Source organism: Nicotiana tomentosiformis, chromosome 11 (assembly GCF_000390325.3).
Source record: "Nicotiana tomentosiformis chromosome 11, ASM39032v3, whole genome shotgun sequence".
NCBI classification, from domain to species: domain Eukaryota; kingdom Viridiplantae; phylum Streptophyta; class Magnoliopsida; order Solanales; family Solanaceae; genus Nicotiana; species Nicotiana tomentosiformis.
Genome location: NC_090822.1, coordinates 21,423,689 through 21,495,777, shown reverse-complemented (window position 1 = coordinate 21,495,777; position 72,089 = coordinate 21,423,689). Strand labels below are relative to the sequence as shown.

Genomic DNA, 72,089 nt, shown 5'->3' with positions numbered 1-72,089 from the left:
TTTGAGTCTCTGCATTCCAATCTTGTATACCATCTTCTCAAAAGTTGAAGTTGGCAAAGATTTAGTGAATAAATCTGCCGGATTGTCACTTGAACGGATTTGTTGCACATCAATGTCACCATTTTTCTGAAGATCGTGTGTGTTGAATAATTTTGGTGAAATGTGCTTCGTTCTATCTCATTTTATAAATCCTCCCGTCAATTGGGCTATACATGCAACATTGTCTTTATATAAAATTGTGGATCTTTTATTACATTCCAAATCACATTTTTCTCGAATGAAATGAATCACTGATCTCAACCATATGCATTTCCTACATGCTTCATGAATAGCTATTATCTCAGTATGATTTGAAGAAGTAGCAACAATAGATTATTTTGTGGAGCGCCATGATATGATAGTACCTCCACATGTAAACACGTACCCGATTTGAGATCGAGCTTTATGGGGATCAGATAAATAACCTGCATCTGCATAACCAAAAAGATCTGCACTACCTTTGTTAGCATAAAATAAACCCATATCAAGAGTTCTTTTTAAATATCACAATATATACTTAATCCCATTCCAATATCTCCGTGTAGGATAAGATCTATATCTTGCTAGTAAATTAACAGAAAATGCCATGTCAGGCCTTGTAGCATTAGCAAGATACATAAATGCACCAATTGTACTGAGATAGGGTGTTTCAGGACCAAAGAGTTCCTCATCCTCTTCTGGAGGTCAGAACGGGTCCTTATTCACTTCAAGTGGTCGAACAATCATTGGTGTACTCAATGGGTGCGCTTTGTCCATGTAAAAGCGTTTTAAGACCCTTTATATATAGGCAGATTGATGGATAAAGATCATGTCTGCTAAATATTAAATTTTTAGACCAAGACAAAGTTTTGTCTTTCCAAGATCTTTCATCTCAAATTCTTTCTTAAGATATTCAATTGCCTTTTGGAGCTCTTCTAGAGTTCCAACAAGATTTATGTCACCAATATAAACAACAAATATAACAAATTCTGATGTCATTTTCCTTATAAAAATATATGGACAAATAACATCATTTATGCAACCTTCTTTCAACAAATATTCACTAAGGCGATTATATCACATGCGCCCAGATTGCTTTAAACCGTACAAAGATCTTTGTAATCTGATTGAATACATTTTTTAAAATTTTAAATTTGCTTCAGGCATTTTAAATCCTTCAGGGATCTTCATGTAGAATTAATCAAATGAGTCATATAGGTTATGACTTACATTTAAATGGCATGACATCTTCAGGTTTCTGGACTACAGGTCCGATCCTCACAATCTTTTACAATATTGTGCACTATATTGTATCAAATATATCGTTGACGATCATTTCGTATCAGTTTGCAAGCGACATAACTTGTTGAGATCTCATCACTTTCTTTATTTTCAGGTACCTGAACTTCTTCTGGAGTTTCATGAAATGGTATGTCATGGGCTCTTCCAGAGCTTATTTCCTCTTTATTATGATCATTTTGATCATTTACTCCTATTCTTTTCAAGGATTGTTACCTTTGGAACCGATTGGTCTACCACGCTTCGTGCGTACAATAAACTCTATCCTTTAGGGACTTTAATTTTAATAGGAGTATTTAAAGCTGAAATATGATATTTAATTTTGAATCAGCAAATGCTTCTGGCATTTGACTTGAATTTTCTTCTAAGCGAGGATCATATTAATGATAATTCGATTCATATAGCATATTTTTCAGCTGTTTTATTCCATCCCCCAAATGTTAGAAAAACTAACTCATATCCCCAATCTTCTTTGAGAAATATATCTTTGTGTATTGTGGTAGAGAAATTAATCATATACCACACATCAAAAGATATTAGATAGTAAAAATATTTAGTTTTCGATCCTTAACCAATTGTGAGAGGAGGACGTATCATATTTTATTGGTCTGATGCATACAAGTATTATTGTATGCAATTTAGAAAATTTTAGACCAACACATGAGGCTTTGTTCTCATAAGCAATAGTTTAATCATTAATAGGAGGTATTCAATGCTAAACTAGCTTAGATATAAACCAGCATCATCAAGATGAACCATCTTGATTTCATAATCTGAAAATTATGCTCTTAATTGAGAAAGACAATTCCAAATGCCAAACTGCAGGTTGACAATAAACATACATGTAACTATCTTGTATATGCATCTATAAGTGGTTCACATGATAGGTGAATGAGCCCATATTCACCTTTTATATATTCCAAAATTCGAGAATTTTAGTCCCAACTTTAACTGGTATAATCAAGTTATTATGAGAACAAGCAACACAAGAGAATGCTTGAAGAATCTTCTAGTTCTTCAGTATATGCTTATCTGGATTCTCAAATAGCTCATTTAAAAATGGCAAATGAAAACTTCAAATTTATCATGGCATGTGCTATCTCTAAGTAAACTTCTGGTTTACTATGGCATAAACTTTTGCATCAGTAAACTTCTGATTTTCTGTGGCTACTTTTGTATCAGTAAATTTCTGATTTACTGTGACTGCTTTTACATTAGTAAGCTTCTAGTATACTATGATACATGATGTAGTACAAATTTGAAGAATAAGGCAGGTAACTTCTCACATACATATTTACCCCATATGATTGTGGAAACATGAAGATTTTTAATCTGTCAATCATTTGTAGTCTCAGTATGATAGTCATATGTATTAGTAAACTTCGATTTATCATAACATATGTTTTGACCACAATAATGTCAATAAGCTCTTCGGGAGCCTTCCATTTATTGTCCACAATCAAATATTATTCAGACACTACTTGTGTCATGTGTCTTCTAGACAAACAGTTAGCTCTTCAGGAGCTTTTGTTGTACTACCAAATATTGCTCAGACACTTCTGGTGTCATGAGAGAAAATCAAAATCAAATGAACAATATAAAGCTAATTCTAAATTTATAAATGACGAAAATTAAGAATTTTAATATTTCTACCACTAACTTTGTGACAAATATCTCCTTCAAGGAGAAATATCATTAATATCTGGATATTTTGTATCAATACGGCAACCATATAGTCATTGCATCTTTTAAGGAAAGATACACGAGTTGTTATTTCCTTCGGGAAACTCAATAACTAACCATAATATATTAATGTGGTTATAATAGAAAGCATTCTACAAGAATGCTTTTGCCTTAGAATGATACTTAATAAAATTATCCAAGATGTTTAACGTACGACAAGTACGCGTGGCAATGATCTTTATGCTACAAAAATAATATTTATATCCTCTATTATTCTACCTCCTCAGGAGGTGAGTTGTGGTATTTCTTCATTCACTCCAGGGAATGAAGATGTGCTTAAAAAATAACTTTGAATAGCTCATTATTTTGTTTAAGCACATAAAGATACTGCTTCAAAATATTTTCCTACTTCAGGAGGAAATTTCAATTGTGTTATTTTTTTAGGAGCAAATTTAAAATACGAAATATTGAGTATATATTCTCTCAATCATATTAACTCTTTTGGAGGTGAATTGTAATATATTTACAACAAGAGCGCGTTCATATTTCGACTTTATTAATATTATCACATTCACTTCAGGGAATAGATTAATATTTATCAAAAATTCTCATCCTTCAGGAAATCGAACATAATTATCTGAACGCGCATTAATCACATCAAATTTTGATGCTTCAACTTCTTTTAAAATATTTACTACTTCAGGAGAAAATCGAGGCGTGCATGTAATATAGAGAATATTTTTCTAACTTATCTTTAATTGTAACCATAGAAAGCCTAAATTATCACTTCTTGTAGTTAACAAAATTTAGTTACAATGAGATATACGAAATATAACCACTTCTGGTGGTTGTATATTTCTTGCAAACTCTACTGGAGTTTAAGTGGATCTAACAATGTTATCCACTTTGTAATCCTTTATTAAGATAATAAGGATGAAAATAAATATCAAAATAGGTATTGTATACGTAATATATAACCAAGCAAGCAATGATAAAGATATTAAAATATAAGCAAAAGGCTCAAATTAAATTACGCAAATTTGGCCACTCCATATGTAAGTGATATCTACATCACTACTGTCAAGAAGAAAAACTCACAACCTCAAGGATATAATCTGCCTTATGATGCTCGGAATGAACAAGTTCTGATCACAAACATAAGAGTGTCGCCTTACATCGGAGATGAACACTGAAATAGAAATTAAATTCGATGTAGGTGCTCAAAATGGCAGAGTCTCGTACTGATAACGTGTTATAAAATAAAGACTATAAAAGAAATAAATTGAAGACAAGTATAGAGGAATATTGATATTTTATTCAACTTTCAAAGTTATGTACATAATGAACCGAAAACTCCTCTATTTATATAAGAATGGAAGCAGCTGCGAGGCTTTTCAGGAAGCAGCTGCGAGGCTTTTCTTTAACTGCGTGTAAGTTGTCTGCATGAGCTACTTGCAACCTGCCTGTTTAATAAGAAGCTGCTACAAATCATTTCATTGAGCTGCTTGCAACCTGCTTGCATCAACTGCTTGTAGATAAATTTCAACAGAGTACTAAATGGATAATCTTCTTTAGGAAGATTATTTATAGCGGAGTAATAAATGGACATCCACAATATAATTATTTTCATAACACTATTAAGAATTTTTTCAGATTTAAATTCATAGCATCGCAGTTTAAATGACCATTAGGCAACACGATGTAAATATTTTTTCACACTAGTGTTATGTACTAAATTAAATAATTAAAGCAAGATGACAAATAGAGTAATTAACGCCGTTGAATGATACAAAATTATATGCAAAATACATATCCTATATTTATTTGTTTGTGCATATTCCGAATGCAAGAATATCTAAATAGTCGTAAGAATTAAAAATATTACACCGCAGTTGATGGCAATGAAATCAAGTCGATTGATTGTTTTATATGTGAGGACGTGAAAATCATAAATGACTGTGATAAGATTGATAGAATCCTTCTAACTTAAAATCAAAGATCTCAAATTTAACTAAGAATGATTTTTTTTTAAAAGGGAAATTATTCTCCCTTCATAAATCTTACGCGTTACGAATTTAAGTTAGTGATGAACTTAAATCGAATATCGAGTACAAAATGGAACAAAAAAAGCATGAAGATGAATAAAGAGGAGTTCGGAACCAAAATATAATTTTTTTGGACTCAAAGCATAAAAATAGGTAAAAAAAGCAACTGAGTACCAATTTATATATAACGCATGTCTTCAATGCGCTATACATTAACGACACGTTTGTCCGCTAAGGTATAGCGCATGGGTTGCATGTGCTATATTTGAATTTTAAATTGACGGCCAATATATATATATGGGCAATATATATATATATAGCACATATACAAGATGTGCTATACCAGAAGTTGAAAAGACAGGTAGGTATAGCACATCCTATATATGCGCTATACCTATATAAAATATCGGGTCAGTCTTCTTCCCCGACCAGAAAACAGAACCAAAACGGTCCCCCCCCCCCCCCCCCCCATTTTTAACAAAAAAAACTCCATTGGAGCCCGCCTGTCTCCCAAAAATCGTGTCCTCTCCTTATTTTAGCAAGCTAACACCGGATCCAAGGCGTTGTCGTGCAGTGGATCTCGTCTATTGCTCGTTTCGGCTCCTAGATCATCAAATTTTAATATTTCAAAAAACTTTATATCGAGGTATTCTGACTTACTTTTTGGTAAAACTCATGTATATAAAATGCTTATTAGTTGTTTTTACTATGTTTATTTTTTGTGATCGTTTGTAATATAATTAATTTTTTTGTTTTTTATCCGGATTAGTTTATTTATGTGCTAAAAAATTAGTAATAATATATAGTTTTATTTTATGAATAATTATTGTTATATGTCATTTTATTATTGTACGTATATTAATATGTGACTTTATTATTGTTTAGTGCCTTTTAGTGTTATATTGTTCCCTTAATTGTTATGTGGTGCCCTTTATCGTAGTAAAACTGATAATAAATTTTAGCTTATGGTAGTTGACTTTGTTTATGGCCATTTAGAGTAGTGTTACTTTAGTGCGCTTTAAGATTCCGTAGTGCAGAATAAAAACTACGTGCTCTCGTTAAAAACTCGGTTAAGGTATTCAATTATTAATTTAATGTATTAGTAGATAATTATCAAATATTATATTTGAATCATAAAATAATCAGTTGACGTTACAAAAGAGACGTTGCCGGAAAATTTGGGCAAAATATGATAGTTAACAAACAAATTATTACGAATGAATTTAATTCAATATTATTTACTATTAAGTTTATAGTATTTTTTATATGAATAATTATTGAATATATCTTAATTACTTATGAAATTTTAATATTTAATTATGTTATAATTCAAAAAAACTTTAAAAAGATGATAGTTCAAACAAAACCCTGTAGAATTTTAGTAAACAAATGTAGGAAACTAACATATGAAATATTAATATAGGAAATTTATCAACCTAATTATTTGTTATATGAATAATTCCTAAAATATTTTTTAGTTATTGAAATTAATTATTTAATTCTCTGTTAACCCCAAAAATATCTGGGGAAAAAAAGATGATATTTCAAACAAAAACTCTCTCGAATTTAAGTCAACAAATGTAAGAAAATAACATATAAAACAACAATATAGAAAATTTGTCAAACTAAGTATTTTTATATGAATACTTATTAAATATATCATGTATAGTTATGAAAATTATTTATTTAATTCTATTATACCCAAAAATAGCTGAAAAAGATGATAGTTCAAATAAAACCCTGCCGAAATTTAGTCAACAAATGTAAGAAACTAATATATAAAATAATAATAATATAGAAAATGTATCAACCTAACTAATAATATAGGAAAATTATCGATTAAATATTTATATAAAAGATATTTCAACATATTTTAAATGTTAAACAATTAAACAGAAAAATACTTTAATTAATTTACACACATTATCGTGGAGCTTCCCCCTGTGCATCCCGGACTTGCATCTCGAGAGCTACTGTTCCTACAGGGTAACCATAGGTCTTCACACATCTGGGATGGGCAGTGTCTGTCCCAGACCTTCCACCCCAGACGTATAGACGATCTGTGGGAGTTCATTAGGGACTACCCACGGTATCCCCGTATAGTTAGACGCCTTCAGCGAACAGGTTTTTATAGGATCATAGAGATCGGCTGGTTGCAGTTCGACTGGGCGCTGATCACGGCTATGATAGAGCGGAGGCGACCGGAGACGCAAACGTTTTATCCACCCATCGGCGAGGATACTATCACGCTAGAGGACGTGAAGTTCTTTTCAGGCTGCCCGTTGATGGTATACATGCAGCTTACCTGCATGCTCTTAGATACTATACGGGAGAGGATTACCTTAATATGTTGGAGCGACTCATCGGTTTCCAGCCTATGGAGCCGAGTGTGTTTAGTGGGGTAAGTCAATTGCAGCTGATGCCCGTTAGGCAGCATCTAGTGGCGATGGACGAGAAGATTACTGTTGATTCACCGCCATAGGATATTGACTGGTACACGAGGTTATTGATGCTGATGATGTTTGGTAGTATATTGTTCCTGAACACTTCGAAAAACCTAGTCAGCTTGTGACTTCTACATCATCTGGAGCAGCTATATGATTTATCTAGTTACAGCTGGGGTGCATCTGTTCTAGCTTACCTTTATAGGCAGATGTGTCGGGAGTGCATAGGCACCTAGAGAGACGTTGCCAGTTCTTTACCGCTGTTGCAGGTGAAAACATAGTCAATTCTTTATACATAGTAAAAAATGCCTTAAATTTTACGTCCACAATCTATATTAGGTTTGGGCATGGGAACGGTTCCTGCAATTCCAACCACCTTTGCCACTGATAGCTCCGGATGCACCCCCTCCACCGTTTCTCCCTATAGCTTGGAGGTGGGTTGATCGACGTGGCCACGCCCGCGAGGTCGAGACTCGACATCATCTCCCTTATTATAGGGATTTGTTGAATTTACTTGGAGGCGCTCAGGTACATATATACTTAAGTTTTCTTGTTCTAGCTTGGTATGTGTTGCTTTTACTCACGATTCTTGTGTTTAATAAATAGTTCGTATGGAGGTCATACAGCGACGCGCTCATAGCTGGATTGCCAGATTATTGCTCCCGCGATCAAGCTATGCGGAGCTCTTCCGTCATACTAATATGTCTCGATATAGTCGAGCATCATGCCACCGAGCGAGTTCTTTACTAGTTTGGTCGACCCCAACTTGTACCTATTCCGCCCACTTGGCACATGACACATTTCCAGTGGGATGATCGCAGCAGGGTCGACCAGACACACTTGGCCTAGCTAGAGGCCCATATTGAGGATTGGGACCAGAGGTATGGATTGATTCCTCCATACCCTCCACCTGACCGTTTGGAGGGAGAGCATGAGTACATGGGTTGGTATCACAGCATTACCCGACTTCTCGTTGGGAATCCCGTTCATCGTGCTGGTGGTCGGTATATTCCATACGACAGGAGGCATGAAGCACTGGTATGTTATTTGTTAAACTTACTTATAATGTTACATTATCCTTCCGTAATTAATATTTTATATGCTTTGTTGGTTATTGGCTTACACCAGTTCTACCAGTTGGGACTAGAGGTGCTACAACATACAGGCGAGGGAGCGATAGTTGTGTACGGGCTTGGCCGTCAGGTTACTGATCTTGCTGCTGACACATTGAGACGTATCCGAGAGGATGGACGCTTAGGATACGAGGCTGCTTATGTGGCGCCCGAGGAGTACCATCATGGTCCACAAGTGGCCTATGAACGTGGTAGACATGGCAGGCGTGGCCAGAGAGGAAGGGGTGGCCTACATGGTCATGGTGGTCGATGAGGACGGGGTCCCCAGCAAAGGGGCGTTGAGGCACCCGTGGAGGATATTAGAGGTGATAAGCCAGGTGACCACCCTGAGCCACACGATGGTACTCATAATATGCTGTCATTCAGCCTTCAACTGTCACCAGGGACTTCGCAGGTGACCCCATCAGCTCCATTGTTGATCGCGGGCAGACAATTACGCAACAGGAGTGGGATCGGTATTTTCCTTATCGTCCAGAGCCATCGACGGTTGCTACTAATTGTCCGATACGAAAGGTGCATAGTGGGCGACGACTGAGTTATGACTCATCACCGAGGGATGCTGAGGATCTTTCACATTCTTCATCTACTCCAGTGCACCTCGATGTCCCGACAGAGCATTGTGTCGCTACTCACGCGTAGGTTTGTTTGTATTACTATTATTTCAATATGTTTTTACCTAATAGATTAGTCAGTAATATCTAAAGTGTTTTTATATTTTTAAAGATTTCGTCATCTCCCGTCATGGAGGCCATATTGTGCGATACTAACTTGCCGGAGACAGATGATCTTATTCAGGAGCCCGCTGAGACCATGGTATGACCATTAAACTACTTTGTTAACACGTACGTTAGTATTCTATATTTCATATACTAAAATATCTTATTATTCTGTAGGTTAGTGATAGCCCAACGGCCGCTTCTACCGAGCCTGCTAGCCTTACTGACGATCATGCTACAGCGCATCCTTCGATAAAGAGGCGACATGATGAGGATGATCCTGATAGTGTAGTCGGGTGGGATGGTATACGCCTCAGGCCAGCCAATGCTTTAAAGCATATAGGCTGTGGGACTCATTGATATGTATTCTGAGTTGTATATATGACATTAAATATATAATAGCAAAATTAATGATGTTTTACATAATTTGCGCGTGTATTTTTATTTTCGAGTTATTTATTAGTTTAACACTAGAACAAAAAAAATAAGACAGCTTAACTTAAATTTAAATTCGATAACAATTAAAGATAATACATGACACGTACAACATAAAAATAAAAAACTACACTAAACGCACTCATGTGTTTGTTTAGTCACTGTCGCCCATTATTCTATGCTTCAACCACTTAAATTTATCTTCCAATAAATTATTTTCTTCTTCTGCCTCTTTTAGTTTCTCTTTCACTGCCGCAAGTTGTTCTTGCAATTTCAAGATCTGGAGTTCGTATTCACTCGTCAGATTCCAAATGAACATGGTTTGTAGTATTCCTCGTTAATGGGTTCATCATATCATTCTTCAAAACCACATTAATTTTCGTCCTACCAATGGGGATGATAACAAAAGACTATTAATTAACATGTTATATAAAAACTATTAACAAACATTTTTTCAATAATAGTAACTTACAACTTGTTTACACATTCGACGTCTGCGCCCCAGATTACAATTTGACCAACATAGATTCAAAATCGCACGTTTGCCACAGTAACACCTTGGTACGTCATTGCGTCCAGACATGTCGTAATGCTCGAAAATAAAAAATTAATGGAAAGTTATTTTCTTTGTTTCGTTACAACGCAAATAATAACTAAAATGCACGAGGTTTTTATAGGCAGCTAAGAGTGATTTTAGGTTACATAACGCATATTGGTGATGCGCTGCGTATCGCGTGCTAATGATTCTTTAGTGTACAAGTGGGTACAGCTTTTTCAGGTTGATAGCTTTTTCAGGTTGATAGCTTTTTCAGGTCGACAGCTTTTTCAGGTCGACATGACAATATACATAACGTATAATGGTGATGCGTTATGTTTCATGCTAATGATTCTTTACGGTACAAGTGGGTGCAACTTTTTCAGGTCGACAGCTTTTTCAAGTCAACATGACAATACACATAACGCATATTGGTGATGCGCTATGTTTCGCGCGCTAATGATTCTTTAGGGTACAAGTGGGTGCTATTTTTTCAGGTTGACAGATTTTTCAGGTCGACAACTTTTTCAGGTCAACATAACAATACACATAATGCATATTGGTGATGCGCTACGTTTAATATACAAGTTCGTGCAGTTTAGTTCTTCTTAAGTTGAACCAACATTGCAGTATTCAAAGACCATTTCAAGAACCACTACGATATCCATTTCAAAAATGCCACTAATATGTAATAAGTGATTTAAGAAGAGGCAAAAAGGTGAAGGTAGTTTAACAGATCCACATGGAACATGTCATAACACAATCGATCTCTACCTTGAAAAAAATATGCTAGGTTGCTGTACTGATTTGGTCGATGACAAGTGGTATGGTATTCTACGTCCCTTGGAAAATAAGCCTATCAATATACACACTGATCTCAAAGTTGCAGGGCACATTATTGAGGGCGAAGCGCATTCTACAAAGCCTGAAGGTATGCGAATTTGGGGCGAAAAACTATAATGGGTTTCCTTTTACTCAAATCAGTGTGATTATGAAGTACTATGCCACTGGAATGGGCTAGTTATACCTCAAGCACTGTATGCAACCTTCCAAACAAACACACACACAAAGATGAACCAGAAGTGATTCGGTATTTGATGAAGGAGATTTTAGAGATGGAAAAGGCGATAGCCGTTCATCATGCACTGGATGATCTTAACTACCTGCAAGGAACAAAGCATCACTAATGGAATTTATTAGAAAATGAAAAATTGCGTGAAGACATTGATTATCCTATTTTCCCAATAGTTGTCGAGTGGGAGGGACTACCTAAGTTTCTACTGCAGACGTTGGACGTAGGAGTCCCATATTGTTGTAGAAATCAAGCAAGTGGTCTTATTGATGATAGCGATGAAATACGAGAAATGTGTGTCAATTGGGGCCTAGATTACGATGCCCACGGTTCGGAAGGGTGCGTACAAGATGTTGACGAAGAAGATGAAGAAAGTGACAATGAAATAGTGCCAGACAGTGACGATAATGGGAAATAAAAATTCTTATTTATTTCTTGGAGAATATTTTAAATTGTTGTATTGAATCTTTAATGTTAAATATCAATTAGATTTAACCATATTGGAAACATAATTTTTTTCAGAAAATTTGCAAACTGAACCTCTACAGACATTTAGTAAAACAAAAATACTGCAACAAAATACTACGTTTATCCTTGATAATTGGGCACATTGGATGGATTGCCACCTGGAGCTGAATTACCATCGTTTCCCAAACCAGCTGAAGGATATTTACGGTGATCGTGTCCTGTTTTGGAACATATGCCACATTTACGCGCATAAACGATATCACCAACATCCATTTGGTTCTGTATCCATATTCTTTTTTGCGCTTGCCGTTGACGCACATAATCCTTGTTACACACAATTTTAAATGGTTCCGACGGCCAATAATACTCAGTACCCACTGGCTGTAACTGTCCACTATAGGTGTTTACGTATACAACAATACTATATTCTTTATCAGCGTACCTCGTTGCAGCAAAACCTGTTTTGCAGACCGCAACTCCCTACCCTGCAAGCATGTTTCTACTATATTTTTCACTTTATCTTCTAGTGTGTCCTTACATTCATTCTGTTTCTAAATTTGAATTGCAACTAACAATCGCCTTTGCTTGGCACATAACATGGTTCGATCTAGAAGAAGAGGTGACACTTCAAAAGGAAGGGATGACCCCTCTCGGGGATGAGGGAAGAGACCTTTACCTAGTGCCCAACAGCTTGAAATCTGAAAGAAGACAGCAACCGGCAGAGGGAGAGGTGCAGACCTCTCAGAGACTAGTTCTAATGTCCGGTCTAGGGAAGTATCAGAGGGCAACTCAATTTCTATACATGAGCAGATGGCCATCCAATCAAGGCCTCTAGGGAGATGTCAGCTCAGGGATGAGCCGTCATTATCACATAGCACCTCCGAGGATTCGGAGAGTGCTGGTCAGGCTTCTGAGCCTTCCACTACACATGTCCCCCAAGCACAAGAGACATTAGTTCAAGACATCCCTATGATGGTGGAGGGGGAGATGCTAGTGTTACTAGCCTCGAGAGGTCGAAGAAGAAAGAGGTGTGGGAGGACCGGTTTGTCAGTTTGGTTGCCTTCACCAGTTTCTGTCAATGGTAGCCAGTGAGGTTGCTCACTCTTGAGCGACAATTTCAGTTGAAAGATTTAGAAAAGTATAACCCTGCAATGTTGTGGCAATTTCGGGAACGCAAAGGGTGGATGTGGTTTACCCAGAGCGTGTTGGATGTGAACGGATACCTTGTCCGGGAGTTCTACGCCTATGTGGCGCATACCAAGAAAGGGACAAAGGTGACTAAAGTGAGGAACCTTAAGGTGCGATTTGACCAGCACACATTAAACACTTACTTGGGGATTGATGATGTCGAGCCCACAAAGTACCTTGAGAAACGTGCACTTGGTGATGCAGCTCGTCCTTGGCTAGCTGAGATTTTAGCAGCTCCTAGGCCGGCACCACCATGGATCACAGCAGGGGTTTCTATTCACAGGAGTACACTGAGCTTTGAGGCAAAGGGGTGTCGGACCTTTGTATAAAGCTGACTAGGCCCGAGCCAGAATGAGACATATCTTCCTATCCCACGGGCAATTCTAGTATCTTCCATCATGGCTGGGTACCCCATCAATGTGGGAGCCGTGATGTCGGCCAATATCTCTATGGTCGCTCGGCAAGCTGACACATCCTACTCGTATCCCAACACCATTACAGAGTATCTTACGGATGCGAGGGTAGAGCCAATGGACTTTGATACGAAGGTGCGGGCAAAGAAGCCCTTCTCATGGTACTCATTGATGGATGCACACAACCCTAAGAAAAAGGGTCAGCCGTCTACCACCACAGGCCAGTCTGATGAGCCATTAGTAGTAGCTATAGAGGCAGTTGACATTCCATCCACTTCAGCCGAGCCTTCAGCTAGTGCCGCAGCTCTGCCTCCACTACCATCCCTAGTGCCTACAGCAGTCCCTATCACAGGTTCCACCTCGGCTTTGAAGCCGGTGCCAATGCCTACTACTCTACTCTCTCTGCTGCGAGTCTCCCAGACATTGGCGAGCCTCAACAACTGGACGCAGACAACTACTGCAAAGATGTCTAATTTATCCAGTACTGTTGCAACACAGTCCTCTATGCCGACACCTCAAATGCCCCCATCAGTGGAAGACACTCTAAAGAAGCTCCTGGAAAAGCAGAACACTATCATGGCCACATTGGTACAACATGGGTCAGTGATCGAAGAATTGGGAAAAGAAGTTAAGAAAATGAGAAAGTCTCAGGCCTCCAAGAAGTTAGTAGACAAGCTTCGGAGATAGGTTACAAGTTTGCGGCAGCCGGAGATATTCCATTTGATGTGCTGATTGATCCACACCATCCAGACCCAAATCCTACAGCACCTACAACACAAGTTGGCCAGTCTGAGGAGCCAGACTTTGTTGCTGACACCACTGAGACAGTGCGTCAGATGTTCACCAACCCAGTCACTCCCAGGGTTGAGGATAATGAGATCCATTTGGAGGAGACTGAGGGTGGTGACGCTGCTGTGGACATAGAGATGGACACAGAGCCATAAGGAGTTTTTTTCTTCACTCTTACCCTTCCTTTACTACTTTTTGTTAAGTATTGGGGACAATGCTTATTTTTATTCGGGGGGGTGGGGGGAGGGGTAGAGTTTATTTGATTTGATTCAATGATTCTGAGATAAGTGGTTCGTAATAACTTGACAATATTTTCTCCATTTCCCTTATTCTGTATATATTCTCTCTTTTCTTCTCTCATTATGTATATATCTTCTCTCATTATGTATATTCGTTATGCTTTCAATAGTTTTTACTTTGTATCTTCTTTACGTTTGTTTTCTTATTAGTTGGTGTTTAACTGAGTAGATTCTTTTTGAATTAGTAGCTTCTTTTTATATTTTAGTAGATAATAAGCCGTTGGTTTTCTTAATGCCACAGTTCTTTCCAAAGGTAATTTTTGTGTGAATTGGGTGACTCTTCCCAACGATGGATGGCGTGACAACCTTTTTAAGGGACATAGTCCGTTTTTGGTGTGTAGATAATAATAGTAGTAGTAATGAATAAAAAGACCTAATTAAGTCATGATCGAAGAGTCAAACATGCTTCACTTGGCACCAACACACTTAACTACGTGCTTATGGTTAGAAACAAAGTTTTTGAATGAAATAGCTCTAGTTAGTGACTTTGTGACTCTTGTGTTGACTTAGGCAATCATCGAGCGGTTTAATCGAACCATAGTGATTTTCAATCTTGAATGTGGTCGTTGTGGGCCCTCGACTCTATCCTCTTTAACAATCTAGTTGCGTGAGGGGTGAGATATTTTGTTGCTAGTCCAAGTACCCGTGCAAATGGTCTAGAACTTGCCCCGAATGTGTTTCAATGCGAAATCTTAAGTTTTGCTTGGCTTGAGAAGTGATTGTAGGCTTTCCTTGACCCGCCTGAATTTTCTATTACCTACCAATGTTGTTATCCCTAGTCAACCCATTTATGCCTCGATCCTGTCTTATTTGTTAACCATATTACAAACCTTTACCCGTTTTGTCATGACCCTTTCTTAGCACCCGAGCTTTCCTTAACACTCTTGTGAAAAAATTGGCTAAAAACATATGTTTGGGGGAGAGACGAGGAACTTGAAAGAGGTATCAATGCACAAAAATAGAAAAAAATGATGAGAAGGAAAGGCAAGAAAAGGAAATAATAAAAAGAAAAATGTAAAAGAAAGTAAATAAGTAGAAGAGCTGAAGGGATTCAAAGAAAGGTAATGATCCAAAACATGGAAAAATCAAAAAGGGAGAAAATGAATATCATTATCAAGAAAGAGTGATGTCAAGTCTCTCTAATTCCCCAAGGAAAAGAAAGTGCCTCAAAGAATTGGCAAGGGGTGAGCCGAGAATAAAAAGATGGAGTGCTTAAGGAAAGGTGTAACCACTCAACCATAGTGTATCCAACCCTAACCCAAAAGCCTTCATTACATCCCGAAAGAAGTCCTACCTAATTTCGAGCCAAGAAAGCTTACATTAGTGGTGATCTAGATGAGGGGCAATCCTACGGTACTTTAAGCCGTACTTGCAACATTCTCTTGAGAGAGATGAGTGAACCTTTCATAAGCTTTTGGATTGAGTGCTAAAAATTTTAAGTGAGCTATGAAAATGGAGTGTAGAATCCACAATGACCTACATGAGAGAGTGAGCTTCCTTGATAAATAAAGTCAACTCTTGATGCTCAAGTGTCACATTAAAACTATATGTGCATAAACATTCAACTTGTCGCCTTATTGATAATACATAAGTAGTGTGGGTAATTGTTGGTCCCAACTGATGTGTGAATGGTTGAAATGACCCTCAACTTGTGGAGGTGGGAACTATTTTGTTTGCTTGAGGACATGCAAAGACTTAAGTTTGGGGGAGTTGAAAAGTGGAGATTTTGATAACTTATTAGCGCCTTTTTGCTTTTGTTTTAGTCTAAAAGCATTGAATTGTGTTCCCAAAACTAATGAAAAATGCAAAATTGCAGGAATGTTGGAAGTTGGACTATATCTGACTCAAAAAGGAGTAGTCCAAGCTCAAGGCAATAAAAGGGTACAGAAGCATACAAAAATGCAGTCAGCAGAAGGAATTCTGCAGTCTCAAAAGAAATTGCGGTCCTTAAAATTCCATCTGCGATCGTAGACAATGAAGGAAATTCCAGCAAACTTTCTAGCAAACTGCAGACCGCACAGGAATTATGCGGCCGCAAAAGAAGATCTTGAGATCAACTTCAGAGAATATGCAAATCTCATCCCTCAGAATTGCGGACAGCACAAGAATTGTGCGGCCGCAGAAGAAGTATCTTGCGGCCGTAGAAGTAAAGATGTAGACCGCAGAAGACCAGGTTGCGGCCACAATGCTAAATCTGTGAACCACAGATATATTGCCTCGTGGCCGCAGTTCAGAATTATGTAGCCGTTGAACCCCAGCTCCTGCAAGAAGAAGAATTTTGCGGACCGCACATGGAATTGTGCGGTCGCAGAACTTCCCGAAGGGCATTTTTTTTCCAAATTTCCAGCCTTGTATAAATAGACGAATTTCATAAAATTAGGTCAACTTTTGACATCAGCAAGTCCTGTAGCCATTTTTCTTTGCCTCTTTTGGAAGTTTTCTATATTTTTGGAGTATTTTACTATAGATTTTATCCTTTTAACTTTACAATATGAGTTTAATTAGTATTTCTACTTCTTCAATTTCAAGCATGAGTAGCTAGATTTTTACTAGGGTTGTGACCCCAACCCTAGTATGTAAACCTTATGTGTATCTAATTTAGTGCTTGTTTATTATTGGGTGTTTGTTATTTAGTCTTGCTCATGCTTTAATTTATGAAATTATTGATTGCAAACATTAGTTAATGCCTAATTGACACAGTCTCTACTTGAGAAAAAGAGACCCAGTCTAGGAAATCTTGGCTAATAAGAAATTGGGTCAATTGAGAAATTGATTAACCCAATCAAAAAAAGGTTCAGCCTAGAGATAGTAATAACCCGACTTGAGCTTTTATCAACCATTTTGTGTGATACCCATTTGGATTTGAGAAAGCCAAATTGGATAAAACCACTCTCTGACCGAGAGGTATTGAGTGAGTAATTGAGAGCTGGTAGCTATAATATACCCCGATCACCAAAACAAGCATTAAAGTTTTTATCCCATTAGGCGAACACCTAGGTGAAGGTCATAACCCTATACTTTTTACAAACTTGAAAAACAACAAAAACAATTATCCTAGTCTTATTTCTTAACTTTGCAATCCTTAGTTTTAAAATAGAAATAGCAACAAAACCATTTTGTGGAAGTACAAATTAAGATAGTTCAAATTCACGCATTAGAATATATACTCCTAACTCCCATCTAGCTCCCTGTGGATTCGATCCCGACTCTTCGTTGGGTTACTATAATTGCAATCGACAGTGTCATACCTTGTTTTGAGGTATGCATTGTGCACGATAGGTCAGGTGCCACTTATCAAAGCCTAGTCAACCAGATGTTCGAATAACAAATAGGAAAATAATGAAAACTTAAATTGATGACATGTTAGTTAAGTCCCTACGAGCAGAGGACCATTTGAAACACTTGCAGGAAACCTTTGACGTACTAAAGAAATACAATATGAAGCTGAACCCAGAAAAATACGCATTCGGGGTCGGATCCGGGAAGTTCCTTGTATTCATGGTATCCAACCGAGGGATTGAGATCAATTCCGATAAAATAAAAGCTAAAGAAGACATCACCACGGTAGACAGTGTCAAGGTCGTTCAGAGGCTAACCGGGCGCATAGCTGCCCTGGGCCAGTTCATATCAAGATCTTCCGGTAAGAGCCACTATTTCTTCTCATTATTGAAGAAGAAGAAGAATAACTTTTCTTGGACCCTGGAATGCCAACAATCTTTGGAAGAACTCAAACGGTACCTTTTGAGTCCACCCTTGCTCCATACTCCAAAGGCGGATGAGCAGATGTACCTGTACTTAGCGGTATCTGAGGTAGCGGTAAGTGGAGTCTTAGTCTGGGAAGAGGAAGGTCGGAAATTTCCTATCTATTATGTTAGTAGAACTCTAGGCGAAGTCGAAACAAGGTATCCTTACCTAGAAAAATTGGCGCTCGCTTTGCTAAGCGCCTCCATAAAGTTAAAGCTATATTTTCAATGCCACCCCATATGTGTCATAACTTCTTACCCACTAAGAAACATTATGCATAAACTTGAGCTCTCAGGCTGATTTGCCAAAATGGGCCGTAGAAATTAGCGGGTACGATATCAAATATCGACCTGGAACTACCATCAAATCATAAATTTTGGAAGACTTCATGGTTGACTTTATGCTGACCTTAATACCTGAAGTCAAAAAGGAATTGTTGTTAACCTTGGGTACTTCCTCGAGGGTTTGGACCCTCTTTATGGATGGTGCCTCGAACACAAAAGGGTCCGGACTCGGAATCGTGTTGAAGCCGCCTACGGGTAATCTAGTTAGAGTCTATTAGAACTATGAAATTGACTAACAATGGGGCCGAGTATGAGGACATGATTGCAGGTCTCGAATTGGCTAAAGGCCTCAGGGCCAAGGTGGTCCAAGCCAAGTGTGACTCCCTACTTGTGGTAAATCAAGTCAATGGGACGTTCGAAGTAAAGAAGGAACAAATGCAAAGGTATTTAGACAAATTGCAGGTAACACCACATCAATTCAAGGAGTGGACCCTACAACACGTACCTCGAGATTAGAATAGCTAGGTCGATGCTCTGGCTAACTTGGGGTCATTGGTTGATGACGATGAATTTAGTTCAGGAATGGTCGTACAGCTCATGAAATGGGTAGTGGAGGAAGACCATGCCGAAATAAACTCAACAAGTTTAACTTGGAATTGGAGAAACAAATACATAAACTATTTGAAGACTGGGAAGTTGCCTCCGGATCCTAAAGAATCGAGATCTCTACGCATGAAGGCGGCTAGGTTCAGCCTATCCGAAGGGACTATGTTCAGAAGAACGTTCGACGGCCAGCTCGCCGTATGCTTGGGACCGGGAGATACCGAATATATTTTGAGAGAAGTCCACAAAAGCACCTGCGGAAACCATTTGGGGGTAAAATCTTTGGTTTGTAAGATAATTAGGGCCAGTTATTACTGGATCGACATGGAGAAAGATGAAAAGGACTTTGTACGAAGATGCGATGGCTGCCAAAGGAACGCACCGATGATCCATCAACTCGGAGAGCTACTCCATTCGGTCTTATCCCCATGGCCGTTCATGAAATAGGGAATGGACATTGTCGGTCCCCTACCGTGGGCACCTGGTCAGGCTCAATTCATACTGTTTATGACTGATTATTTATCTAAATGGGTCGAAGCTCAAGCGTTTGAGAAATTCCGACAAAAAGAAGTCATTGACTTTATTTGGGACCACGTAATATGCCGGTTCGGGATACCTGCCGAGATCATATGTGATAATGGGAAGCAATTCATCGGCAGCAAGGTAAATAATTTTTTCGAAGATCACAAGATCAAAAAATCTTGTCAACACCTAATCACCCTAGTGGGAACGGACAAGCAGAATCAACAAACAAGACCATACTTCAAAACATAAAGAAGAGATTGACCGATGCCACAGGGAAATGGAAGGAAATATTTCCTGAAGTCTTGAAGGCATACCATACAACCTCCAAATCTGATACTGGGGCCACTCCGTTTTCATTTGTCTACGGTGCCGAAGCACTAATACCGGTCGAAGTGGAAGAACCAAGCCTCATGTTTTGATATGCGATCGAAGAATCAAACGGTGAGGCCATGAGCATGAGCGTCGAACTATTGGATGAAAGGCGCGAGGCTGCCCTAGTCTGGTTGGCTGCCTAGAAGCAGCGGATAGAAAGGTATTACAACTTAAGAGCTAACCTCTGACACTTCAATATCGGGGATGGTGTTAAGAAAAGTAACACTGCACTCTCGGAACCCGAACGAGGGGAAACTGTGGCCAAATTGGGAAGGACTGTATCGAGTCATCGAGATTATCGGTAAAGGCTTGAACAAACTCGAAGCAGGAAACGGTGCACAACTACCGAACAACTGGAATGTGACGCACTTAAAGCGGTACTACTGTTAAGGTACGATCTCACTCACCTTTTTATAATACTGCGAACTGGACTAACCCTTGCAGGCAACAACCAAAAGAGAATGTGACTATTAGGTCTGAAAGCATGCATTGCACTCTTTTTCCCTTGAACCGGTTTTGCCCAAATAGATTTTTCGGCAAGGTTTTTAATGACGCAACAGTAAATCGTGCTAACTTAGAATTAAAGAGCGGTTTTAAATCGGAGTTAATGGTCTCATCAATAGTATATGAGCCCTCTCAAGATTGACCTCAAATACTGGGGGCCATCACCTTCGGGTCAAGCTTCTTAGCAAGGAAAGAAGGAAACTTTGTGCTTGCACAACCTAGGCTCGGTGATTAGGATTTATTGTAAGGGCTAAACGGTCAAGTGAATTGTGCCCGTGTAGGCCACCTTAGCCATAATCCAAGCTTTTAGTAGGCCGCCTTAGCCATAATACAATCTTTCACACGCTTTCAATCTTGTACTTTACACACATAAATGAAAGAAAGTTCCCACCTTGCTATTACGTATTTTTGTCTCTTAAAGCATCGAGCCTAAGGGATATTCTTACCCCGGGACTATCAAGCCCAAGGGCTACCCCTATTCGAGCCCAAGGGCTACCCCCACTGGGGGACTATCTTCCGAAATAAGTTCGGGCAACTCGGGTTATCAAAACCTGGAGACACAAAACCTATTAGGTAGTGCCTAAACCAAAAAGGCTACGGCCACCCTAAAAAATGACTCGGAGATGTTCGAAGCCCGTAATCAAAATGTAAGGCCTTCAATAAATATTCAAAACCTGCCAAAAGGTTACCCTCGGCAAAAGCATCGTCTAAGAACACTTAAGCAATTTTGGAAAACTTCCGGTCACTTCGAGTTGCTTCGAGCAAACAAAAAATTGCATCGACGTCAGGTTCTGTTTGGACCTCCGAAAAACAAACAACTTATTACTACATTTGATTCTATGCTAAGGCATTAGAAATATTTGCAAGAATAGAAATTGTGAAAATATTCTTTAAAAATTTGAAATTGCCAAAAGGGAAAATTTTATATATTTCGAAATATATTTACATAGGCCCAACAAAAACGGCCTTGAAATAAACAAAAAAGATCTACACAACACAAAAACAAAGAAAACAAATTCTAAGGCATTCACGCTTGATCGTCATCGGAGCCCGATTCGTCGCCAGAGCCGCTGGAGCCATTGGATCTTCAGAACCCTCAGAGCCCTCTTCGCCTTCGAGTTCGGCTAGTTTCTTTGCATCGGCCTCAAGTATTTTTGCCTCCTAGATCCGACAGACAAGTTGAAGCCTCGGGCATGGATCTCTTCGAGGGTCTCCCTTCACAACAACCGCCTCACATATTCGGCATTGGTCTTCAGGAGGGCCTCGGCTGCTTCGACATCGACCTTGTATTGGGCCACCATCTCTTCAGCATTGGCCAAGGTTGTCTCCAACTTGGACCTCATTGCTTTAATCTCTTTACGAAGGGCCTCCCGTTCTGCGATGGCTGAGCCCAGTTGTGCTCGAAGATCCTCATTTAGTTGAGCCCGTTAATCAGCTTTCTCCTTCGCCACCCGAAGTGGAACTTCTACCGAAGACAGCTTCGCCTGGGCAGTTTCTTTCTCCGGGGCAGCAGATTCATCTTTCTCTTCCACCCATCGGCCATGACTTGGATCTCGTCCATCTCCTTTCAGAGTTGGTCGATCTGGTCGATCTTCTGCTGGACCTGCGAGGTATTGTCGTTAGCCACTACGACTAGTTCCTCGTTTCTAACTTTAGAGAACTTTACCTTTTCAACTAAGTCAACATGCTCCCACCTCAGAACCGATGCTTTTTTAGCACTATCTAGTCGGCCTGAAGGTCCTTAATGAACCCGTCTTGTTTCTCCTTGAGGAGCTTGTACGCATCCATTTTCTGAGCCTGCTCCTTAAGCTCAAGCTCGAGCTGGTTGACCTCGACACGGTACCGGAGGGAGCTTTCATGATGAAGTATCGAGGCTGCAAAACAAAGAAAGTCGTGAGAAATACCCAAACCTAAAATAAAATTCAAAAAGGTGTATTGACGCCTTACCGGGTTCAGCGCCTGTTACACCTCGTTGAAAAGACATGGCACATCTACCTCGTTTATTTTTGCCCGGTCCTCCTTAGTCACCAGGCATCGGAGGTAACTGGCTACTCCCAGAGGAGCAGATAAAACCCGGGCATCCTCTAAAACAGTGAAGATAACTGATCTCTTGTGATCGGGTTCCACACTCGGAGCGGGGAACTGGTTAATCAATTCTGGGCTCGAACTTGGGCCACCAACTTCCGACGATGTATCCTTCCTCGGGACTTCCAGGTCACCTAGCTCGAAAAAATTTTCTAAAGTGGACGGGTCCACACCATCAAAAAAGGAATGAAGGGGATCGTCCGCGCCATGGATCCCTTCATTGGACTTTCCCTTTCCTTCTTGGGCCTCCTCGAGCATGGACGCGGTGTAGGAGGGCATCCCCACAATGTTTATTATACCGGGCGCTTCCTTCGGAGTGGAGCCGGCGTCCTGGGGTATCCTACCCCGGGTCTCCATATTGACCTCTCGAGTCCGAGGGAGGTTGGCCTCACGAGTCTCCCCCTCGGATGCCTCCTGCTCCCGGTAAGGGTTGTTTCATGGGCGATGAAAATGAGGTCTTCTTCCGGATCGTCCCTGAGCCGGAGAAGAGAATCGGAGTGTGGCACCCAGGAGCTTGAGCTCTTCCTGGGCTTGCGAGCCACTCTCTTCTTTGGTTTCACCTCAGGACTCGGGTTAAGCTCGAAGGTTTTCTCTTCCTTTTCTTCTTTTCCCCCGCGGCAGCCTTGGGCTGTCCCGAAATGGAGGGATCGACAGGCAAGGATACGTCCTCGTCCCCTTCCAAAGGCCTAAGGAGAAACTGTACTTACGAGATGTAATCCACTTCTAAGGGAATGACATGAACTCATCAAACATTCGGTCTTCACCTGAACGAAGCATCCCTTCCAGCCCCGGTGTCGGTTTTCATCAATACTCGAAAAGGAGGCCTTGCTGGCCCGACGAGTAAGCTTGATTAGTCCCCCTCGAAAACTTCGGGGACTGTACAAATGGTGTAGATGATCAATGGTGAACCGACGAGATTTGGTCTTGTTCACGAAGTACCGAAGGAGGATCACGATCCTCCACAGGGACAGATGGATTTGCCCGAAGCACACCTCGTACCTCTTGCAAAAGTCCAAAGTAACCGGGTCCACCGGGCCCAGTGTGAAGGGGTAAATATAAACACTTAAGTACCCCTCCATGTGGGTAGTAATAGCATCCTCGGGCCCGGGGACTACCACATCCTTAGCTCCCCAATTACAGTCCTCTCGTACCACGGGAAGGACGTCTTCGGTCACGGAGCATATGTACCTTTATGATCCTTCACCGTGGTCCTGCTTGGACGAGGGTTTCTCAACGTTGAAGTCATCTGCAATAGAACAACCCCCGGGAATAAACATTTTCAAAGGGGGCTCGGGAGCCGGTTCGGCGGCTGCTGACTCGGTAGCAGCCACGTCGAGAGCAGCCACCTCGAGGATAACTATTTCAGGATCGACCGCCTCAGTACCAGCGACCAGTTGGGAAGATGAAGAGGCAACTTATTGGGGAACTGACTTGGAAGTTTTAGCCATTGTTGGCTGATAAAATTTGAAGATTTGAAGAAGAAGTATAGAGGTTTAGAAGTTTGAAGGCTGAACAGCGGGATATGAAGAATTTAAGAAGATATGGGCAAGAGTCTAAGAACTATTATGAAGATTTGAAGATCAAAAGATCAAGGTATGAAGGTTTGAAAGAAGGTGATGATAGTTGGGAAGCTCGAAGGTAAAAGCTTGGTCGAAAAGTAAAAAAAGAACAAAGGGTGGAAGCTTTTATAGGAAAGTAAGTGACGATTCGTATTCAGGGGCAACCACCTAATGATTGACACGTGTCCGAAGTCAGAACGACGCGACTGATGGGACGTTTCGGCTCCTTTGTCGCAACGTACGGAGCAAGGAATCGGAGAGCATCTATCATTTTCCATCGTTTCAGCAAACCTACTCTTTGAAAAACGAGGGAACTATCTGTATACGGGTAAAATCAAGGCTAATAAATACCCCGATTTTCCGGTAAGGCAAACGAAGCAAAGACATGACTACAAGGAATCAAAATTAAAGCCAGGAGCCTCCCGCATCAGGGCCCGAGCAAAACACCTACCCTCAGAGCCATCGAGACCATGCCCCCGGGTCCGGTTCGAGTTCCAAGACCTTAGAGAACATTACCAAATGACCACACACGATTAACAAAGGATCGTGATATCCGTATCTAACCGGATATCACAGCGAGAATCCCGACCCGTATCAGCGGTAGATCAGTGATTAGCGAAAAGGAAGATTTTTACCTTTCTTAGAATTGTACTTAGGGTAAAACTCCCCTACTATATAAAGGGAAACCTGATTATTCATTAGGGACACTGTAACACGCATATCAAAGCAATATACTTTTGTTTCCTCTGCTTCTAAAGATTATTCTAAGTTCTTTATTTTGTTCATATCTTTTCATAAGTGTTTGGCTTCGAATTGAAGGCAGGCCAATTGTTTGGATCATAACCGAGCCCGAACTCGGTCTTACTACTGGTTTGATCACTTATTCCATCTTTAATTTGCTCATCTAACCATATTAATCACTTGTATTGAATTATTCCACATATCCTTAAAATCGCATATAAATTCAATTGTTATCCATTTTTAAGGGTAAATACATGTACATATATATAATTTCTACGAAAATTTATGGGGTCCAGTGACCCCTCAAGGTTACACATAGACCGGCCTATGTGGCGAGATGAATTTTCATACAGAATCGTGATCAGTAAGGATTCATAATGTTACTCGAACATGCTACAGACGAACGATTAGTAGTAATTGTTTGTCGACCGATTACATGGTTTCACGAAAAATCTACAAACATAGGAAATAATTTGAACCAAATATTGAAAATGATAGGATACGAATTGTTTCCAAATGTTAATGTTTCACATGGTACACAAGATTCACTTTAAAAAATGAGTCTAGGCTTCTAGCTAGAACGAAACAATTAATTAACTCATAGTTACATACTTACATGCAATAACATAGAATTAAACTCTCTTATCATTTAGTCACCTACTCTGTCACCGTATAATTGTCCTCATCATGTGTGAAAAAAAGGCAACCCGATACACTAAATTTCTGTTATACACGGGATTCGGGGAAGGATCGAACTGTAAAAATATATTGTACGCATGTTTATCCTACATTTCTGTAAGAGCTTATTTTCACGAATTGAATTGTGACCCCTTGATATGTCCTCATCATGTGTACCTCTATATATTCTACCGTGAAGTTTCCTATGATCTCTACCAAGTACAATGGTAGTTGATTCATCTGCATAAGTCAATTCATATATAGTGGAACATGGAAATAGAGAAAGAAAAAAAACAGCATAACATAATGAAGGGGCAAAAAGAGTTTAAGCTTCCTTGGAAATGAAAATAGTCTGGTAAAAAATAAACACAATACTTCTAAAAACATAAACAAGTAAAAAATCTAATCTAATCTGGTGGTCCGGATGAATGACACTTATGTAGGAACTTCCTGTATGCTTCATTGTTTTTGGACCCAACAAAAAATTCGCAAAATTGTACTTTTTTTGTCCTACATGTTGTTCGGTATCTGCATTTATAGCACAAAAAAGTGTGGAAGTCCTGAATTACAGGGTAAAATGCTCCTTGTGATTGAATTTTTAGTTTTGAATTAAGGGATAATTACCACTCTACCACAATTTCTATTGTTAGATAACTTACATTAAGCTAATCAAGTAATTCATAATTATTAGAAAATTGATATGTAGGTTCATTAAAAAAAATTGTTTGCTCCAACGTGAAGTTCCCATTTCCAAGAAAGATCAATAATAGCTCCTCACCTACTGAACGTAATGACAACAACAAACTCCGTGTAATTTCACAAGTAGCGTCTGGAGAAGGTAGTGAGTACGCACACTTTATCCCTCCTTCCAAGAGGCAGGGAGGTTATTTCCGGAAAACCATCGGCTTAGGATAGGTAAAAGAAGGGCAACAACAAGCATACCAATTAGAAACTGAAGCAAAAATACAAAACTAAATACACTAGGTACTGCAATCAGCAAGCCGACACGAAAGCAACAACAAGTAATCACAGAAGTCAAGGGATACAAGGATACATAAATAACACTAAATCATGTACTCACTTATTTCAATTTATGTGAACTTATTTTCTTTTTAGTCTGTGCCAAAAAGAATGACCATTTTCCTTATTTGAAAACAATTTACCTTTATGCAACAATTTATAGTCACACAAAATATATGTACCTCATTTTATACCACAAGTTCAAAAGTCTTCTTTCTTTTCTTTAGTTCCATGCTTAATCAAATATGTTCACATAAATTGAAACATAGGGAGTACTAAAGCTATTGTTACAGACAAGGACAACGCTCGTCAACCTGTCATAGCCCTCTACCTTAATTTTCAACCTCCACACCTTCCTATCCATGGTCATATCCTCAGTAATCTAGAGCAACACCATACCTTGTCTAATCACCCACCATGCGCACGGCACCTTGCGGCGCTACTTGCATCACGTCTCGCCGTTCCGTTGCCAAAAGCCAGCAGCTGTCACGAGCGATACAACAACCAGGCACAACCCATAACAACTACACGGCCTTCGACATGTACTAAGCGTAGCTCCATGCACACGGCACCTTGTGGCACCACTTGCACGACGCACCACCATTCCGTTTTATAAAATCCAGCAGCTGCCACGAGCGATGACGCCACCTGATGTTGCCCACAACAACCGCACGACATTCGACATGTACTGAGTTTAGTCCCATGTGCATGGCACCTTGCGGCGCTACTTGCACAATGCTCCGCCATTCCATTGCCAAAAGCCAGCAGCTGCACGAGCGATGCCACACGCAACCCACAACAACCGCACGACTTTTGACATGTACTAAGCTTAGCTCCATGCGTACGGCACCTTACGGCACCACTTGCACGACGCAGCACCATTCTGTTGCCAAAAGCCAGCAGCTGCCACAAATGATGTTGCCACCCGATGTTGCCCACAACAACCGCACGAGATTCGATATGTACTAAGATTAGCCCCATGCGCATGGCACCCTGCAGTACTACTTACACGACGCTCAACCGTTCCATTGTCAAAGGCCCGTAGTTGCCACGAGCGATGTCACCACCAGACGCACTACGAGCACACACCATACGAGATGGATGTAGATAATAAAGTACGGATTTAATCGAATCTAGTATTCTTAACACGCAACTTAGATTTTGTATATAAAAAAAATTAGTAAAATTTAAACATTACATTTTGCAAACAAAATTTTAAAATTAGAACGAATTCAGTGATAGTAATGGTTTAGGTTTTAGGTACCAATAAACCATTTTAACACGTCTAATTTTCAACGAGAAAGTGGTATCCCCTATCTACGAGAAAAGAGTACGACTTTCCTATAATCAAGTAGTGCAATGCCTACAATAACCCACTTGTATTAGCCCAATGACTACACCATTGAATTCTATGTTTTATTTCTGGTAAAATTCACAAATAGTAATCTTTTTATTTCCCGGAATTGAAAATTAGTCAATGTCATATAATTTGAAATTTCACAGGTAAAACCTTGGGATATTATGGAATTTTTAACCTGTGAAATTTGAACTTCCATGATAATGTTTATTTTTTCAATTACAAGACTGAAAAGTGAATAAGCGACTGTTACTACCTTCAGGTCATCTCCCTACTGATAGCTTGTATAGTGAAAGTTTAAAATATCAGTGAAAAGTGAAACCTTTCTCAACTTTTATACAATGAAAAAGATAGAAAAGTATTGAAAAACTAGCCCGCGCTATTAGGGTGTGTATATATGTGCAGCCGTATTATGATTTTTATGTATAGATTGGAGATATAATTATATGGGAAGAATGAAATGAGTCTTATAATCCTTTTTGTGGGTACTAAATTGTCTTTAAATAGTTATATTAAGGAAGATAGACAACATTTTTGTTGGAGTTACATGACATTATAGATATTTGGGCCTGAATCTTTAGTAGTTGGGCCATAGTCAGCCCACTATGTAATAAAGTAGATTATACTGTATTTATAATAATCGGTTAGATTCCATAGGAGGTTTTTTTAACTATTTTTGCCCTTTGTATATATATAGAACTCTAGAAGATTCTCAGCTTAGTTTTTCTCTCAGATGAATAAGAAAAGATCTGATTCTCTCTCTCTCTCTCCGTGCTCTCACCCCCAAATGTAACCCTAGCTAAATTTCATCATTTCTGTTCCATTCATAATGTTATCATGGTATCAGAGTGAGGGTTATGATAGATCCGAGGGTAAGATGTAGAGCGGTGTTACCCCCGTTGGTTGAATCGAAAAAATTGCGAGCTTGCTGTTTGTTTTTTTTGGTGAACGGTGTTCCTGAGATTCCGGTGACGACATTCCTTTCTCTTTCAGGCATTGACGTTTTTTTTTTTCTGATTCCGGCAAGCTTCTATCAACTTACATTGTTTCAAGGCTCACTTCTTCGAGTATAAAGAAAGGAGATTGGTAACCCTAGTTCTTTCTGTCTTTCCCTTATAAATGCATGTTTAGGATCGTTTCTCAATTTTGATTCTGGATTTTATCTTGTTATACAAATTTTTCTACTTGATTCACTATGGTGAATTCAACTGTACCTGTGAACCCTAACTCTTGTTCTGCTGCAACTTCGTATAGTTCTGACCCTTCGAGTCCTCTTTTCATACACTCTTCTGATATTCCTGTAACGTGTCTAGTTAGTACCCCTTTCTCTGGGTCTGGTTATGGGGGTGGAAGAGAAGCATGATAGTGTCTCTATCTGCTAAAAATAAAATTGCTTTTGTTGATGGATCTTGTCCTAGACCATCTGCTAATGACAACCCTGCAAAATTACGACAGCGGGATAGGTGCAACAATATGGTAATCTCATGGTTAACCAGTTCACTCTCACCAGTTATTGCTGAGAGTGTCCAATACTTAGAAACTGCTGAGAGTATTTGAAAATAACTGGAGCGTAGGTATGGGGATGTAAATGGGACTAAGGTTATTGAAATTAAAAAAGAATTGGCCTCAACTCAGCAAGGATCACTTAACATTGCTTCACACTTCAAAAAACTGAAGAAGCTTTGGAATTAGTTGGGGATAGTGCGTAAAAATCATGGTAATTCATGTATTTGTGTTGCTAAGATAGGTATTCAAAAGGATAAGGATGGGTATTCAAAAAGATAAGGATGGGGATAAGCTTCATCAATTTCTCATGGGTTTGAATGAAGTTTATTTGGGGGTTAGGAGTAATTTGTTGATGATGCAACCTCCCCCTTCACTTGACAATGCATACAATATACTCCTTCAAGATGAGAATCAAATACAAAATCACTTCACTCCTCAACTTATTCCAAAGTCTGCTTTCTTTTCTGCCAATATGAACAATAAGTCATTTCCTCTAAAACAGTACAATCAGAAGATAGGCTTTGATCAATCCAGGGGGGCAATGTGTTTTGTAAGTCTTGTAAGAAACCAGGTTAGACAATTAACAAATGTTATAAACTCCATGGGTTTTCCCAGAATTTCAAATTAAATAAAGGAAAGAGGGTAGCTACAAATGTGTCTACTGAAATTGGATGTCCATATCCTGGTCAGAAATCTGCTTCTCCTCAGATCTGTAATGGTACTCCTGGTCCATCTTATGATTATCAAGCTTCATCCATTCCTAATTTGACCAAACTACAATATTCACAGCTCATGTCATTGCTGCACAGACTCAAATTAGTTCTGATTCTGGCTCTCAATCCAACCTGATGGCTTTTGCCAATTTTGCTGGTTGTGTCTTATCTCTGCCTGTTTATTTTGATAATGATTCTCATGCTTGTTTGCTGTCTGGGACTAGTAGAAGTGTATGGATTATAGATAGTGGGGCTACTGATCACATGACCTCTAATAAAGATATCTTTTTTAACCTCATACCACTAACTACTTCTTACTTAGTAACTTTACCTAATGGATATAAGGCAAAGGTTACTTCCATTAGATCTGTTACTATCTCTTTCTTTGACTCTCTATCAAGTACTATATATTCCATCTTTTCACTATAATCTGATTTCTGTACATAAATTGATTCAACAACTTAAATGCCTAATCATGTTTACTTCTTCTTTATGCATTCTCATACAGGACCTTTCCATGAGGAAGCTTCTGGAACTTAGTAAATTGGACCAAGGACTTTACAAGCTTCTTCATGAGCATCAGTCTACTCCTGGTTCTAATTTTTCTATTTCTGTTTTCAATAAAAATGTACTGCCTATGAATGTTTCTGATGTTTCCCTTAATAAAGTTGTACAAAATAAGAGTGCTTTGAACTCTATTCCTTTAGTTTCTTCCAATGATATGCATAATATAAATAAGCATGATGTAGTGTGGCACCATATGCTAGGACATATTCCATTTGCTAAAATGAAGCTCATTCCTTCTATATCTTTTAATTTGTCTTCTAAACAATCTTTTGTATGTCCTGTTTTTCCACTAGCAAGGCAGAATAGATTGCTTTTTTCTCATAGTACTTATATCTCTAATTCTTTGTTTGAATTGATTCATGTTGATACATAGGGACCTTATCACACACACACACACACACATATTTTGGGGATAGATATTTTCTTACCATTGTGGATGATTATAGTAGGGCAACTTGGACCCATTTAATGCGATCCAAAAGTAATGCTTTCTCTTTGTTGAAAGCCTTCATATCTATGATTAAAATATAATTCAATCTTCCTATTAAAATATTCAGAAGTAACAATACCCTAAAAATAGATTTCTCCAATTCTGCCTTACAATATTTCTCTAATAATGATATATCCACCAAATTTCTTATCCACACACACCTCACCAACATGGTATTGTTAAGAGAAAACACAAACACCTACTAGAAACAGCTAGAGCATTATTATTTCAATCAAAACTGCCAACAAAGTTCTGGGGAGATTGCATCCTAACTGTCACTTACTTAATAAATAGATTCCCCTCAACTAGATTACATAATAAGACCCCTTTTGAAGTCCTATATGGTAAATTACCCTCTTATACTCATTTGAAGCCTTTTGGATGCCTATGCTATGCTACTATCCCTAAGTCTAACATAGATAAACTAGATCCTAGAGCAGCTCCTTGTGTGCTTGTTGGTTATCCATTTGGTAAGAAAGGATACAAATTGTACAATCTGTCCACCAGAGGTATTTTTGTCTCTAGAGATATAGCATTCCATGAGTCAATTTTTCCATTCCTTTTGTCTTCTCCATCCCCTAGCTCTCTGGTCCCTTCTATTCCTGCTGATGACTATTATCCTTTTCAATCTAAGACTTCTTCCTTTCCTTGTTCTGTCCCTTCTTCATCTGTTGCATCTTCTGATCCACCAGTCATCCCCTCTATTCCTGTACCTTCTGATTCCTATTATGTCCCACCTCCTGAATTTAGAAGAAGTAGCATGACTCATACACTACTTTCCCATCTTAATGATTTTATTACACAACTTCTTCCTTCCCTTTCCAGCTCCACTTCCACATCACTTTCTGCTGCCCACACGTCAGCAACTGAGCCTTATTTTTATACTCAGGCAGCTACCAGCCCTGCTAGACAAGGGGTTATGAGGAAGGAATTTGAAGCTTTAGAGACTAATAAGACTTGGGCAATAATTGAATTGCCTAAAGGAAAGAAGTCAATTGGTTGTAAATGAGTATATAAAATTAAACATAAAGATGATGATATTATGGAAAGGTATAAGGCTAGATTAGTGGTACGGGGTGATACACAAATTGAGGGAATTAATTTTCATGAAACTTTTTTCCCTGTTGTCAAGATGTGTGATGTTTGGCATATTTCGATATGTGTTGATGTTACTTTACCCATGTTTTAACCGCTTCTTGATGTTATTTGATCTTTAAAATGCCCAACATGGTTTAATTATTGGTTTTATGACTAATTGAGTTGTGTGTGGTGAATTAGGGTGTTTGGAGTGCAAAAATATGAATAAAAGGTGCTCTAGGTAGAGGAAGAGAGATTGGATGCGTCGCATCCAATCTAGAAAAAGATCAGATTTCGTGCACCCTTAGCAGTGAAGTCGGCCCATAGCGTCCACCGTAGCATCCGAAGCTGAGAAGTGGAGGACGAGGTGGATGCGAAGCATCCACCGTAGCATCCGAAGCTGAGAAGTGGAGGACGAGGTGGATGCGACGCATCCACCCTAGCATCAATCCCTGAAGCTGATTTGGATTAGAAATAGGAGAACTTTGGCCCACGACTTTGGTACGCAATATATAAGCCAAAAACGCCTCTTTTAGGTCATCGAACATATTGGGAAGGGGGAAAAAAGCCACGAAAAAGCTGTGGAGGCCGGAATTCATCAAGTTCCATCTTTCTCCCACCAAACTTAGTAATTTTTATGTTTCCGTATATGATTTGTTGTTTGGCTACCATGTCTATGTGGAGCTAAACTTCACGTTCTAGGGTTGTGGTTCTTTCATGACTATTGTTATTCGGATATTGATTTTGACTTCTTGATTTATCATATTAGTTTATTTATTCAATCTTGCACTTAATTATTTAATTGTTTGATCACCAATTGAATATTATCTACGAATCTAGAATTGAACTCGAAAGTGGGAATTCTATATTGCATATAGGATTGAGTAGGGCAAGTTCTTGAACTCGGGCATCGGGGAACGGATTCGTGGTTAGGATAGACATATACCTAATTGCCTTGCTTGGTTGATTTACAGGAATTATAAATGCGTTCTTGTTGATTCTAACTCCATAGACATATAGGCGTTAGGTTAGCTTGAATAGGCAAGTAAGAACTCGACAGATTCTTATGAGCATTAACCCTGTCAACCAATAAGCTAGATAAATTAGTCGGTCAATTCAATTGAAGAATACAATAGGATTGTTAGATAGCCCATAACCCTAGATCGTTTTCATTACATTGATATCATTAAAATCTGCTCTTTCTCTGTTCAAAGTTTATTATTTATATTTTTCTTATTTAATTAGTTTAGAATAAAATATTTTTAGATTTAATTCTTGTTTAGATAATTGGGATAGTCTAATTTAGTTAATAGTTAATCATAAGTCCTCGTGGGTTCGACATCCGACTTTTAGTCACTTTATTACTCGACGACCGCGTATACTTGCGTGAGTGTGTTTGGTCGCAACAAGTTTTTGGCGCCGTTGCCGGGGACTTAGAAATTTGCTATTTTTCTAGATTAGACATTTTTTTTATCTATTCATGTTTTTTTATTATTTTATTTTAGTTAGTATTTTTTATTTATTTTAGCATGGCATCTTGGAATAAAAATTGTTCGAATGATGGTTATTCTTATTTTGATGATCCTTGTCCATATTGTGGAGGACCCCACTGGTGGAAAAATTGTCAGAATGTTCCCAGGAGCGAGTTGTGCGCACAATCTCAATCCTTTGAGTGGAATATTTGTAATATGTGTGGTGGTCAAGATGGCCATTGGGATGGTTGTCCTAATTTTGTTCATCCTTCTCTGAGCCCTTATTATGATCTTTCTAATGATATTTTTGAGTTTGATAGGGGCAATGAAGTGCAGGATATAGAGCCTGATGCATATATTAGGGATATTCTGAGGCAAGTAGCAGAGCAACAGGATGAACTCAAAAAAGATATGAAAAGAATGAGGGCAGCAATCACAAGAATGAAGGCCAATATGGAAGAATTGAATGAAGAGAGCGAGTACCAACAAGAGAAAATTTTTGAAAAAGAGGAGATTTTGAGCCAAACTTGGCTGGCAGAACAGGCTGAAAAGTTAGAAATATATGAAGCTCAACATGAGGAACTTACTGATGGGATGAGACACTTTATAGAGGGAAGATCTAAACTGGGACAAGGGATCTATAAATTTGTCACTACTATTCACGACTTGCAAGATAAATTAAATGCAAAGGTTGTTGCGTCTATCGCCCAACAAAATAGTAATGAGTTGTCAGAAGCTGAAAAGGAGCTTATACGCCAAATTGAGGAGCTAAAAGTGGAGAGCCAATCATTCGAGCATATTTCTGTTGATGATGCCCATGTTGAGAAAAGTACACTAGAGCCATGCGAGGTAGCAGATAATGTTATATTTGAAGACTCTAATGTGTGCACATATGAGGATATAAATAGTAATACAATTCTAAAGTTGGGGCGTGTTGGTCCTCATTCTAAACATTTTTCGACATTGTATTTGGATGATGACATGGAAATCGAGTCATCTAAGCCTTTGGAGGAGTCAATGGAAGAGGAACATGATGCCTATATTTTTGAATTTGTCATGCCAAAAAGCAAAAAATACATTCCTCATCTAAAGGCCGAGAAGTGTAGAGTGAAAAATTTATTACTTGGCCTGGTTATCTTTGTAGCCCTACCACTGGAGCATAGCCGCAAACTGGATGCCATGTTAGGGGCTCAATTCATAAGTTCGAGGTGGAGGCAAAAAGTGGTTCACGTCGTGCCGCTACGTTAAATCAGGCGCTTGTTGGGAGGCAACCCAGCGTTACTGCTTTCTTTTATTTTTGTTTACTTTTTATTTTATTTTATTTTTATTATTTTGTAGTATTTATTTTTGTTTTGTAGGATTATGAGCATAGGAAGCAAAGCCATTAGAAGAGTGCAAAAGCGAGCTAGATGGTGAGGACTAAGTGTGGGGTGCCCACACAAAGGACGATGCCTGGGGAAGTCTGAGTACCTCGTGAGCCGCTATTGCTTCGGCCTTTGGCCTACCAGGGAGTCTCGTTTACCCTCTTATTATTTATAATGTGCATTGAGGACATTGCAAAATTTTAAGTGTGGGGTGAGGAGATCGTTTGGATAAGTTTCTGTGCTATTTTAGCTTAGTTGTAGTACTCATTCTTAAGTGTAGTAGCTTTTGTGAAGGAAAAAAAAATGAAAAATTAGAAAAATTGGACTTTTCCCGACGATTGATCTCCTAGACAGTTTTCTTGAGGGATTAAAGTCTAAACAAAAATCCAAAATATATCTTTTAGCTTTCTTTAGGTAGTAATAATCCCCTGTGGTTTTTCTTTGTGCCTCGGTTCTTTTCCATGGGATGTAGTTTGAACCGGGTAGTTTTTTTCTTTCCGAGTAGATTAGGAATTTAGGGAATAAAAGGAGCAAGAATGATGAACCTAGGCGCCCTTGACTTGTTTGATAGTAACATATTTATACTTTCGCATGTGTAGTATCTTCTGTATGATTTGAAATTATTGATGATGCCTTGTTAAAATGGATAGCATGTTTTGTGGCGCTTATTTCTCATTTTCTTGACTTGTGTTCACTTTGCGCTTAATGCTTAATATCTCGTGGCTCCGTGAATACTTGCATTACTTGAGAGTCGGAATGTAACCGTCCTTAATGAGTCATGTGCCATGTGTGGTGAGGTTTTTGTGTAGTCCATGTATTGTACTTGTGTCTAGAACTTGCCCGGTATGTGAGTTGAAGCAAAATTTTAGGTGATGCTCGGTTTGAAAAATAATTTTAGGCTTTCTTTGATCTTTTTGAGCTTATTGCTTATCACAAATAAAATCTATCCCTAGTTAACCCTTTTGAGCCTGTAGACCTTTTATTTGGTACCCACATTACAAGCCTATACCCTTTTTATTCTTAATTGACATTGTTTTGATCCTTTTACCTCTTAAAGCACTTTAATTGTTAGATGAGCGCTAAAAGAAGTAAGAAGGGACTAAGTGTGGGGTGACTTTTGAGTGGAACCAATGAAAGAAAGAAGGGTGCACTTATTTTGTAAAATAATACACCACTAGCGGAAATTAAAAGAAGAAAAAAAAGAAGAGAAAAATCTGGAAAAAAAAAAAGAAAGAAAAATATAAATGAATAAATTGTTATCTTGTTCTTGCTAGTGGGTATGAATTAAAGTAGTGCTTAAAGAAAAAGGGACTGTTTTGGGGGTGATATTGTTTGTGAAATTGAAGTGGTGTTGAAGAATTTGCGCTTAAAGTAATTTTGTGATGTATTAAAGTGCTTAGGAGGGTGAGTCACTATTCCTTAAATATATCCTACCCGTCCCTTAGCCCACATTACAACCATGAAAAAGTCCTAATTGATTTTAGATCGAGCGAGCTTACATTAGTAGAGATTTACATTAAGGGCAAGCCTATGGTACTAATTTCATGCATGTGACTTCTTTGTGAGAGTGAGCGATTTTCTTTGATATATGTGAGTCATTAAAATATATTTGATCATGAGATTCGAATGTGTGGATTGAACTCGCTCTCTTGTTCTTGTTGTGAGGGCACATGGTTTCACGAGGGATAGGTAACGTTATTAGACTTCTCTATGATGTTGGGTGTTCAAGCCATGAGTACATAGTGACATTGAGTCGGTTTTTGAGGTTAGGGTTGTTGTGAGCATGTTGTCTTTGTTCGAATATGTTTAAAGAAGGGCATAAGTAAAGGGAAGTGTATGTGATGCATAGTCTAGAGCCTAATTGTTGCAAATAACCATGGTCATAGGTGCAGTGTGCTTTGAATGATAAGAGCTTAATTTTGTTTCGTCTACTATATGATGGTTTGTTCGAGGACGAACAAAGGTTTAAGTGTGGGGTAGTGATGTTTGGCATATTTCGATATGTGTTGATGTTACTTTACCCATGTTTTAACCGCTTCTTGATGTTATTTGATCTTTAAAATGCCCAACATGGTTTAATTATTGGTTTTATGACTAATTGAGTTGTGTGTGGTGAATTAGGGTGTTTGGAGTGCAAAAATATGAATAAAAGGTGCTCTAGGTAGAGGAAGAGAGATTGGATGCGTCGCATCCAATCTAGAAAAAGATCAGATTTCGTGCACCCTTAGCAGTGAAGTCGGCCCATAGCGTCCACCGTAGCATCCGAAGCTGAGAAGTGGAGGACGAGGTGGATGCGAAGCATCCACCGTAGCATCCGAAGCTGAGAAGTGGAGGACGAGGTGGATGCGAAGCATCCACCGTAGCATCCGAAGCTGAGAAGTGGAGGACGAGGTGGATGCGACGCATCCACCCTAGCATCAATCCCTGAAGCTGATTTGGATTAGAAATAGGAGAACTTTGGCCCACGACTTTGGTACGCAATATATAAGCCAAAAACGCCTCTTTTAGGTCATCTAACATATTGGGAAGGGGGAAAAAAGCCACGAAAAAGCCGTGGAGGCCGGAATTCATCAAGTTCCATCTTTCTCCCACCAAACTTAGTAATTTTTATGTTTCCGTATATGATTTGTTGTTTGGCTACCATGTCTATGTGGAGCTAAACTTCACGTTCTAGGGTTGTGGTTCTTTCATGACTATTGTTATTCGGATATTGATTTTGACTTCTTGATTTATCATATTAGTTTATTTATTCAATCTTGCACTTAATTATTTAATTGCTTGATCACCAATTGAATATTATCTACGAATCTAGAATTGAACTCGAAAGTGGGAATTCTATATTGCATATAGGATTGAGTAGGGCAAGTTTTTGAACTCGGGCATCGGGGAACGGATTCGTGGTTAGGATAGACATATACCTAATTGCCTTGCTTGGTTGATTTACAGGAATTATAAATGCGTTCTTGTTGATTCTAACTCCATAGACATATAGGCGTTAGGTTAGCTTGAATAGGCAAGTAAGAACTCGACAGATTCTTATGAGCATTAACCCTGTCAACCAATAAGCTAGATAAATTAGTCGGTCAATTCAATTGAAGAATACAATAGGATTGTTAGATAGCCCATAACCCGAGATCGTTTTCATTACATTGATATCATAAAAATCTGCTCTTTCTCTGTTCAAAGTTTATTATTTATATTTTTTTATTTAATTAGTTTAGAATAAAATATTTTTAGATTTAATTCTTGTTTAGATAATTGGGATAGTCTAATTTAGTTAATAGTTAATCATAAGTCCTCGTGGGTTCGACATCCGACTTTTAGTCACTTTATTACTCGACGACCGCGTATACTTGCGTGAGTGTGTTTGGTCGCAACAATATGCACCATCAGGTGTCTTGTGGATTTTGTTGTCAAGAAAGGCTGGTCTTTTTTTCAATTAGATGTTAACATGCGTTCCTCCATGGTGACTTGGATGACATCAAGAAAGTAAGTATTTTAGGATAGAGGAATATAAATTTTTCTACGATATTATCGTCTTTTATAAGTAATTAGAACTCATAATCCTTTTGTTGCACTTACATGAATCAATTGGTTTATTGGAGAGTTTAAATACAAAAAGATTTTTTTTTAAAATAATCAAAAGGTCACGCAGATAATTATATAGAAAGATATTTATATTGTACATTTGAAACTGTGTCGAGAGCTAGCTGAAATAGTTTATAGAATTGATAAAGTTACGATCACTACATAGAGTAATTTTATTGCAAAATGATTTTTTTGTTATACAACTAATGGGCATAAGAATTTTGATGACCGGATAGGTCATTTATAGTTTAACTCTTTATTTCTATATTCCAAGACCTCGATTAGCTCCATTTAGCCTTTCTCGATTTGTGTCCGTAATCCGTGCCTTTTCCAAAAAAATAATTATGTCAAAAATTGATAAAAATATGTAATATTGCCTTAAAACTCATTTTGAGTTGACTACGGTCTACGTTTTGTGTAAACGGATACGCATCACTATTTTGATAGTCCCGGTGGGTCCGTATTATGATTTAAAACTTGGGAGTATGCCCGTAACCGAATTCGGAAATCCCTAACTCGATTTAACATAATTCGCTGAAAACTGACAATTTAAAGGTTTAAGGAATTCCTAAGTTTGACCGTATATTGAATTTGTTGCTACCGGGTTCAGATTTTAGTTTCAGAATTTGGTATAGGTTCATTTCAGTATTTATGACTTATCTCCAAAATTTGGTGCAAAATGGAGTTGATTTGACGTGATTCGGATGTCCGGTTGTAAAATTGCATGTTCTTGAGTTTCTTTGAAAATATCATTCCTTTTGATGTCCGATTCATGGATTTAGGTGTTATTGTGGTATTTTTCTCGCACAAGCGAGTTCGTATAATTTTATTATACTTGTGTGCATGTTTGGTTGGGCTCGGGTGAGTTTTGGATAGGTTACGGATGATTTTGAACTTAAAAGAATGCTAGTTTTTGAAGTGTGCTAATGTATGATGCATTCTTCATCGCGATCGCGAAGAGTAATCTGGACTAGGAAAGTTTTTCCTCTATGCGAACGCGAGGCTGCGTACGCGAATGCAAAGCCATGGTGGGATCACCCTTCACGAACGTGACCAACACTATGCGAACGTGAAGAGTAATAGGCCTGGGAAGGGGGAGCTAGGGTTTGTTCTACGCGAACGCGATGGCCAGGGGGGACTGACCATCGCGAACGCGTGCAGCCCCTCGCGAACGTGAAGGCTTTTGGCCGCTGCTGCTTCGCGATCGCGTCAAGTGTCTCACGAACGCAATGAACACCGACTCCCAATCATTTAAACTTTCAAAAATCGGGATTTCACCTATTTTTCACCATCTTCTCATTAGAGCTCGGCTTAGAGGCGATTTTGAAGAGAAATTTTATCACCATTTCATAGGTTAGTATACTTTAACTCGTTTTCTTCCATTTCCATTAACACTCATTGATTTCTAACCTTAATCTATGCTCTTTCATGGTAGAAAATTAGGGATTTGGGAAAAATTGGAAGTTTTTATAAAATTGAGATTTAGACCTCAAATTGAGGTCAGATTTCGAAACTAGTTGTATAATCGGGCTCGGGGGTGAATGGATAATTGAGTTTTAGTCTGAATCTCAGATTTTGACCAAGCGGGCTTGGGGTTAACTTTTGTTGATTTTTTGAAAATAGTGTAAAGATCTTAGATTTATGTATTGTAATTGATTTTTCTCGCATTATTTGTTGATATTGAGTCGATTTTGATTAGATTTAATTGGTTTGGAGGCGAATTTTAGAGGAAAGGCCCTGTTTGAGCTTTGATTTGCTTGCGGAGCGAGGTAAGTGTTGGGTCTAACCTCGATTTGAGGAAATTAGGAACCCTTGGGCTATCTGTTATGTGAATTACATGTGTAGCAGCGTATATGCGAGGTGACGAGTGTATATACGCAGTCACAATAGTTATTTTCAGGCTTTCCCGTATTTCATTAATTATCTCATTCCATGTCTTAACCGTTACATGTCTTAATTGCTTTATATGTCGTAACTTATTACTTGTCATCTATTTACTCTTGTATTGAAATGCTCATTTCTTCCATAATTCCATGATTAATTGCTACTTGCCTTACTTGTCTTACTTGTACACTTTAATTATCATATATTTGGCTTGTCTTGTTGCTTTGTATTAATTGTAGCATCCCTTGATTTGGTACGAGGTTCCTTCATGGCTTTGCTTTCATATTCTTTAATCGTATAGATTCTTGTGAATTGAGTTGTTGAATTGATTTTGTTTATGGATCGGGCTACACGCCACAACGGGTGGAATAAGGAAGGATTGATATTGATACGGTGGGATCGGGTTGCACGCTGCAACGGATTTTATATGTGATTTTGATTTGGTGAAATGAGCGAGGATTATGATATTGATTCTGATTATATGGTGGAATCGGATTGCGCGCCGCAACGAATTTTACATGTTATTCTTGATATTGATACGGTAAAATAATGGAGGATTATATTTGTACGGTGGGATCGGGTTGCATACCGCGACGAATTGTGTGTTTTGTATTCATTGTTGCATTGTGTTAGTTTTCAGTGTTTTCATACAAGATTCTGAGCACTAATATTTCTGTTTTACTGATTTCGAGGATTGAGTTTATTTTCATAAGTCAACTGCCTTACTTTTTCTGTGTTCTTTTCCTTTTATTATTATTATTATTATTATTATTATTATTATTATTATTATTATTATTATTATTATTATTATTATTATTATTATTATTATTATTATTATTATTATTATTATTATTATTATTATTATTATTATTATTATTATTATTATTATTATTATACTGCGTATAGGTTATTGTAAATGACTCGCCTAAGAAATTCGTTGTCATCTCTTATTGATATATTTTGGATTTTTATAAATTTTTTCTATATTTATTTAATTTTATCTTATTTTTTATGTCTTTCTTTCTTTTGTTACAAAAAAAATTAATTTATTCGCTATAAAAGGATGAGTTTTAATAGAAATTGTCATAAGAGCTTTATTTATATTTTTAGTCTTTGGTTGAAATTCTTTCATATTTTTCTTAGGGCTTTATCTAATCAACCTAAATAAGTGCTTACCCAACCACTTAATTTAAAAAGTTGAAGATTGTGTAATTTATATGCAATCCATATGTAATATGTGTATAATCGTGTGTTGTCTGTAGATCATCTATGTATATTAGCTATAAAAAATAAATCATAAATCTGACCGGATATTTATGTAAATATTTCATAAGATTTCAGTTTTTTGATTTTATCCATGATATGACTTCTATTATAATAATTTTAGAAAGTGTACACTAAAATTCAAAAATTTCTAATCTTTTTATTTTTAAAATTACATCATATTTTAAAATATAATCTCATTTCGAAATAATTTGTTTACATTTAAAAATATATATATTTCACGTCATACCAATTTATTTTCAATATACTTTTTGTTACACTTGAAAATCGCTATAAAAACTATTAATTAGAAACCAATATTCCTTTTGTTGAATTCGAGAGAAAAAACTTTCACATAATTAATATTCAAAACTAATATTCTTCAACGGAAAAAATATTATACCCTTGCAATGTTGGCTTGACTACAACTAAATGAAGAGGTTTCAACTTATACACTTCAATTTCTAGAATGTGCTAAATTGAAATTAATGATAACAATTGTATAATCAAAGTTTTGTTATTTGTTTGATGTTCATTTATACAAATTTAGTTTGCGTACACACTACCTTCCTCAGACTCCACGATATGAGATAATACTGGGTATGTTGTTGTTGTTGTAAAAGTATTGATACGTAAAAAAACAAAAAAGGAAAAACTATCGCATTTACTTTCTTTCTTGTCTGACTTCATATGGATAAAGTGTAGGGTCATCTCCATAACGTAAATATTGAAAAATGAAAATATCATAATCTCACGAATACAACGAAAAGTAAATTTTATCGTATCGCTCCGATTTATCGAGAGTGAGGAGAATTAACATGTCAATTCGGTTTGTCGCGGACAGGGAGTGATGTACTCTTTTCCCAATTCCAAAGAAGGGATGGTAACGTGTGAAAGCGTCCATCATAAACTGTGTGTGGCTTCGCCATCTTCTCTACTTCTTTAGTGTCTAATCAATTGATTGAAGTCGGTAAATTAGCAGGATTAGGACTTGGGTTTGGCCGTTTGGGTCTTACTCCCTCTTTTTCAAAATGATTGATACTATTTTTTTATTAGTCCGTCTAAAAAATATTTTATCCGTTTTAATTTATGTAAATTCATTTAATTGGACACAGAGTTTAAGAAAAGAGAGAAGACTTTTGAACTTATAGTGTAAAATGAGACACATTTATTTTGTGTGGCTATAAATCATTGCATAAAGGTAAATTGTTTCCAAATATGGAAATGAGTCATTCTTTTTTGTACGGGTTAAAAAAGAAATAGGTTCACATAAATTGAAACGGATGGAATATTAATTCCTTTTAATATTCTTTTTAGTAAGAAGCATTTATAGCAGATAAGTGATATAATACGTTCCAGACCATAAATTTCAAAAGTTTTACGACCACACAAATGCTATGACTTATTTAAGATGACTTATATCAAAAGTCTTCTCTTTTTATTAAAATGTGTGCCAAGTCAAACTAAAACATTTTTTTTAAACGGATGGAGTATTTTCTAATCTCTATTTCAGTGTATTTGATCTATTTTTAGTTGTTTTAAAAAGAATTAATCTCGTTATATTTTTTAAAAAAAATTAGTATAAATTCTTCAATTAATTTTAATGACGAATTCTTATAACTATACAAGCATTATGGTATATTTAAAATTATTATTTTTAAAAAATTTATAACCATACAAATATTATATATATGTTTAAGAAATAAATTTCAAAAAAAAATATTTTTTTTTTTTGAATTCCGCATTCACCTTTTAATAATAGGAAGGGAAAGATAGTAGAAATAGTATTTTGGAGATTGAAATTATAAATTTAAGTAATGTAGGATAAAGATGTGCTATCAATTTCAAGTTCAGAAGAGAAAAGGAGTACAAATGGAAAAAATAAGAGAAATTTTCAGAAATCACTATGTTTTAGTGATTATTAGCTTGTTATAACTACCATTTACTAAATTACTTCCTATAGCTATGTTTTCAGTTGTTATAAACTGTATTCAGTGTATTTTTGCTACTGTATTCATGAATACAGTAGCAAAACTCGGCGGAAAATAGGGGAGTCCAGTTAAGCAGAGAATGTATTCGACTGTATTCGCGAGTTGTATTCGTGAATACAGTAATGGAATTTGAGGGAAAAAAAGTCTTCAGCTGTTTAAAAACGGTAAGTGAATCAATTAACGCGATAGACTCCTAATATAACTCAACAAACTCAATTATAACACACAAAATTTGTATTTTCAGTTATAGAAAAGATTCTCATCAACAGAAAAATACCCCAAAAAATTGAGCAATCTTCAGAGATTCAATCCATCCTTTCTTTTTTTAGTGGTATCTTTACTAAAATATTTTTAGTGGTATCTTTACAAATAGATTTATATATTAAAATTATATAATTATATTGAATACAATTAAATACATAAAAATACATTGAATACATGAAGTATAGCAGGTCATCTATAGTGCAAAAATATATGAATACATATATACATATGAATACATAAATTATATTAATTAAAAAAAATATATGAATACATTTATGGAATACAGCTAGAGAGTAAATACAATGAAATACATGGAATACAGCGAGATACATTGAAATACAATAAAAAAAAGACAGTGAATACAATGAAATACATGGAATACATCGAGATACATTGAAATACAATGAAAAAAGGTAATAGACTCTTTAAGTTCCTCAGCCCCAAACTCCATCCCCAATCCACCGATATCCAGGCCGCCGCCATGTGGGGCGTCGCCGCCGGTTAAATGAAGACAGTTGTTGAAGAATCACCAATTTAAAGGATCAAACGGAAACTAGAGACAGAACTTCTTCAGATTTCACAAGGCAAACATGAACAATCAATGCAAAATCTAAGAAAAATTTAGAATGTGTAACACAAATGTGTGAAAGAAATCGTCGGCCGGAGGAGGGGGTTAGGGGTGACACAACAAGGAAGGGGGGAAGTGGTCGCTGGCCGTATCTGTCGTTGGCGGAACACAGCCCATGCTAGGGTTTCTAAAAGCAGGGGAGGAAAAAATCGGGGGGAAAAAAGAAGAAAGAGGAAAGAGAAAGGAGGAGAGAGGGAAGAGAGAGGGAGAGAGAAAAATAATACACAGCGTATTTAATGGCTTAAAGGTAGGAAGTGACCATAAATAGATATTTTGCTATAAAAATTAAAAGGTAGCTATAGGGGATAATTTTTTAAAAGGGTATTTATTTATAATAAATAAGGTATCAACTTTTGCTATAGGAGGTAAAATTTCTAAAAAATAAGGAGACTATATGTTCATAGCGTCTACATAAATTTTTAATAAATTGCAATTTGGTTTGACTATTATTGCGAATCAAGAAAGATGTGCAACATTTAATAATTAAGTACCATCATGCACTACTTGTTTGAGCCATCTTTTATTTATTATTCATGGTTTAATTATATTAAATTTAAATGAAAATTATATCATATTTACGACAATAAGGAAAAGTTCCGGTTTTGACTTAATCATTATATATGTTCACCAAATACTTGTCACAATTTTTCTTTTCATACCAAGAATATTAATTAATTAGATATGTCGCTTTCGGCATTCTCTTTGTCTTTGTCCTGGATCTAGAGAACTAGATAGGTTCAGACCAGCCCAATTAATTTTGCTTAAATTATGTATTTGTATTAAAAAATTTATTAAATATGTATAAATATGTAATTACAAATTCAATAATTAAAATGAATTATGAGTTTGGTGGTAAGTTCAGAACTCATATGCTTCATCCGTCTCCACTTATAAGCTGTCTCATAGGTTTAAAGTTCCATACTCCGTTCGTTCATTTTTAGTTATTCACTTTGGACTTTTAACGCTCTTTAAGAAATAATAAATGAAATATATATTTTACAATTTTACTCATGATAATGACGACATTTTCAAAAGTATTGAGAAATAATTTTGGGAATGAGAAATAAATGATAAGGGTAAAAGAAGAAAAAAAAATATTGTCTTCTCTTGATTTAGTATAGTGGACAAGTAAAAATGAAAATATATTTTTAATATACTGGACAAGTAAAAGTGAACGGAAGGAATAACTAATCCGCTAGGTAATTTTCTATGGTGTTTGGCATGACCAAAATGTTCTTGTTTACTTTCTATTTTCTTTTTCTTTTTCCGAAAGTGATAATAATGCAGTTTTCAGTGTTGGAAAATAACAGGTCTAAAAAATATAATGAGTACTTAATTCGGTCTTAAATGTAGTCATTTTGACAAATCAAATTTGTTTCAAAATATTTAATATTTTAAAAATAAAAAAACTTTTATCAGTATATGTTTTAAATTCACCATTTTTGTCCAAGTTAGTAGAATGTTAATTAAGTGGAATGTTTACGGAGAGATAAAGGATACTTTGGATAAATTATCTTACGATTAAGACTATAAAATAACTTTTTTTAAGGGAGGTGCAAACCCTCAAAATATTCATTGTACACAACCACACCAAAAGAAGTTCAAATTCAACTGAAACTGAATCATTAAATTATTTTCATTTTTTTGGTGAGTCATTAAATTATTTACACTGGATTTATGGTTATTGTTTATGCAAAATCATTAAATTATAAGTTACCAAAAATAAGGAATTAGAAAGCTTTGAGTAGGGCTTTTTATTTTATTTTTTTCCGGTACCACTAACAAAGTCATAATATTCTTTTTTGGCACCATCAACTTTCAATTATACTCTATCTTCAACTTACTCAAATATAAATCCGTACGTTTTAATTAACAAAAGTGAACCCTCACTTGAGAACATGTGCTAAAATTAAGAAAGTCAAAAATCAATCTTAAGACTGTGTTTGGTCTCTGTGTTCTATACTTATCACAATCTCTTTTTAAAGGAAAAACAAAAACGGAAATAGAAATATTTTATTGATGTCATTATCTATTGCCCTTTTGATGTTGTTATATTGCAATGAGTTCATTTTGGGCATCCAAGAAAGGAACATTTACTTCACGTCTCTCGTATTTGGAAAGGAATTTTTTTTCTCTTTGACTAAATTCTTTAAATAGTGAGTAGTACTTAATATTTTTAGTATTTTACTGTAATTTCTTAAATATGTAAATGTCATGTTCAACGAATTAATCCGTCGATATAACAAAATCAACTTAAGAATTTTTTTGATCCCCGTATTCTAAAAATTTTAAGTTCCTTGGGATTAAAAAATATTGTAGTTAATGATTTTCTTGTGGAAATTTGGCGAGCCTTATTACGAGACATGTTGGAAAATATGCGGGGATTATTAATATAGAAACTGTAACATATGTATTATACACTATTGAATCCAATATAAAATAATAGCGAAATTGAATTACAAAATTGTACTTGTACTACTTATATTGAAAATGAAATATATGCTAACCAAACCCTATATAATAATAAGTACCGCATTTTACCTGAGAATATTTTCCTAATCCAAGTAAGTGGTAAACTAATGTTCGGATTATATTGGTCACGAGTAGGAGTGGCAAACGGTCGGGTCGGGTCGGATATGATTCGGGTCGAAAACGGGTAATGAAAAAAATGAATAAATTATCCGACCTGATCCATATTTAATACGGCTAAAAAACGGGTTAATCGACGGATAATATGGGTAATGACTTTTTGAATATGATCACTTTTGGGAGAATTCTCAGTTTCCCAAACTTGAGGAACCCCCAATTTGAGGCTTTACAAATATAAGAATTAAACCCATTGGTTATCCATTTTCTAAATGGATAATATGATTTTTATCTATATTTGACCCGTTTTTAAAAAGTTTATCATACAACCTATTTTTTAATGGATAATACGAATGATTAACTATTTTCTTTTAACCATTTTGGCACCACTTGTTACTGCCTAGAAAAGTTGATGTGTCCCTAGGTCGATGGTCTACCAAGACTTATTGATATGCTTTTCAATGAAGTTCTTTTTCTTTTTATTTTCCTCCAATTAATAAAGTTGTTTCAATATGTCGCTGAAAAGGTGGCAACATTTTATTCACTATCAAATTTGAGCCAGTAAAGTCTTCTTTTCATTATTTCTTTTGCCTTTCCACCATAAAGAAAGTATTAATCGAATAATCGTTATGTAACAAACCAAATTCCATTTTTTAATTTCTTGTAGACTACAAGATGATAATAATATAGGATTCTCTTGACCATAAAAGGAAAGAAAATTAGTATCATTACCAAGTTAAAGCAACGATACCCTTAATCACTAAATTATTTTTAAAAGTAATTTATTTGTGGTAAATTATATATAGCTCATGACCACGATACTGCTATGCAAAAAAAAAAAAAAAAAAACATAATTAAAATTTTCCGACATTGTTCATATTTTTTAGTCTTCTTTAACTTCAACATCAATTTCGTTAGCAGTTAATTTCATCCATCTTTGGATATTTGCTATAAAAAAAAAATCTCTCATTTCTTTGTTAAGATTGAGATCAAATTAAAATGTTCGATATAATGCTCATTGGCTAATATAGCCTGTTTGGCCAAGTTTCTCCACGGCCAAAAGCACATTTTTTTTCTTTCAAAAAGTACTTTTTTTCTTCCAAAGTTAAAATATTTGGCCAATCTCTTTGAAGAAAAAAAAAGTGTTTTTGAGTAGAAACAGAAGCAGTTTTGGAGAAACAGAAAAAAATAGTTTCAGAAGCACTTCTCTGAAAGCACTTTTGAGAAAGATACACGTAAGACACTTTTTAAAAGGTTGATCAAATAATAATTGATGCCCAGAAGTGCTTTTCAATTAATTATTCAAACATAAACTATTTCTCACCAAAAACCTTTTGAGAAAAATACTTTTTTTTTAAAAAAATAATTTTTAAAATAAACTAATTTTAAAAACTTGGCGAAACAGACTACAAGTCAATAAACAAACTTTCTTAAAGGACCCTAGAATGCGATGTTGAAATTAAGACGTCATATGAATGTGACAAAATGTTATGCAGTTATGTTATGCATAATTTAGCACCTCCTTATTTCGTGATTCAAACATTTTTTTTCTTTTCTTTTTGTGGCCTCTAGTCGAGCTTGGCTATGTATATCGAGTCATATAAATGTAACCTTCTTCTTAGGCCAAATACATAAGGGGCCACCTGAAGTTGGCATGACTTTTCAGTTTAGCACTTAAATTTAGGCTTGCTCCAATTAGACACTCAAATATCAATAAATGTGTGTCTATTAAACACAAAATGCTGACATGTCATATTGTGTGAACAATACCCAAGTAAATTTTTATTCTTTATAAAAAAATTATTTTTTAGTTTTTCTTCACCAAAAATCTACCATAAACAGTCATTCCTTAATATCTCCAATTCCGCTTTTTTACCGAAACTCACGAGAACAATTACAAAGACTCACTTTAAAAAAAATCTTTCAGCTTACTCTTAAATCTTCTTGGTCATTGGCGTTGTCAAAGCTCTCATTGTCATTGATGAAACTGGAACCGTTGGCTAGATTTTTCGATCAAACTCAGTAGTTATCTGATTTAATTTTTGAAGGAGCATGAAATTTTTAAGGTAATTCAGAAATGAGGAAATAAGAGTTGAAGGAAATGAGACAAAGTGTCGGAGGTGGTAGTACAGGATCGCCAAAGAATAAATTTTTTGGCCAAGCTCAACGTTTTTCGGTGGTCGCTGTTGGTCGACTTTTTTTTTTTTGGCTGCTCGTTGACTACTAGTGGTTCTTCTCTAATTGTAAGGGCTTTTTATAGTGAAATTTGAAAAATTGTCTATTGAATCAATACAAGAGATGAAGATCTAAGGTTATAACAAATTTAAGATTTTTGTTTTGGTGAGCATGTGGAATGGTGGTGGTGCTGATGCTCTATGGAAGGGGGTTGGTTGTATAACAACAATGGTGAAGGAGGGGAAATTTGCTGAAGTTTGGTGATTAATCACCAGTAGAAACCCTAGCTACGAGGGAGAAGAGAAAGAAATGAAGAAAAAGGAGTTATCGGAAAAAGAGAATGAATGAAACAGTGAAAATTGTATTCACCGCTTACTGTGCATCTCTTACACTTACACATACAATACTGGTTAGTCACACATGTATATATATATATATATATATATATATATATATATATATATATATATATATATATACATGTGTGACTAACCAGTATTGTAACAAACTAACCAACTAAGTACTTCATTAACCTCACTAACTTCCTAACTAATCAAGAATACATAAATAGGCTAAACTACTCTCATAATCAAGTCACTCATTTCTCCTCAATACTCCCCCTCAAGCTAGGTGGTTTGAAGACATCAAGTACCCCTAGCTTGGACAACAAATAATCATCCCCATTTTGTATCTTCTCTCTTATAAAATGACAGTCGATCTCAATGTGTTTGGTGCATTCATGGAATACTGGGTTTGGAGCTATTTGAATTGCTGCTTTACTGTCTGTGAGTATGTTCACATGGAGTTCAACAGCTATCCTAATATCCTTGAATAGGCCAAGTATCCAAACCAACTCTCCCACAGTTGATGCAATACTCCTGTACTCTGATTCTGCAGAGCTCCTAGAGATAGTACTTTGCTTCTTTGACTTCCAGGATGCTAATGACTTACCATACTTGATAAAGAATCCAGTTACTGATTTCCTAGTGAGAGGGCATGCTACCCAGTCAGCATCACAGTATGATGTGATAGTGTTCTTCTTTTTGCTAGACAGTAGTATGCCTTGTCCAGGCTGCCTCACATACCTAACCACTCTTTGTGCAGCTTCAATATGAGACCTCTTTGGTTTCTGCATAAATTGACTTAGTGTCTGAACACTGAATGTTATGTCTAGTCTTGTGACTGTCAAGTAGAGCAGCTTTCCTAGTAGCCTCTAGTACTTGCTGGGGTCTGTTAAGGTTTCATCTGATGTGCCATCGAGGATGCCAGTTTGTTCATCATATTCCTTAGTAGTAAGCTTGACATTGGCTTCAGTAGGTGTAACTGCAAGCTTTGCAGCTCCTAGTCCAAGTTCAGAGATGAGCTCTAGTGTGTATTTCCTTTGATGCATCAGGATGCCTTGTTGTGATCTAGCAAATTCAATGCCAAGAAAGTATTTCAACTCTCCTAAGTCCTTCATCTTAAAAGTCAGTTGTAGCTTAGCTTTCACTTCATCTATTAGTGCCAAGTCAGGTCCAGTGAGAAGCATGGCATCCACATAGACCAAGATGATGACAGTGTGTTTGCCTGTCCCTCTTATAAACAAAAGGTGATCATGTTGACTCTGCATGAAGCCTAAGTGCACCGGTGCTTTAGATAGCTTAGCATTCCACTATCTTGGTGCTTGTTTAAGACCATACAAGGATTTCAAGAGTCTGCATGTTGGTCTACTATCCCCTGACTCTGAAAGCCTTGTGGAAGAGTCATATATATCTCATCATGCAAGTCACCTTGGAGAAAAGCATTGTACACATCCATCTTATGAATGTGCCAATGCTCAGATGCAGCAACAACCAGAACTGTTCTGACTGTAACCATTTTAACCACTGGACTAAATGTTTCCTGATAATCAACATCCTCTTGTTGACTATACCCCTTGACCACAAGCCTGGCCTTGAACCTCTCTACCTCTACTGAGGCCTTGTACTTTACTTTGTATATCCACTTGCACCCAATAGGAACTTTGCCATCAGGCAAGGAGAACACATACCAAGTATGGTTAGATTCTAAGGCAACAATCTCAGCTTGAATAGCATCCACCCACGTAGGATCTTTAAAAGCTTCCTCAAAGGAGGTAGGTTCCACTATAGTAGAGAAGACAGCTAGATAGGCCTGATATTTAGGAGAAGGCAGCTAGATAGTCTATCATATGACACATAGTTGGTAATAGAGTAAGGCACAGACTTGTGTCCTGGCAAAGACACAAAGTCTTTCATCCAAATAGGAGCTTGTTTGGTCCTTAATGATCTTCTCAGACTAGTGAAGCTCTGATCATGAGAAGACAAGGAAGCTGGCACCACTTCTGATATTGAGTGGTGTTGTAGAGATGAGTCCAGTCCTGATCTGCTAGCTGCATGGTTAGAATTGGTAGAAGAATGAGGTGAGGTGAGTTCTGCATCAAAAGTGTATGATTCGGGGGGCAAGAACACAGGTGGTACAAATGCTGGAGAATCCTTGAAAGGGAAAACATCTTCCCTGAAGGAAACATCTCTGTTAATGAGAAAGCAATGAGTGTCCAAATCTAACATGATATATCCCTTTTGAGTATCAGAAAACCCCATAAGGACGGTAGGCTTAGCTCTAGGAAAAAGTTTGTCTGTTTCTTGAACCTGTTTGGCATAACACAGACAACCAAGAACTCTCAGATGCTCCAAGGTTTGTGCTCTACCATACAACAATTCAAAAAGAGACAGGCCATTGAGTACAAAAGATGGAATTCTATTGATAATATATATTGCTGCAAGAACACAATGACCCCAGTACTTAATAGGAATATTGGCCTGAAACCTTAAGGCTCTAGTTACCTCCAGGATATGCATGTGTTTCCTCTCAGTAACTCCATTTTACTGAGGAGTGTAAGCACGTGTCTTCTGATGGACAATGCCATATTTCTGGAATAAGGTATTGTATACAGAATTGACAAATTCAAACTGTCAGATCTGATAGCCTTCAAGGTTTTGTTAAATTGAGTTTGAACAAACACAATAAACTGTGCAAGTACAACACATACATCATATTTTAATTTTAGAAGAAATAATAAAGTCATTATGGTGAAATCATCATCAACAGTCAAGAAATATCTATTTCCATCAAAAGTTGTATATTTGTAAGGACCCCAAACATCTACATGAATTAGATCAAATGCATCAGTGCTCTTAATACAACTAGTAGGGAATGGAAACCTGGTTTGCTTAGCACATGGACATACAATGCATTTATTTATAGTGTCAGTAATACTAGCTAGTTTAGCAAGAAACAGTTTTCTGAGTACCATACTAGAGATATGAGCTAGTCTTTTATGCCACAAAGTGATATCAGTATTTCTTGACTTTATTCCAGCTGCAACTAAAGCGACTGCAGTAAGCTTCTTGGCACCATGTTTCTGCAGGAAATATAAGTCATCTCTTTCCCTACCAATCTCCCTCACCTTGCCACTGAAGAGATCCTGAAATACACATAAATCAGGATAAAAGGAAGCAAAGCATCTTAGATCTCTTGTCACCTTGGAGACTGACAATAAGTTGAATTTGAACTGAGGTACATAAAGCACTTCTTTAATAGTGTTTCTATCTGAAATATGACTATCTCCAATCTGAGTAACTTGAGTGACATCTCCACTAGGTAGTAGAACTCTTTTAGGGCTAGAAGGTGTGATTAAGGAGGTTTTGGTCAGTAAATTAACATCTGACACCATATAATTGGTGGCACCTGTATCAATGATCCATTCTTGTGAGTTAGTGGATACTAAAAGAGTAGTATCAATACCTGCTGTATTTGCTTGAGTAGGAGGAGTTGGGCTATTATTCAAAATCTGCATTATTTGATCATATTGTTCCTTGGTGAAATGAAAACCACCTTCTTGTGAAGCAGTACTTGTTGATCCCAAAGGCTGTGAGGAAGAAGAACCTACTTTAGTCTGAGTGCTAGAGTTTCCTTGACCCTTTAATCCTTCAGTAGCTTGACTCACATACTGATGGCCATGATACATGGACATGGATTGTATTTGCATAGGTGTCATTGACATGTTCTGAGAGACAAGATTTGTGTGCAAAGGCACATCATGACTAGGTTCTATCATAGCATTGTATGCTCCAGCTCCCCATTTTTTTTTAAACTTATAGTCTTGTGGATATCCTATTATTTTGTAGCAGTTTTCCTTACTGTGGCCTTTTATTTTACAGAACTCACACTGAACATTGTAATTCTTTCTAAACTTTGGATTGAAATTAGGCTTAGGACTGTACAAAGCAGTGGAATCATAAGCATTTGTGTTTGCATTAGGAGCAGATCCTAACACTCCAGCAGTAGCTGCTACAGATCTTTGACTCTGATCACTCATGAGCATAGCATAAGCTTGATTCACTGTAGGCAGGGGTTTTATCATAAGAATTTGACTACGAGCTTGAGAGTAAGAGTCATTTAAGCCCATTAGAAATTGGTACAACTTCTATTTTTGTAGATGCACAATAAATTCTTTTGTCTTAACACAGTCACAGCCAGGAGTAGGTACTACAGATTCAGTCTCATCCCAGAGATCTTTGAGCTTCGAGTAATAAACAGAGATAGATGCAGTACCTTGGTTTAAGGTAGCAATTTTCTTGTGCAAATTGTAGCAACGTGTATCATTTACCTTATCAAAGCGTTCTTGAAGATCCATATGCACTACATGTGCACTAGTAGCGTACACAATGCCACTAATTAAGGTCGGAGCCACTGAATTCATCAACCATGACAACACAATTGCATTGCACCTCTCTCCTTAATACCAGTACTTCTCACGAAACTGCTCCTTAGGCCACCTGCCATCAACAATCCCAAGCTTATTACGGCCAAGTAGGGCAACTAGCATAGATCGATGCCATAGGGAGTAGTGGTCAGTGCCAGTTAACTGAAACGAGATCAAAGAGATTTCACTTGTATCGCTGGGAGCTAAGTACAGAGGATGAGTGACTGCTACTGTCACTTCTTCCTCAAATTCATCATCTGATGATGCACGCGAAGCATTTTCAGCAATAACAGTTGTGTTTTTATTAGACAAATCATCAACCGCCATTGTTGAACAATTTCGAGTTTTAAAACCAGAAGAATTGAGGTAGTAGTTTTGAACCAGAAATTAGACCGAGAATAAGGCGAGGATCGATTTTCGAGCTTCAATTCCGAGCTCAAAGCTCTGATACCATGCTGAAATTTGGTTATTAATCACCAATAGAAACCCTAGCTACGAGGGAGAAGAGAAAGAAAAGAAGAAGAAGGAGTTATCTGAGAAAGAGAATGAATGAAACAGTGAAAATTGTATTCACCACTTACTGTGCATCTCTTACACTAACACACACATATATATACACACATGTGTGACTAACCACTATTGTAACAAACTAACCAACTAAGTACTTCACTAATCTCACTAACTTCCTAACTAATCAACCGTACATAAATAGGCTAAACTACTCTCATAATCAAGTAACTCCTTTCTCCTCAACAAAATTGGGATGCAACTGGGTGTAGCTGAGCGAAGAAGAAAATGGAGAGGGAGGGAGGTATTTTTTTGTCTCAAGACATTTAGTTAATAATTATTTTGGGTCCAAATAACACATGTTTCCAATCTATTCGTCGATTTGCCACATCATCCGCAAGTAGACTACACTCGCTTTATTTTTTCTACTGATAGTAAGTAAGGTGTTCAATAGATACATTATGAATATATTTTTAAGTGTCTAATTGGAATAAGCCTATGTTGAAGTGCTAAACTGAAAAGTCATGCTTATTTTAGGTGCCTGCTTATGTTTTTGGCCTTCTTCTTATTTCCTTTTTGTTTTATTGTCCTCTGTCTTTTAGTTTGGTGGTTAATACAACATCAGTACAATACTTGTCTTAGGGTACGCGCGTTGCGCGTGTACCCGATCTCAATGAGTAACATTTATTTTGAAAATAATCACATACTTATTATATTAAAGTCTTTCTTTGAGTCATAAAATAAAAGACGTAAATTGTGAGGATGATGAATATTGATTATATATCACTAACTCAATAAAAGAAAAAACTGTAAAATAGAACTCCTCAATTAGTATTAGTTATTATCCTACTATGGTTGTATGGGGTTTTTTGTAGGAATATTTTATGAAAATTATTTTTATTTATGCGACCTACTGAAAATAAATAAGTAACATAAAAATGCTTTTATCATGATTTTTTAAAAATTTATGAAGTAATATAAATTGAAAAAAATGACTTTATTAGTCTTCTAGAAAATTTGAAATAACGTGGTTGACCTACGATTCAGGAAAAAAAATGACAAGTGACAATATAAATCCTAAAATGACTAATATTGAGTTAATATTTTTCAAAAGGAGTAATTTAATTCATATAAAATATAATGGTTTGTCATTCGTTAGAATATATTTTGTCTTCAACTGTTCTATCCTTATTGCTTTAAATTTTCTCTTAGCCAGTTTAAAGTTACTATTCTATAAATGATTTTACTTTATTTTTATATTCCAAGAGTTTTGTGTACTTAAGAAATAATTTATTGTGCGATGATTAGTTTAAAAAAGAATTGAATTGGATCTTTTGCTATAGTTAATTTTAAAACGTAATAATGTTTTCTTAATTCTAAAGGAAATAATGTATTTTATGTAAATTCTTAGTATTCGTTCATTCCGAATTTCAATTATGCAATAAAATTCTATTATTATAAGGTAAAAATGTATTTGACATTTCACTTTGGATCTTTGTATTTGAAGAATCATTAGTGTTATTGACTATTGCTAATCACCTCTATCTCTTATAAGTTTTGCTAATTTTTTGTTCTAATTATTCAGTATTATTTTTTAATATTATAAAAATAAAATATAAATAATATTATTTACGTAGGAAAGTAGTTCAACTATAATGGTATAGAAATCAGAAATTACCATTAAAAATTCATCAGTGATTAATATCCTGATGTTTGACTATTTATCTTTAAATTCATCATTAATTAATATCGTGGCGTTTAACTATTTATCTTTCTATATTGCACTTATTTAGACTTCAAATAGTAATTGATTTATGATATAAAGAAAATAGCACATTCACAATTCCATCTGCGTTATTTAATTTCAAGAGTATTTTGACAAGTAACACGTGTTTTTTTCTAATTTTTAAATACTAAACATTAGAAATACTAACATGGAAGGTATTATAGTTATGTAAGGTAAACTCTTAATTATTTAAATTTGTGATAATGAACTAATAATGTTAAAAAGATTCTAAGAGCCCTTAGTTTTAATTTTTACTATTAGTTTATAAGGTAAAATCTTAATTGATTTTAAAATTCATGATATTAGAACACTATTATTCTAATAAATATAGATTTAGTAAATAAAATTTTATGTGATTAAAAAGTCTTATTTGTTAGGAAAGTAACTGAATAATTATTTTGTTTAGCGTAAAATCCAATTTAATGAATATAAAAATCGACGAGATACTTTTAATTGGTAAGAATAATTCTTCAATGCTCAAAAACTTAGTAAGAACAATTCTATGCAGTGTTATTATGATTTGTATTAACAAAATAAAAATTTAAACAAATAGAAACATGGAAAGTTCAATTTATAAGTGATTTTGGCCAAACAAAATCAAATACTCCTGGTAGAAAGGATATTTGAAACGTTAATCTATTTTCGGCCTCTTCTATCGTTTTTTTTTTGCATCATAATTACAGTGAATCACTTATATAAGGTAAACTCTCCATTGATTTTTAAACTTCTTTTTTTTCATAGTTTAAATAAGAAGAGATATAATAAATAGAATTTTTGTTAATGTAAAAGTCCTAAATATTGTATGAAGATAAGTAAAATGACAATTTTATTTAATGTAAACTTTATTTTTAAAATGTCAAAAAAATAAGAACTTTTTGCTAAAGATTTTCGTGCTTTATTATATTATACAAAAGTTAGTGCTTCTCAACAACCTTATATGTAACTTGTCTCATTCTAATCTAACGTATTTACATGTTTAAAGTGAATCTTTTTCCCTGTTGATGAAATGACAGGTACCACTAAATATAGTAAAATGATGTGCTTAGTTGTGACTGGCTGCTAAATCCACTAACTATATTATTTGCTTAATCAACAAGGGTTGACTTATGTGTCCATTAGGTAGTAGGTATACTATAAATAGAAGAGGAAATTTCAAATGAAGAAGATTAATTTCTTCTTCTTTTCTGTTCTATTTCTTTTCTTTTAATCAAGAAAATCAAATACTCCAATTTTTGGTTGAAGGAAGACCAACTTTACAACTTGCACTTGACAAGTGACTTATGATACCACACGTGGTGAAGCCAATATTTTTTTAAGAATGTTCAAAATTTAATAGAATATATAAATAAAAATTATTGTCAGTACGGATTCATGAAGCCGACCTCAATTGTTTGAAATTGAGTCGTTGTATAAAAAGTAATACTTAACCTATTTATATAAATTTTTCGTCAAAAGGAGCTCAACTAATCACCATTTACTGGTTATAATTTCGTCACCAATTACCTTCCGCTAGTCCATAATTGACATATTAAAAAAGGATCATCAATAACAATAATCACCCAGTAAAATTTTACAAGTGGGATTTCGAAAGTATTGTGTACGCAGAACTTAAACCTATCTTGTAAACACTCGCTCAACGAAAGATGCAAAAGGAAACTAAAAAAGATCACCAATTTAAGGAAAACCTCAATTTTTGTTCACTTAAATCATGCCAAAAGAGACCTTCAAAGAGGGGCAAGGAGAAATTCATAAAGGGAAAGGAATGATTCTCTCCTCTTTCTGGAGAATCTTACCTACACTCTTTTTTCTTGCCTTTTCCTTCTTTTAGTCATTTGTGGAGTTTCCTATTTTCCTTTTTCTCCATTTGTTCCAACCCTTTTTCTAGATCTGAGACACACTTTGCACCTTGACAGTAATTTATTGTCCTAAAAAGGTGTGAGTGTGCAGTTCCAAGTTGCAGTACTAAAAGCAAAAGTCTAATCAATAACAATAACAACAAACTTAGTGTAATTCCACAAATGGGATCTGAGGAGAATAGTGTGTAGCAGACCTTACCTTTACCTTGTGAGGGCAGAGAAACTGTTTTCGATAGACCCCCGACTCAAGGAAAGATGACGAAAGAGCAAGGACAATAAGAAGTAGCAAAAGCAAAAGTCTATCAACTAACACAACTAGAGCAGTTAACAAGAACAATGCTTTCATTTGACAATTATTGATTTAAAATGTGTATACACCCTTAGCAAAGGTAAAAGAACCTATTTTCTCATTGGACAAAACTCAGCTAACAACAGCTAAACCATCTGCTGCAGATTTGATGGGAAAAAACACCAATAACTGACATCTAACATCCATTACAACTATCTCTTTTACAATTGCAAATTCTAAGCCAAAAAAAAAAATTGACAAATGAAGGGAATCATGGTGATCGCTGACAACCTCCCGGGAGAAGGAATCGAAACTTATCTGCATTTTCAATGACATAGGTAGGAAGGTGAACCGCAGATGCTGAGCGAGGTATTGATCCCATTTTCTTGATCAATTCCTGAAAAGAATACTCCTCAGGTAACATATCATATAGATCAGCTCCCTCACAAATAAGCTTTTGAATCCTAGAATGTTTTAAGAAGTTTTTACGTCGCACTCTGTCGGCGTGACTATAGCCAGTCATTTTTAACACAAAATCTTGCAGATGCCGAAAGCAAAAGCTACAATGCCACCCTGCATCAGAAAGTATAACATCTGTTTGGCGCGAATGTCGGTACTGAGTCCACCTGTTGTAAATGTGACTAGTGGCGCGCCAACTACTATAATCAACAGGGAACTCAAAGGAATACATGTAATGTCTAAGCTCCAGATGCAGGACGGGGGGAACCCCGTCACACCACTGGAGCAATTTAATAGTGTGTTGGCTCGGGATTTCATCCGTGTCCGACATAATGAGAAGGTCACCATCAGCAATACCAGCAACTTTAAGTAACCTGTTCATTGCGATACGCTGTTGTGCTTCTAGTTTAAAAGGATCTTCCTGTAAACCAGGAGAAGCAACGCGGCCAGGAAACACACCATGTACTATCTTTTCCTCAGCAAAGGCAAATCGTTCGCGATGATCAGAGAAGTACAATGGCTTTGGGATTCCAGTAAAAGTAGTATTGGCTTCCAAGATCACAAATTTTGTAACATAAGGATAGAGCTCGCGCCACCTTACTTCGAGCAAGTCTAGCTCGTTGCTGAATATGATCCCATCAAATACACGACGTGGTTCAGAACGTAGGGTCCATCCATGTAGGCGACAAAGATTATCCATCGAAACGTTTTCAGCATAATAATGTGGCAAATGCTCAAACGGAGGTGGAGGTTTGTCCCACAGCGGACGGAAAAAATAGGAGATTTTGTGGCCGTGGAGGTAAACGCCAAAGAACAAAATCGGTAGAAGTATCAAGAGCGCGATAAAAAGGATTTTTTTACGAGATCGTCTGGAGCTGAGGCGGGATTGTCTTGGGGCCATGCGATAGCAGGGCAGAAGTTAGCCTAACATTATCTCCTCATTGTTCAAAACTTCTATTGTCTGCATATTTTTCAGATGAGTTAGGAAAGAACACAAAGGGTCTCTGTATTATTTTGTATAACTCCATCTCAAGTACAAAGAGCAATTCAGTATCTAAAGAGAGGTCTTGCAATGTTAAAGTAATATTCTCCACAATTTTTCATACAAGAAAATACGTAGTAGCACTCCTATTTATAATAGTGCAAAACTAGTTTGACTACTGAAATACCTATTCTTATATTATTTTGACTACAAAACCTAAGTAGATATGAATTGGATAACTGTAACATATATCAAATCCTAAATAATTTAGGTTTCCTAATCCAACGTTGAGTTAATCTTCTAACATAGGATTATATTATTTTGACTATAAAACCTAATTAGACATGAATTAAGTAACTAACATATATCAAATCCTAATCAATGATTTATATCAAATCTACCTGTGACTACCATATTTTTAATTGCTTTTTAACGTTAAGCATTAACTAGCCAGGGGGAAAAAAACAGTATCTCAACTAGAAGATAATCATGCAAATACTAATTTCATAAGGAACTTGAATTAAACACGATTTCGGAACTCCAATTTTTTATATTAACAGGACTTAAATATTTTTGACATATTACCCATTGAGAAAAATATGAAATTTTCTATATAACAACCCACTGTAATCCCACTAGTGGGGTTTAGGAAGGGTAGAGTGTACGCAGACCTTACCCCTACCTCATATGCAACCAATATTTTGTGATATTCTTTTTCCAAAACAATTAACAATTAAATGGAGATTTTGCATCTTACCACAACAACAAAAAAATTGAATTTGGAGGAGCGAAAGTGAAAATCAGGACAAGATTTAGCAAGAAGCAAACTAACAAGATCCATCTTAAAGCTGAAAATCAGGACAAGATTTAGCAAGAAGCAAACTAACAAGATCCATCTTAAAGCTTCTCTGCCACATTCTATGCTGAAATTTGTCCAACTTTGGACATGCAATTCCAGCAAATCATTCCATCCAAATGCTTCCCTGCAGTGACGACAAAGCAAGCAAATTTTCTGAATAAAGGTTTTTATATTTTTATAAACAATAGCGGACTCAGGAATTCTAACTAGAGGATTCGAAAAAAATGCAAACTTGCACAGTGAATGGATATACTTAACTATTATAAAACCACAGGAATTTGCTTTCACTTTATATAATCTTCTCAACTTTATATAGAGTCATTAATACAGCAAGGGATGTGGAGTAAGAGATAAAGTACAGGTGAAAGACTCTAACTAATATTCCGAAGAGTTTGGCTTACCATGTTGGGATACAACTTCATCACATTGAAATGTTCCAATAACAATCAAGGGAATTCAACAATTAAAAAAAAACTTATTTTAACTAAGAGTCCGTTTGGCATAAGAACTTTTTTACTTTTTTCGAAATCAGTGTTTGACCATAAAAGATTGAATTTTGGAATTTTTTAAAAATTTTAAAAATTCCAAAAAGTTATTTTTCAAAATTTTAACTCAAATCACTCACAAAACTTCAAAAATAACCCAAAATTATATTCATGTCCAAACACAATTCTAATTTTCAAATAGCATTTTCCCTTAAAAAAAATTTCACTTTTCTTTGAAATTTTACAATTCCTACATCCAAACTCCCGCTAAGGAGATTCAATTGAACCGCCTTCGACACACTTAGGTATGCCATTGATTGTAAGAAACAAGTGAGACATCAACAACAACAACAAACCCAATATAATAACCCCACTAGTGGGGTCTGGGAGGATAGAATGTAAGCAGACCTTGACCGTACCTGAAGAAAGTAGAAAATTTGTTTCAGGAAGACACTCGGCCCGGGAAAGATAGAGAGGAAGGAGTAACTGCAAGCAACCAGGAAACCAAACAGAAAACGTAAGCGCAAGAAACAATAAGTAATAACAGAAATCTAAAAATAAGAAAATACAAGATCCTTAAATTTTCATGAAAAACTGTCTGTTATAACATAACAAAAGGTAAGATTTAAGACAAGAGGCCCAAAAACAGAACATTCTAAATCAATACATAGCAGAATATACCAGTTGTCTTTAATAAGTGAAAATATTTCACGAATATACAGCCATTCTACAGAATTCCATAAACAGCAGAATATACCAGGTGTCTTTAATAAGTGCAAGATAATTCTATGTTTACAAATTATCACATCATTAAATTCCTTTCAGCTCTGACTTAATATTTCCATAATAGCAAAAGGGTAACACACAGATTTTACCCAATGCAACCAAAAGTTAAAAATTTGTTATGTTTCACCTGAAACCCAACTTCATTTATATCCATTGAAAATATACTAATAAATTGAACCAACAAAACCCCTAAACAAAAATATTACAAATTTATTTGAAAATAGAAAATACAAATCCAGATTTCAAAATTCAAAGCCCTAAAACTAGCAAAAAAAATGGACAAAAACACAAGAAAGAAGCTAAATATGAACAATAAATGATATTATTTAAAAGAAAACCACCTTTAGTGGAAGATGCAGAGACTGAAATAACAAGATTTCAGGTTCGAAACTAAAGCTCAAAAGGGTATTAATATGTTAAATATGAATATCCTAATAGTAATCTTTAAATATGTCAATGGGTACAATATAATTTGGACAAAGAAATATGAGATGTGTGTATATTACTATGTAAAGATATTTGTAAGAATATGTGTAGGACAAGAAAGGGAAAAAAAGAGAAAAAGAGCTTAGGGCTCAAATGTCATGAGTTATGACAGAGAGAGGTTTGGAGAAAGAAAGACTTGTGTAGGAGAGAGGTTGGAGGCTTTGAAAATGGTAGCAAAGAGTTGGGATTGTCTACATGCATTACCATGAAATGCCTATAGTCTTTGACCAATCAGAATGATTCATTTTGCTACTATAATTCCTAAATACTACGTAGTACTAACTATAATGATTAGAACTATAAAAACTGTAAGATGCATTTAAAGATAGAATTTAACTTATATATATTGGTACAAATTTTTACACCATCAATTTAGTTTAATTATAACAGATTATTTGCTATTTTTCAAGTTATCAGATCGATTTTTTTGTTATGTATAAATAGTTATCTATTATTGCAGCAAATTTAATTTGATGGTGTGAAATATTTATGCGCCATCAATGTACAAAATATAAATGCTTTAAGATATGTATCACGGGTTTGAGTCGTAAAATCAGTTATTGATACTTGTATCAGGGTAGGTTGCATTATCACATCCCTTGAGATGCGGCCCTTCCCGGGATCCTTCGTAAATCTGGAATATTTCGTGCACCGAGTTGCCTTCAAGCTTTATGCACTGAGAGTAGAATAAATTTCTTATCTTGTCGTTATAATTTAACATGTTATAATGGGTCACTTACCATTTATTTTAAGTTAGGAATTATTATTATTATTATTATTATTATTATTATTATTATTATTATTATTTATAATTATCTTTTAATTGACTTATTATGTAAATATTTTGTACCGTCAATACATAAATTATCTAGACAAATCAAAATGAGTCATTTTGCTGCTACAGGTCCAACGTAATCACGACTAGAACTATAAAGTGTAAGATGCATTTAAAGTTTAAGATATAGCTAAATATAGAAATGACACTTAATTACACTTGAAAAAGTGGCGTTGCTTGTACTAGGGTTGTTAGGATTCTTGTTGGTTTAGCTATACCTATTTTATACAAGAAAATTCTCAGAACAAACTTATTTGCTATACCTGTAACGGGGCGAAGCTAGGTGGGCAGATGTGGTTCTAACCTCTTCGTCCGAAAATTATATTGTGTACATAAATAATAAAAAAAAAAAATATATATATATATATATATATATATATATATATATATATATATATATATATATATATATATATATATATATTTGATGTTGAATCCCCTTAGTTTTTTTGTATGCTTACGTTTTAAATTTTTTGAATCTGCTTAATAAAAATCCTGCTCTAACTGTGATTTACGTATATATTTATGCTCTTAAGAAAATTACTATGAACAATGGTGAGATGTTCAATCTACAACATTTTCTCTAAGAAACTAAACACTATGCTTGAGTAGAAACAAATAAGTGAAACACAAAGAATCACATATATTTTATCACAATTTTTATATTTTTCAAAATTGAACATCAAAATTGAATTGGAACAGATTGTTAAGTCTAAATCTTTAAACAATAGTATGTAGTTTTGGAAAATCTTCAATGGAAAAATTAGAGTTTTTATTTAAGAGCTGCAGCATGATGATAAAAAATGTATCTTTTTACTTTATTATTTTCAATAAGCACCGATAATAGTAGGAGTATTAGGTTTCTGGAGGTCTGGTTGAGCATTGTTTTACATGAAACACTTGTATGTATCGGATGATCATATCAAATCAAGTAATATAACTTTAGCGGGTAAGAATTAAATTAAAAATGCATATTATTTAATTATATTTAAATCATAAATGTTTGTATGAAAGTTACATGTCTTGTGTTCATTAATTTTTTGTTGAGCACGAATAAATTTTTGCCTTTTACATTTATAGTTGCGATCTATTAGTCAAATTTATTGTTCAGAAATTTCAAATTGTGTTAAGATATATCGGATCTTTCCACATTTAATTTGAGATTTCGAATACATATTCTAGAAATGGAGAAAATCTTAGTATGGGACGCTTCACTCTTTAATCGATTTTTAGAACCTCAATGCGGGTATCAGAAACCAAATGAGAACAAAAAAATCTACAGTTCGCCTAAGTAGGTTGTTGGATCTGCATTAATTTGTACTTACGTTCAGGTTGCTCCCGAATTAGTTGGGAGTTTATGAATCACCGTACAAGCGACACGTGTCTTAGTCTCAGTCATAACAACATGTTGATACCATGGACTTGCGCGTGTACAATCATAACCTTTTCATCGTTAGCACGTGTAGTAGCTTTGCCGCTGCACATGGTTCAGATCTTTGGATTACCCCGCGGTGCATTTTGGATATTTTGTGAAAGGACAATTTTGCCCCTCAGAGACATAGATTAGTCAACAGATACCAGAATATCTGGCTTCGAGTGGGATTAAAAATCTAGGATAATGAGAGAGTTTTAAATATGTTAACCAATAAGATAAAGCCACGTCACCTAAGAAAAGATAGCAATAATGAAACCCTTTGATTGAGTCCACTTCATAATTTTATCAATTATTAGTTAATTAAAAATGGTTAATGGGAAGTAAGCATAATGTTGAGAGTTTTGTGCACGTCTTCTCCCCAAAATAGTCGGTTGATTAATTTAATGTATTTTGACCAATTATTACGAGCCACTTTTTTTGGGTCTTTTTTCTGTAATTATTAAGTTGGAATAAAGGAAGATATTGCATCACTACTTGCACCTCAATATGTTCCATAATTTGCCATCCAAAATGTGTCTTGTTAATCTTCGTTGACCTGAAATTTTATTGTTCATTTTCTAACCATTTAAGGTCTTTCAAAGAAATTGAAGAAAAAATATGAGGAAGGTATCACTGGTAAAAACCCTTACTAGTATTTGACATTTATATCATCACAATAAATACACGATAGATATTTTCACATACAGAGACAGACCTACGTGGGTGGTAGAGGGGCCATCGGAACCCGACAGCCTCGGCAAAAATCGTACAATATATATATATATATATATATATATATATATATATATATATATATATATATATATACATATTTATACCCTTAAAATCGGATAATAATTAAACTTATAATGTGGTTCTAAGGACACGTGATTTCACTTAATACCAATTGATAAATATGAAGATTAATAACAGAAATGAACTATAAAGTAAAGCAAACCAATATTAGAATGGAACTCAGCCCTCGAATTTGGTTACCCTCGAACTGGTTGATGTAAGAACAATCAAAATATAACAAGTCGATGAACAATAGTATAAACGAGAAAAAAAAATTATATTGCTTTATGTGAACAATGTCGCTTACAAATGATTAGAACCCCCTTTAAATAGTAGAGGAGTTCCACTTATGGTATAGTTATAATTACAGAAGGAAATCCCCTTATTAGCTAATTAACCGTTTCTGATTTGATACGTTCCAAGATTTACGCCATGATTCTCGACCAGTCACGGATATCTCGCCTTTCTGTTATTGTGCTATCTTCGATCTTGCTCGATATCTGTCTCATTTGGCTTCGATCGCTACTAGCATCGATCTCAACAGGTACCTCGATTATGAACTCGGTACCTTATCCTCGTGATTTAGTCTGTTCCGTTACAAGGCCATCCTTCGATGCAACCTCCCGGTCTCGGTCAAGTAGTAAAATCGGGTGGACCCGATTTTAACCGTATACAGATAGTCCCCTCATTTTTTGGAGTGAAATGGCAAGAAATGAATTGAGCCTTCGATTTTCTACCTCGACCTGTCATGACGTCATCCTCGTGACGTAAGTGACAGGAGTGACCGAAACGTCCCGTCGGTACAGTTTCCCAAATCATTAATGAGTGTCAGTTGGTGGTCGGCCACTAGTGCCTTTGAACCGTCGCCATGAATCCAATAAATATACCCATTTCTCATTGATTCAAACTTTACTTTTACTTTCTTCTAATCTCCAAAGCTTTTACATCTCTTAAGTTCTTTCCTTTTACAAATCTTCAGGTTTTGCTGTTAATCCTTTCTCAAACGTCAAGTCCCATTATCTTCATTTTCTTTAAACTTACACAAAAATGGCAAAAACATTGAAAACGGTACCACAAAAAGAAGTTGTTTCATCTTCTCAACCAGCTGGCAGGAAAACGTCGGTGGAACCCCGTCTTGAGGAATGCATTCCTAGGGGGTGCACACTAAACTCCGATTTCAAAACCGATAAAGCCTCGTCGATTCCTGGTCGATGCGAGCCAATGTCGAGGTATATATGTTCGATAACTGAGGGATACCTTAAGCAGGTAAAGAAAGACTGCAACTAGGAGGGCAAATAAGTGGTGATCCCGACGCCCGAAGAAGATACTACTACCCATGTGGAAGGGTTTCTAAGTGTTTACACTTACCCTTTCACATTGGGCCCCCCGACCTCGTCGTCGTTAATTTTTTACCGTCAGTATCAAATAACCCTAGACCAAATCCACCCTTCCTTTTGGCGAATTGTTATTCTGCTCCGATTCTTCGTGAGCAAAGTCGAAAGGCTCCCTTTCACCCTCGATCACCTTATCAGATTGTATAACCCCCGCCTCTTTCGAGGCGGATTAATAAAACTCCAACGTCGGGCTACCAAAGTGCTGTTCTCGAGCATAAACGAGGACAAGGATCGAGGCTGGATGGGCCGATTCATTCAAGTGAGGACTTCCGACCTAATCCCAGCCGAGAAGATGCCATTTCCTGAGAAATGAAACATGAATAGTAAGTATCGTCTCACTGTTAGCTTTCATGTATTATTTGTTCATTTGTCTTTTCTTATCGATGTCTTTTTCCATGATGTAGCGGTCGCTTGGATGCCCCGTGCATTTCCCGACCTCGAGAGCTGGTTTCGGAACCTGGCCTCGACCCCTACATACGCCGAGCGCTCATGGCGTGATTTATTAAAGGGTCGATGGGAGGCCAAGAATAATGGTAAGCTAATTTTTTGTGTATTTGATGATTTGATTAAGATGCCCTTCTTCTACTTATTCAATTTTTTCGTATACAGGCCTGGGCAAGTATGCGGTCATGAGGCCCCCGTCTGGTAAAGAGGACACTTCGACCCCGATTCCGAAGCCGGCGAAGGATAAGAAGAGGAAAATGACCTCAACCTCCAAGGATCCAAAGCCTAAGAAGAATCCGGTTCGAATGTCAAAGAAAGACACTGTTGCCCTGCCTGCGGATGTGATTCAATGGCTAAGGAAGGAAGAAGAAGAAGAAGATGAAGTCGATGGCTCAGAACTGGTGGCCCGAGTGAAGAAAACCATTGAGGCCCCAAAGGTCGGTGGTGGTTGAAGAGATTTCGCCTCGAGCCAAGGGGGTCTTGGAAAAGGACTCGGGCAAAGTCCCTGAGTTGTCGAAGATCGAAGATGCCTCCCACCGAGATGAGCAAAAGGCGGTTATGTCTGAAGGGGCCTGCTCCGAGGCCCTTCGCAGTGAGGAGAATGCCCCAAGTGGCTCACTTGGGGCAATAGATATTGGAGACTTGTCGATTCACCCTGCGTTTTTCGAGGAGGCAATTCGGGAGGCCCAAGCTACGAGGACTCCCGAAGTAAACGGGGCCCATGGAGGGGAGGACCCATTCCGTGGTTACTTTATCGGGGTCGAGAGTGCTACCGACCTGAGTGAAGTATCGAGTCTCTTCGATAAGGCTCAACAAGCCTTGAATCGGGTGAGTCTCAACTCCCTTTGTCGATATCATACTTACTTTATTTCTTCTCTTCTTGTCTAATTGCTTTTCTTTTTTCCGTATAGGTGTTTGCGCTCCATCAGGAAGTGTTTTCAAAGTCCTGAGCAGAGCTGAGCCGATGTGAGACCGACCTCCGAGGGCTCACGGAGGAGAGAAATTCCCTTAAACTTCTCAGTAGGAAAAAAGAAGAGGAGATTAAAGACCTCCCAGCCGAGTTGGCAAAGGCTCACCAAGATTAGACCGACCTGATCGAGTAGGTAATGAAAATCTTAAAAGCTCATGGGCTCGATTCAGGAACTGTGGCTAATATTTCAATCTCACAGCTGCAACAAAAGGTTGAGAGGATCGGGCAGTTCCGCGAGGAGGTTAACATGATAAAGGCAGAGACCTTGGGGTGGAAAGAAAGTATAGACCGTTTTGCTGCTGAAAAAGAGGCTGCTCGAGCCCAATTGTCATCGGTCGAAATTCAGCTTCGAGGCATGAAGGGGAAGAGCTTAGCTCAGGCAAAGAAAATAGAGGAGCTCGGGGCTTGGTTGGCTTCCGAACTTGTAAAGGCCAAATCAGAAGCCGAAAAGGCAAAGGCCGAGGCAGAGGCAATCGTGGCTGTCTACCGGGCCGATAATGAAGCCGCTCAAGTCCAAGCGAGAGAGACAGCCGAGACCGCTCAAACTCGAGCACATTGGATTGCTGAACTCGCCAAATGCCAATGTCGGAAGGAAACCCTCGAGGAGATCCACGCTCGAGGTTTCGATCTTACCGACAAGATAATAAAGGCTAAAAAGCATTAAGCTAATGCTAGAGCGCTGGCCTCTTCCGAAGATGATGATGATGATGGCAGCAAGAGCGGGTCCGAGAATGGAGAGGACTTCGATGGAGAAGAAGTTGCCCCTGAGGAAAATTAGGAATCTTAGGCTTTTTCTTTTTTTGATTTTTTGTGCGGGACCCTGATCGGTCCTTGTAAATATCTTCGTATATATAAAAAAATCTTTTTTCTCTTTGACTTGTCTTTATTCTATTTCCTACCTCGTGAAAAGTCTATTTCATTCATGCTTTCATGCCTTATGGAGATTTTGATCACAAGTTTGGGACTTTAGGCAACTAGACCGAAGTCGGACCAGTGTAGTCTTTTAAATCGAGTGAGTACTTGCTCGAACTCGAAGTAGAGTGACCCTTAGGTTTTAGTTGAGTAAGGACGATTTCTCGAACTCAAAAAATAAAATGGCCCTTAGGCTCTTGAATTAGGCCGATATGGCCTCAAAAGAATGGTTTTCCCCCTTTTTCGGCTTGAAAACTTAATCATAAAAATTTGTCATGCCTTAGCACAAGATGAATTTGTACCCATTAGGTTTTTCGAGGATTGGTGTTATCGAAATTCTTTACTTTGTTATGCCTTAGCACAAAATTGTCCGAGAGTTCGAACAATTCGATACCCCTTAGGATTTTTCGAGGGTCAATATTATCGAGACCCTTAGTAATTCAGTCGAGGGTTGCCTTTTTTTAACCGGTTTATGAGAATATTTGAAGGCCTATTTTATAACTGAATTCGGACGTCTACGAACCGTGTTAATTTGGCTGTAGCCTTTAGTTTGGGATTTACCCCTTAGGCTTGTTTCCCTGCTATACTTCGAACTCGTTCGAAGTGTCAGTTCCCGAGTGGGGTAGTCGTGGCCTATAAAATCGAGGATTGCCTTTTTAAGGTCTTACGATTTCGAGGTTTAGTAATTCGATCATGTCGATTTTTTGGATTGCAGTCCCCGAGTATAGGGTAAATTGTTTGAACTTCGGTTGTGATCGGCCCTTAAGCCAGTTTCCACAATAGATCATAAGTATGAAATTGTAAAGTATAAATTTCTCTAAGACATGGAACATCTTGTAAGAAAAAAAATACTTCTTTCAATAGATTATACATGCGTACATGTTTTGCCATTAGGCTCGAGTAATCTGCATGTACATGGTTCATTTGACTGTTTGGTCCTTTACCTATGGAGTCCCTGTTGACACGAAGTATTTTTCTTGTAACTATCCGAGGGTGATGCCCCCCAGTATTCGAGGTTGATTGTAAAGGAGCCTCGGATACTGTTGAATTGCTCTAAGTTAGCACGAATAATGGTTGCCTCGTTAAAAACCTCGCAGGAAAAACCCATTTTGGACAAAAACCGGTCTAAGGAAAAAAGAGTGCAACGCGTGCTTTCAGACATAAAGACTTTGTGTTTGAAGAATCCTTTGGTGTCTTCGATTAAACACCTGCAAATGGTTAGTATAAAATATAAACGAAAATGGAGAAGGTCGTACCTTAGCAGTAATATCGTTTGAGGAGTGATATGCTCCAATTGTTTGGTAATTGTTCGCCGTTCATCATGCCAAGTTTGTAGGATCCCTTTTTGATGATATCGAGGACCTGATACGGTCCCTTCCAGTTCGGACCAAGTTTTTCTTCGTTTGGGTCTCGAGTATTGAGGGTGACCTTCCTCAGAACCAAGTCCCCAATTTTAAAGTGTCGAAGATTGGTTCTTCGATTGTAATACCTTTCGATCCGCTGTTTCTGTGCGGCCATTCGAACTAGGGAGGCTTCCCGTTTTTCATCTAGCAATTCGATGCTTGTATTCATAGCCTCGTGATTTGACTCTTCTGTTGCATATCAAAACCTGACGCTAGGTTCCCTGACTTCAACTGGGATCAGAGCTTCAGCGCCATATACTAAAGAGAGCGGTGTTGCCCCCGTACTGGATTTTGACGTTGTTTGATACGCCCAAAGGACTTTGGGCAATATTTCTCTCCATTTTCCCTTAGTGTCGTTCAATATTTTTGTTAAATTTTGAATGATGGTCTTGTTTGTCAATTCGGCATGTCCGTTCCCACTAGGATGATATGGCGTCGATAGGATCCTTTTTATTTTATGATCTTCGAGAAACTTTGTCACTTTGCTGGCGACGAATTGCTTTCTATTGTCACATACGATCTCTGCAGGCATCCCGAATCGGCATATAATGTGGTCCCAGATGAAGTCTATGACTTCTTTCTCTCTAATTTTCTCGAAAGCCTGTGATTCAACCCACTTAGAGAAATAGTCAGTCATAAACAAAATAAATTTAGCTTTACTTGGGGCCGATGGTAGAGGGCCGACTATATCCATTCCCCATTACATGAATGGCCATGGGGCTAAGACTGAGTGAAGTTGCTCTCCGGGTTGGTGAATCATCGGCGCATACCTTTGACATTTGTCGCACTTTCAAACAAACTCTTTTGTATCCTTTTCTATATCGGCCCAATAGTATCCTTCTCTGATGACTTTGTGAACCAATGATTCGGCACCGGAATGATTTCCGCAGGTGCCCTCGTGGATTTCTCGTAGGACGTAGTTGGTATCTCCTGGTCCCAAACATATTGCCAGTGGTCCATCGAACATCCTTCTATATAGTCTTCCATCTTCGGCCAATGTGAATCGTGTGACCTTCGTACGTAGAGTCCTTGATTCCTTAGGATCCGATGGAAGCTTCCCGTTCTTTAGGTACTCGATATATTTG

At 36.7% G+C, this 72,089-nt stretch overlaps 3 protein-coding genes and 2 long non-coding RNA genes across 8 annotated transcripts; 2 read left to right on the top strand and 3 right to left on the bottom strand.

Moving 5' to 3' along the window:
* Positions 1-29,774: 29,774 nt before the first annotated feature.
* LOC138901123 (uncharacterized) lies at positions 29,775-32,294 on the top strand. The gene is made up of 5 exons (XM_070188861.1): positions 29,775-30,086; positions 30,131-30,227; positions 30,305-30,579; positions 30,737-31,066; positions 31,659-32,294. Exons 1-5 carry the CDS (start codon positions 29,775-29,777, stop codon positions 32,292-32,294), a joined length of 1,650 nt encoding a protein of 549 aa, XP_070044962.1.
* Positions 32,295-52,661: 20,367 nt separating this feature from the next.
* LOC138900762 (uncharacterized) lies at positions 52,662-53,694 on the bottom strand. Its single transcript, XR_011412010.1, has 2 exons — positions 53,382-53,694; positions 52,662-53,061 (listed from the first exon to the last, which is right to left on the bottom strand). It is a non-coding gene; the product is annotated as an uncharacterized lncRNA (long non-coding RNA).
* Positions 53,695-54,063: 369 nt separating this feature from the next.
* Positions 54,064-54,669, bottom strand: LOC138901122 (uncharacterized). The gene is made up of 2 exons (XM_070188860.1): positions 54,383-54,669; positions 54,064-54,310 (listed from the first exon to the last, which is right to left on the bottom strand). Exons 1-2 carry the CDS (start codon positions 54,667-54,669, stop codon positions 54,064-54,066), a joined length of 534 nt encoding a protein of 177 aa, XP_070044961.1.
* Positions 54,670-58,815: 4,146 nt separating this feature from the next.
* LOC104096764 (uncharacterized) lies at positions 58,816-62,986 on the bottom strand. Of its 4 annotated transcripts, none has more exons than XM_018771004.3 (4): positions 62,693-62,986; positions 61,974-62,051; positions 61,109-61,204; positions 58,816-60,200 (listed from the first exon to the last, which is right to left on the bottom strand). In XM_018771004.3, the coding sequence occupies exon 4, from the start codon at positions 60,138-60,140 to the stop codon at positions 59,052-59,054; it is 1,089 nt and encodes a 362-aa protein (XP_018626520.1). In that variant the 5' UTR covers positions 60,141-60,200; positions 61,109-61,204; positions 61,974-62,051; positions 62,693-62,986; the 3' UTR covers positions 58,816-59,051. The 4 variants fall into 4 exon arrangements, with proteins under 4 accessions (XP_018626520.1, XP_009601474.1, XP_033512173.1 ...); XM_009603179.4 differs by having other exon boundaries at positions 61,985-62,051; XM_033656282.2 differs by lacking the exons at positions 61,974-62,051; positions 62,693-62,986 and having other exon boundaries at positions 61,054-61,144.
* Positions 60,922-61,210, top strand: LOC138900701 (uncharacterized). The gene is made up of 2 exons (XR_011411863.1): positions 60,922-61,014; positions 61,070-61,210. It is a non-coding gene; the product is annotated as an uncharacterized lncRNA (long non-coding RNA).
* Positions 62,987-72,089: the final 9,103 nt, after the last annotated feature.

What these genes read in the sequence shown, in the direction of transcription:
- LOC138901123 (XM_070188861.1), top strand. Translation starts at nt 29,775, where the DNA reads ATGGGTATTCAAAAAGATAAGGATGGGGATAAGCTTCATCAATTTCTC. An exon ending in CTAATGGATATAAGGCAAAG is followed by an intron (nt 30,580 to 30,736) that starts GTTACTTCCATT and finishes ATTCTCATACAG; the next exon opens with GACCTTTCCATGAGGAAGCT. An exon ending in TGTCTTCTAAACAATCTTTT is followed by an intron (nt 31,067 to 31,658) that starts GTATGTCCTGTT and finishes ACTCATTTGAAG; the next exon opens with CCTTTTGGATGCCTATGCTA.
- LOC104096764 (XM_018771004.3), bottom strand. Translation starts at nt 60,140, where the DNA reads ATGGCCCCAAGACAATCCCGCCTCAGCTCCAGACGATCTCGTAAAAAA.
- LOC138901122 (XM_070188860.1), bottom strand. Translation starts at nt 54,669, where the DNA reads ATGGCGGTTGATGATTTGTCTAATAAAAACACAACTGTTATTGCTGAA. An exon ending in CAGTTTCGTGAGAAGTACTG is followed by an intron (nt 54,311 to 54,382) that starts GTATTAAGGAGA and finishes GACCTTAATTAG; the next exon opens with TGGCATTGTGTACGCTACTA.